The sequence below is a fragment of the Mobula birostris genome, chromosome 32, assembly GCF_030028105.1.
Source record: "Mobula birostris isolate sMobBir1 chromosome 32, sMobBir1.hap1, whole genome shotgun sequence".
NCBI classification, from domain to species: domain Eukaryota; kingdom Metazoa; phylum Chordata; class Chondrichthyes; order Myliobatiformes; family Myliobatidae; genus Mobula; species Mobula birostris.
In genome coordinates, this window is record NC_092401.1 from 24,022,894 (window position 1) to 24,091,371 (window position 68,478).

The 68,478-nt window shown below is 45.4% G+C and overlaps 1 protein-coding gene across 1 annotated transcript; it reads right to left on the minus strand.

The window, feature by feature from the left end:
- Positions 1 to 9,947: 9,947 nt before the first annotated feature.
- Positions 9,948 to 54,060, minus strand: LOC140191082 (E3 ubiquitin-protein ligase Rnf220-like). The gene is made up of 15 exons (XM_072248157.1): positions 54,017 to 54,060; positions 53,452 to 53,509; positions 48,130 to 48,670; positions 31,262 to 31,388; positions 29,544 to 29,592; positions 28,527 to 28,595; positions 26,837 to 26,879; positions 25,916 to 26,005; positions 24,113 to 24,159; positions 21,444 to 21,576; positions 20,527 to 20,623; positions 18,472 to 18,558; positions 15,573 to 15,687; positions 11,516 to 11,590; positions 9,948 to 10,580 (listed from the first exon to the last, which is right to left on the minus strand). The coding sequence occupies exons 1-15, from the start codon at positions 54,058 to 54,060 to the stop codon at positions 10,509 to 10,511; spliced, it is 1,647 nt and encodes a 548-aa protein (XP_072104258.1). The 3' UTR covers positions 9,948 to 10,508.
- Between the last annotated feature and the right edge of the window lie 14,418 nt (positions 54,061 to 68,478).

Below are 68,478 nucleotides of genomic sequence, written 5' to 3' on the forward strand. Positions count from 1 at the left end.
ACCCTAAGATTCATTTTCTTGCAGATATACTCAATAAATCCAATAACCATAATAGAATCAATGAAAGACTGCACCAACTGGGCATATAACTACAGTGGAAAAGACAACTAACCATGCAAATACAGAAAGGAATAATAATAATTAATAATCAATAAATATAAAGAACATGAGAGGAAGAGTCCTTGAAAGTGATTCCATAGGTTGTGGGAACACTTCGGTGAAGGGGCAAGTGAAGTTGAATGAAGTTATCTCCTCTGGTTCAACAGCCTGATGGCTGAGAGGTGATAACGGTTCCTGAACCTGGTGGCGTTTGTCCCGAGGCTCCTGCACCTTCTTCCTTGTGGCAGCAGTGAGAAACCAGCATGGCCTGGGCGATGGGGGTTCCCTGATGATGGATCAGAAACAAGAGAGAATCTGCAGATGCTGGAAATCCAATCGACACACCCACAAAATGCTGGAGGAGCTCAGCAGGCCAGGCAGCATCTGTGGAAAAAAGTACAGTTGACATTTCGGACCGAGACCCTCCAGCAGGACCCTGATGACGGATGTTGCTTTCCTGTGACAATGCTTCTTGTAGATGTGCTCATTAGTGAGGAGGGTTTTACCAGCAATGGACTGGGCCAAATTCCACTATTTTTTTGTAGGATTTTCCGTTCAAGAGCGTTGGTGTTTCCATACCAGGCATGCAGGTGATACATCCAGTTAATATACCCTCCACCACACATCTGTAGAAGTTTGTCAGGGTTGTAGATGTCATGCCAAATCTTTACAGACTACTAAGGCAGTAGAGGCACTGCTTTGTAATTGCACTTACGTGCTGGGTCCAGAGCAGGTCCTCTGAAATGATAACACCAAGGAATTTAAAGGTGCTGACTCTGTCCACCTCTGATGCTCTGAAGAGGATTGGCTCATGGGCCTCTGGGTCCCTCCTCCTGAAGTCAGTAATCAGCTCCTTGGTCTTGCTGACATTGAGTGAGAGGCTGTTATTGTGGCACCCCTCAGCCAGATTTTGAAACTCCCTCCTACGTACTGATTCGTTACCACATTCGATACAGCCAGCAACAGTGGTTTCATCAACAAACTTGAATATGGCGTTGGAGTTATGCTTAAGCACACAATCATAAGTGTGAAGTGAGTAGAACCAGGGGGCTAAGCACACAGCCCTGTGGTGTACCTGTGCTGATGGAGATTGTGGTGGAGATGTTGCTGCAAATACAAACTCACTGGGGTCTGCATCACCAACCTCTCGAAACACTTCATCACTACTTACAAGTTTTTACAAGAAAGAATTCATTTGGAACAACAAAAATCAAAGCACACTTAGTGCAAAGTGATCAAAGTGTAGTAATTTAAGTTGTGCCGGTTGGTTCAAGGACTGAATAGTTGAAGGGAAGAAGCTGTTCCTGAACCTGGTGGTGTGAGACTTCATGCTTCTGTACCTCCTACCTGATGACAGGTGTGAGAAGATGGCGTAGTCTGGATGGTGTGAACTTTGATGATGGATTAAAGGCATCCGTTAGTCTTGCGAGACCATGGATCTGCACCTGGAAAGTCTTCACTCTCCAGGGCGCAGGCCTGGACAAGGTTGTATGGAAGACTGGCAGTTGCCCATGCTGCAAGTCTCCCCTCTCCACGACACCGATGTTGTCCAAGGGAAGGGCATTAGGACCCATACAGCTTGGCACCAGTATCGTCGCAGAGCAACGTGTGATTAAGTGCCTTGCTCAAGGACACAACACGTTGCCTCGGCTGGGGCTTGAACTCACGACCTTCAGGTCACTAGTCAAACACCTTAACCACTTGGCCACGCGCCCACATATGATGATGGATATTGCCTCCCATAGTTAGCACTGAAGGTGGGCACGGATGTGCCAATGATGTACTGGGCAGAATCCACGACTCTCTGCAGCTCCTTCCGTTTCTGCACATTTGAATTGCCGGACTGGACCACGATGCAACCAGTCGGGATACTTTCAACGGTACACCTGTAGATGTATTGCACAGGTGGGGAGTTTCAGTAGACAGGGGAGCAGACAGGAGTCTCTGCAGTAGAAAAAGCGATGCCTCAACAAGGTGACGTCCATCATGAAGGTCGCTCACCAGCAAAGACAAGCCCTTTTTTTATTACCACCATCTACGAGGAAGTACAGAAGCCTGAAGCTGCACACTCAGTGTTTTAGGAATAGTTTCTTCGGCTCTGTCATCAGATTTCTGAGTGGTCCAGGAACCCATGAACACTACCTCACTGTTTTGCTCCCATTTGACACTATTTATTTTTATATATTCTTTTTGTAAAAATCATGAGGTAGTTTTCATAGACCATTCAGAAATCTGAGGGCAAAGAGGAAGAAGCTGTTCCTAAAACATTGAGTGTGTGTGTTGAGGGTCCTGTCCGGCCCCCCTGATGGTAGTAGTGGGAAGAGGACAGGTCCTGAATGGTGAGGGTCCTTAATGATGGATGCTGTGTTCTTGAGGTATTGCCTTTTGCCGATGCCCTGGATGGTGGGAGGCTGGTGTCCATGATAGACCTGGCTGAGTTTACAACCCTCTGCAGCCTTTTCGGATCCTCCATACCAGACAGTGATGCAACCAGAATGCTTTCCACTGTACACTACAGAAACCTGCTGCAGGCTTCAGTGACATACCAGATCTACTCAAACTCCCAATGATGGATGGTCTGGAAACAATGGAAACATGGCTAAAAGAAGGATGAAAAAGTTTCAGAAAAACCCTGGGTGCACGAGCTCAGGGAAGTAGAACAAGGGAGCAGTCTCAATGCTGGAGGCAACATTGTGGAGGGACTGAATTCTATGTGGTTAGGGTTACAAAACAGCAGAGGAGGCATTCCACCACTGCAACTGGCCTAGAGGGCCCATCTAGAGTGAGGGATACTGAGGAACCACAACTAGTTTCTCCTTCTGCAGGAGTGGTACATTTTGGGAAGTCCATTCGGGGGTAGGACGCATAAAGTGATAAGGCACTAAAGAACGTCACCAAACTTTCAGTCTATAGTTCCCTGAAAGTGGGCACTGTGGTGAAGGAAGCAAATGGCACGTTTGCCTTCAGTCACAGTTCAAAGTAAATTTATTATCAAAATATTTATATGTCACCATATGCGTACAAACCTGAGATTAATTTTCTTTCTGGGGGCCTTTGATGGTGGATGCTGCTTTCTTGTAGCGGTGCTCCATGAAAATGTACTCAGTGGTAGGGAGGGGTTTGCCTGTGAATGACTGGGCTGTATCCATCACCTTTTGTAGGCTTTTCTGTTCCTAGGCATTGCTGTTTCCATACCAAGCCATAATGCACCCAGCTATGCTGTCTCCGCTGTGCATCTATAGGTCAGGGCCTAGGATACACAGAATGAACTGGTACCTTATGTTTACAAAACTCTAGTTGGGCCATAGGGAAAGTATTCTGTGTGGTTCTAGTATCCACATCATAGGAAGGATGTGATGGCACTGGAGAGAGTGCAGAGAACATACACCAGGATCTTCGGTATTCACTAAGGAGGAGGACCTGATAGAGGTATTTAAAGTTATGAGGGGAATAGATAGAGTTGATGTGGATAGGCTTTTTCCATTGAGAGTGGGGGAGATTCAAACAAGAGGACATGAGTTGAGAGCTAAAGGGCAAAAGTTTAGGGGTAACATGAGGGGGAACTTCTTTACTCAGAGAGTGGTAGCTGTGTGGAACGAGCTTCCAGCAGAAATGGTTGAGGCAGGTTCGATGTTGTTGTTTGAAGTTAAATTGGATAGCTATATGGACAGGAAAGGAATGGAGGGTTATGGGCTGAGTGCAGGTCGGTGGGACTAGGTGAGAATAAGAGTTCGGCATGGACTAGAAGGGCCGAGATGGCCTGTTTCTGTGCTGTAATTGTTATATGGTTATATATGATGCTTCCTAGATTGGAGGTCTTTAATCATAGGGGTAAGATGGTGGCACGTACAGACACAGCAGCCTCTCAGAGGCCAACCAAAGGTGTTCTTTTTTAATTGTGTTTTTAATTATTATAGGACTATACTGGACACTGGACTCCAAGAACTACAGGTACAGTAGGTCTACTGTATGTACGAGCTGATCGTCGTATGGAGTTGCTGGCCAGCAGGTCAGAGAAGGAGAAGCTGGCCAGTGGGTTGGAGAAGGAGAAACTAGCTGGTGGGTCAGAGAAGGAGGCAGCTGACGGATCGGAGGAGCCTGATTGGGTTAGGTCGAACTGACCTGGGTGCAGACTGTGTTACTGCCTGCTACTTGAAGGCATTTGAGTTGATGCACGAAGGTGGCGTGCGGTGTAGCCATGGGTGATTATCTTGGATGTTTCTCCTGCCATCGCAAGACCCCGTTGAACATTGATAATGCAAGCTGTTGTAGGCCTGTTTCTCTCTTTTGGTGGTACGACAAGCAAGGCAGCAGCGTGGTCTCATTTGTAGCAAGGACTAGGCCTCAAGCCGGGAAATTGCCTGCTGCCATGGTCCGGGTGAGGAGACACCGGAGGCATTGTAGTATGGCATTCGTGCTCAGCTGGTGGCTGGCCTCTTCCTCGGTGACACCTGACATTGTTTGATCAGTGGAATGACAGGCTGGATTGTTGGGAACTGCACCGTCAATTTGTAGGACATGTTGCTCAGAGTCCTTGACAATAGATGTGTTTTCTTGCGTGACTCTCTTTTTATCTTGCTTTGTTGAATGTGCTGTGTATGTTTTGCACCTTGACCCCAGCTGAACACTGTCTCACTCGGCTGTGTCCATGTATAGTCGGATGATAATTAAACTTGATTTGATTTGATTGGATAAGCTGAGCTTGTTTTTCCTGGAGCAAGGAAGACTCAGGGGTGACCTGACAGATGTTCAAACGCTTATGAGAGGCGCAGATATGGTGAATAATCAAGATCTCTTTCCCAAGATGAGGGCATTAAAGAGGGCTTTGGCTTAAGATGAGAGGAAGGATTCTTAAAGGGGATCTGACGTGTAAGTTTTTTACACAGACAGTAGATTCTATCTGCCGTAGGAGGTGGTGGAATCAGATATAATCACGATGTTTAAGTGGCATTTCGATACACAATTAGATAGTCAATATGTAGAAGCATCTGGTCCTAATGCATAGATGGGCAAAAAAATGTAAGGGAAAAAAATGTTAGATGGCTCTGAGCCTGTATTTACTGGAGTTTAGAAAAATGAGGAGGGATTCTTATTGAAACGTATCGAATATTGGAAGCATAGATAGCGTGGACATGGAGAGGACTTTTCCTGCAGTGACGGAATCTTGGACTAGTGGGAACAGACCCAGAATAGAAGGACGTTCCTTTAGAACAGAGATGAAGTGGAATTTCTTGGGCTAGAGGGTGGTGAATTCATTGCCCCAGATGGCTGTGGACACAGGGAGAAGGTAGGAGGAGGAGGCTGAGAGGGATAATAAATCAGACATGACGGAGTGGTGGTGAAGACTCAATGAACCAATGGCCTAATTCTGCTCCTATGTCTTATGATCGAAAAGTCAGCATGGACATGGTGGATCAGAGGCACTGGTTCTCTATGCATGATTCAAGGACCCCATGGATACTGGGGGATTTCTGATGTTCAATTATAAACTGGGAGAGAATAATTTCAGGGGAAAAGCTGGGCACAACTTCTGATGTGTGTTCAAGAGAACTTACCTGATCATTAAGCTCCAGTGAGCAAGGAGATATTATTGGACTTCATTCCAGGAAATGAGCCAGGTCACAAGAAGCAAGGATCCCAGGTAGGGGACACCTAGGGAATGGTGATCACATTAAAGTATATGGGAAACATGGATCATTCCATGGTAACAATTGTCAACTGGACCAATTTCAATGGGATCAGGTAGACCTAACTGGGATAAATTGGGATCACATGCTGGGAGACAAAGTTATAATTGAATCAAATTCCCAAGAGTAATGGTGTTTCAGCTACCACTGAAATACATTTCTTGATGGAAGACGGTAGGGAAATTAAAATGGGAATTTCTTGGACAACCAGAAGGAGGCAGTAGAAAAGAGCAGGTCCATTTAAGAAATTTGGTCCCATTTTAGGACTGTTTGTCAGGAGTTCAGATCTGCTGATTTGGATTAACTCAGTCCCGTTTAAAGCTTTTGGTGGTGTCTTCTTCTTGAGTGTCAATAGACAATAGACAATAGACAATAGGTGCAGGAGTAGGCCATTCGGCCCTTCAAGCCAGCACCGCCATTCACTGTGATCATGGCTGATCATCCACAATCAGTATCCAGTTCCTGCCTTATCCCCATAAGCTTCGATTCTGCTATCTTTAAGAGCTCTATCCATCTCTTTTTTGAAAGCATCCAGAGACTTGGCCTCCACAGCCTTCTGGGGCAGAGCATTCCATATATCCACCACTCTCTGGGTGAAAAAGTTTTTCTTCAACTCCGTTCTAAATGGCCTACCCCTTATTCTTAAACTGTGGCCTCTGTTTCTGGACTCACCCATCAGCGGGAGCATGCTTCCTGCCTCCAGCGTGTCCAATCCCTTAATAATCTTACATGTTTCAATAACGTCAGGGAGCTCGGCACCAGATTGGTGCAGTTATTGGTGCGGTTCTAGCCATTGCATCTGTGGATGGGGCACCGGGACAAATGGACATTTCTCACCTCCCTCCACTCAGCCTCTGTCAGACAGACGATGAGCAAGTGGTTCCAGGCCACAATGAGGGCATGAGGGGTGAGGGGGCGGTGGCGGGTTGACGGGTTGATTTTGGGAGAAGATGGGCAATCCCCCAATGACCCAGTATCCACAAATCCCACTCCTGACTGAATTCATCCATGGGGTCCCAGCTTCCCTTCATCCTAGCAACAGACAGATATCCCACTCACAGAGCAAGAACGGGCTTTATTTGAATAGGACAGTTAGAAGACATTGACTGGAATGATCTGACAAGACACCAATCATTGTTTAAGATCTCCAGAACCAGCACACTGTGTGTAGATTGCCAACAATTCTCCACCTCACTTGGTTCTCTTCTAATCAGTCATGTTAGTTTTCCCTCCATTCCAGTGGCAGGAGCCACCACTCTCACTCCAAGACCGTTCTTCAGATGTTTGCTTTTTGGCTACCTCAGGAGCTGTTGTCCCACCTACACATGAACTCCTTCCCACCTCTCATGTCCGCACCCAAGAAAAATTCAAGCTGATTTTGCCCCCTCACCATAATTCAGGGACCACATTACGCAGACCCACTAAAATGGGCAGGAGGCACGAGAGCCTGTGAGCCCCCAGGTCGGTGAGTTCTGGGGTTAGAGGTCAATGCGAGTCCGTAGTTCCAAGTCCAGTGATTGGAAATCCTGGGGTCCATATTGAAGGTTGGGGTCTATAGAGGGCTCATGCAAATCCAGAATTTGAAGCCCAGATTTCAAAGTCCTGTGATTAGTGAGTCCTGGGGTCGATACTGAAAGTCAAAGCCCAAAGATGGAAAACAGCTGTCGGGGAAGTTGAGGCCCTGATGCCAGCCTGTCCTTAGGTTGGAGACCTGTCTGTGTCTGTCTGTTGAGTGGGTAGGAGGGAGGAAAGGGGTTTATTTTGGTTCTGTTGTATAGTTTTGTCACTGTTGTTGTGATATTGCATTGTTTCTGTTTATGGGCGTGTTATGTTGGCGCCAAAGTGGGTGGTAACACTTGCGGGCTGTCCCCAGCACATCTTTGGGTTGTGTTGGTTGTTAACGCAAAATGACACATTTCACCGTATATTTTGATGTACATGGGATAAATAAGTCTGAATTTGACCGCATCTAGAACCACCCTCCATAGGCTGGGTCTTCACAGGAGCCTTGGACAGAGGTGGAAACTGGAAATGACAGAACTCATTCCAAACATGGGCTGGGAGTCCCACAGACAGAGCTAGAAGCCTTCACTCCACTCCCTTTTCCTCAGAAAGGCCTCTGTTTCCAGTAGCTCAGAATGCTGTCTCTGATTAAGTTGTCGGCAGTCCCACACTCCTATCCTCTCCCCTTAGTCCAGCCTGTTTCCTTCAGATACTATACATACCCAGCTCCCTTTCATACCCTTCAATGGATTCTTGCTTAACAAGGGTGTCAAAGATGTCGGGGAGAAGGCTGGAGAATGGGGTTCAGAGGGATAATAAATCAGCAGTGATTGAATGGTAGAGCAGACTCGATGGACCAAATGACATAATTTTGCTCCTATGTCTTATTGCCTTACGGTTTTATGATCAATGGAATTTGTCTTCTCTCTCCACATACTACCACTGACTGTATGAAATTCTTTATTCACAAGCCTCTGCAGCTATAGGTTTTTATGCCAGGATTGCTCCCACTGAGTCAATGATACCGAAGTGAGTTCAGGGCAATTCCCAAAACAATTGGGGCCATACCATCTTCTCACTGCTGCCATCTGGCATGAGGTTCAGAGGCTTAAGGTCACACAGCACCAAGTTCAACCACTCAACCATTCAAACCATGAACAAGCTAACACAACCTTAATCACTACCTCAGTATAGTTACACTGTAACTACAATGGACTTGGATTTTATTTTTCTAATTGTGTTCGTTCTTCATTTACAGTATTTTGTTATGTTTATGATTTTTGGCGAATATCGTGCCTCTAAGGCGGAAGGAGAGAGAGTAGTGCATCTGTGCGTGCGCAGCCCTCTGGTGAAAAATGATATCGTATCTGTTAAATAGGGGCTGTGGACAATTCTGATTTGATGGAGAATGGACATGAAAGCACAGAGGAACATCTGGAAAAATTTCTGAAACGCTCGTACGCTGCTGTCGTTACTGCGTGGTCGGGAATCTTTCGGAGGGTAGGCCTCAAAATCCCCGGCTTTGCCTGCTGTTGGTAACCGAGGTTGAGGTCGAATCGTTCAGACAGAGATGGCGCTCGGTACTCGGTGTCGGAGAGCTGATCAGAGCTCGAAGTTTTTGGATGACTCAGAGACGGATTGTGGTCGGCATGGCAGGGAGAGTTCTTCCTTCTCCCGTCTGCGTGAGATGTGGGACATTTGAGAGACTTTGAACTTTTACTGTGCTCATGGACTTCTTCATCAAGTTATGGTATTGTTGCACTGTTGTAACTATATGTTATAATTATGTGGTTTTGTCAGTTTTTTCTGTCTTGGTCTGTCCTGTCTTTTGTGATATCACACCAGAGGAAATATTGTATCATTTCTTAATGCATGCATTACTAAATGAATATAAAAGAGGACTACGTGTCTTCATAATCTAAAAAAATAATCTAATTATATGTGCCTGCAAGTAGGTTTTTCATTGCACCTGCGCATAGATATACTTGTGCAGATGAAAATAAATGTGACTTTGACTTTGTAAAATGAGATGATTTTGCACACCACCAACACTAAAACATGGGAACTCCTCAAAGCAGTTACCAAATCTTACTGACTGAACAAACGCTCCCAACTTTGGCTTCAAATGGGTCTTTGCAGGTCCCACAGGGAGGCGAAGGCCGGTACAAAAGCTATTCTTTATTCATTCATTTGGATCTGGTTGTTGAAGACACGGCTGGTATTTATTACACAACCCTCACCATCCTTAAAATGGTAGTGAACATTCTCGAACTGGATCCTCAAGGGCAATTTGACTAGTATAGGCAGTAAATCGAACCCCACAGGAGGAAGTCATGGGTGGAATTCCCAACCAGACATCTCCTAGCATGGATCATGATCAGGGATGAGATGTTGGTGCAGGGTTACCATAGCAACCAGGTCTTACTTTGCCACTGTTCCTGAGGAAACCTAGGGTGGAGGCACAGAGAGTAAAACTAAGTGTAGAAACCCCAAACTAAAACCAAAAATTCCAGAGGAGTGATTAGATCATTCACCGACAGGTCCAGAGTTAGAGGCCTGCTATTCGGTGATTGGTGGATTCTAGATTGATGCTGAGGACCGAGGCCCAAATTTCAAATCAGAAGTCCACAAGTCAAGGCCCTTTGGCTGAACCCCCGAGTTTGTAAAATACAGTGAGTTCGCTGGAGTAGTCAAAGGCCCAATGTCTGTGTATCTGCGTGCGAATCCAAGTCCAAATCCAGGTTCACTGGAGGCTAGAGGCCGAAGAATATGGACCGTCTTGGGATCAGAGGGCCATGTATGTGTGTGGTTGGGAGGGAGGAACAGGGGCTTGTTTTACTCTTGTTGTTTTGTTCCTGCTCTGTTGTGTTCTGTGTTGTTCTGCTGAGCATTGTGAACATGCTATGTTGGTGCCAGAATGTGTGGCGTGTGGCTTTGAGTGTGTTGGTTGTGAACACAAATGACACATTTCACTGTATGTTCCAATGTATACGCGACAAATAAACTTGAGTCTTGGAAAATGCTTCTCCTGCGGCCTTTGAGCTGGTGATGGTCAACATTTCACACTGAGACTTGGCCCTTGCCTCCGGGAGGCTGTTCTCCATGTCTCGAGGTTTAACCATGCTGTTGTTTCAGGGACAAAGCACCGATGAGAAGTCTTTCAGCGGCAGTGAGGTACCTGTGGTGGATCAGCTGCAGTAACCCAGCCTGGGAGCCCATCTACAGGTAGATCCTGCGCAGATCGCCAGGGGAGGTGATGGTATTACACTGGGGGCAGAGCTTCTTTGAGCCCTGGAATTAAAAGAGAAAACAGAATTATAGGAAATAGAGGTGCTGAAGACAAATTGGGCCCTTCACCCCACAATATTGTGCTTACTGATATAAACATATTCCACAATCAATCTATCCCTTCCCTCCTACACAGCCCTTAATCCTCCGTTTTTCTTTCATCCATGTGCCCATCTGAGAGTCTCTTAAACATCCCTAATGGACCTGGCTCTACCACCAACCCACGCACGCAGGACTCGCTGTGAAAAAGAACTGCTTCTGAGATCTCCCTTAAATCTTCGTCCACTCACCCGAAAAGGATGTCCTCCGGTTTTGGACGTTGTTGCCCAGGGGAAAGGGCACTGGCTGTCCACTCCATCTGCGCCTGACCACTAACTATGCCAGCTTCCAACTGCAGAGGGCTGTAAACTCAGCCAGCTCTATCATGGGCACTTGCCCGCGCAAAAATGAATCTCAGGGTCCTATATGGTGACATATATGTACTTTGATAACAAGTTTACTTCGAAGTTTGAACTTTAAATTTTATGGATCGATGCTCCATGTCGCATCTCACATTCAACGCCCGGCATTGTTCTCCAAGTGTCAAATAACGCATCCAATTTACCCTGAGATTGGAGGTTCAAAATCAGGATCTTTTGACTTACTGACCACTAGCACTGCTCTCTACTGGGAATGGTACGTGGCCCAGCTAAAAGCTGACTGATAGAGGTACTTTATGATGGAAGACAACACACGACAAATGGACATACTGGTCTCCAAGCAGTAGACTTCCCACAAGAATTAATATCTCTAGGAGAGAAACTTACAATGGATTACTATCAAATATATCTGATATTGATTTTCTAGTCATTTCAGGTATGAATGGGGAGGCTGGGAATGCTCCACAGGAGAAAATACTTTGCTTCCAACACACGACATGAATGTGTCTGTGGTCTTACCAGGGTGCGTAGCCAACATTCCTCACAGTGAATGTGCCAACATTGGATTGATGTTAGGGGTACAGAGTATGATCCCTGCAGAGAGAGAAATGCACACAGAGTTACAGCACAGAGTCCTTCAACCCACTGAATACACACCACCTCCCATTTACATTAATCCGATATTAATCCAAAGTTTAAAGGTTAAAAGTAAATTTATCTTTAAAGAACATATACGTCACACATACAACCTGAGATGCATTTTCCGTTTTATTTTCCACCACACCCATTCAGTTTTTGAATCACAGGCACAACCCTAATCACTAACTCAGTACAGCAACATTATGATCACTTAGATCACTTTGCACTAAATGGACATTCTTTTTTGTTCTAACTGCGTTCTTTCTTTCTGATTTATGATTTCTTCTTGTGAATGACACTTATCTAATGCTATGTGTCTGTGATACTGCTGCAAGTCAGTTTTTCATTGCTCCTGTGCGCATCCAGACTGGGGCATCTGACAATAAACTTTGACTTTGACATTTCTGTCAAATAATCCCTGTTGCCACCTTTAGGGACATTTACTGCGACTAATTAATCTGTCAATTCGAATGTCACTGGGATGTGGGAGGAAACCGGAGCGTCCAAAACAAAACCGAGGGAGAGCGTGCAAACTCCACATAGGCAGCACCGGAGGTCAGGATTGAACCCGGGTTGCTGGGACTCTGAGGCAGCAGCTCTACTACAATGAACACTCAACATGAACCTTTGCCCTTCTCCCTAAGTACTCAGCATGGAATCTCAAACCTTACCATGAATACTCACCCATCAACCTGAATGCTCAGTTTGAAGTATCACCTGAAATAATCAACTGTGGCCTTTTGATGTGAAATACCAGTTAATATGGGGAGACTACCTGCTAGTTTTCCCACCTGCCTCAAACATGTTCCATTTCATTCAAATATTTCCAATTAATGTCCCAATAAAGAAAGTGCCTGAAAAAGAGGAAATTGCACTCCCAGTAACCTTTCACCCCTTGCTTGTCAAGTAGCTACAACTACCTTAAAAGTACTCAGAGACTCTGCTTCCATCACACTTTGAGGAAGAGAGTTCCAAAGACTCATGAACTCTCCGAGAGAAATGATACATCTCATCTCTGTCTAAAATTGGCAGCCCCTTCTTTTTATGTAGCCCCCTGGTTTTAGATTCTGCAACAAGGGGAAATATCCTTCCTATCTAAGCTACTTCCATTTGCCCCTATTTGGCCCAGATCCATCTGAAACCTTCCAACCCATATACCTGTCCAAGTGTCTTTTAAATGTGCCTCAACCTCTTCCTCAGGCACCTTGTTCCATATACCACCACCCTCTGTGTGAAGAAATTGCCCCTCAGGTTCCTCAGTAAATCTCTCCCCTCTCACCTTAAACCTATGCCCTCTAGTTCTCAAATCCCCAACCCTGATACTCCACAGATCAGAAAGTATCAGTGGAGAAACAATTATCAATGTATCAACCTAAAATGTTAACTCGCGCTCTCTGCTTCCGTGGTTAGGTATTCCCAGCATTAAAATAACATCAGAAGCAATTATTAGATACCCCAGAGTCTCTTCTGTGGTTTTTTTTTCTCAGGGGAAGGAATAAAATACTCACTGGGAGTTCTATTAACTGCCACCCAGGATGGACATATTCTTGGATCAGTGCTCACCTCAGGGAGATACTGGGAACTGACTGGGTGACAACCTGGTCTCACACAGAGCTTCCAACTATCTGACATCAACAGCATAGATGGTGTGTTAGTTAAGTTGGTCTGCCAACATACTCTCTTGACAGGAGGTACTCCTTTGAAGTGTCTAAACCACAGGGTGAGGGGTAATTGGACAAAAGACTAAGAGCAATAAAAAATGATTTAAGTTTTATTACTTTATCTGCTGCTTATGTGCTGACATGATGTATTTCTCGAAAGTGGCTTCGTTCAACCCGCAAACAAAACAGAAACCACTACATTCTGAGATATCTTGTTCCAGCTTGCCGATCTCGAAAGAGCAAGTCTATCCCATAGTAAGGCTTTAAAATAATTAGATTATTGCCAAAGGATGTAGTGGGTGGAACAGCTGAAATTATTATTTAGTAATAAATTTTTCCCTAATCCTGCTACTTCAGTGAAGCTGTAATCAGAAGATTTAGAGCTCAGCTCCCCTGCAATGTAACATGAACACACCTCCCGCCTTTCAGGGGACACTCTGAACACAGAGACTGCCTCCGTCCTGTGTTACTCTATGTGTAAACGCTGAACTACAGGGAAGATATCAATAAGATGAAGGAGCACAGAGAAAATTGAAAAGGATGTTGCTGGGACTTGAGGATCTGAGTTATAGGGAAAGGTTAATAGGTTACAACTATTCTTTGGAGTGTCAGAGAATGAGGGGAGATTTGATACAGGTATAAAAAAGTATACCTCTATCAGAAGGGTTGTGGATGGACACACTTCTCTGCCAAAGGAACTGTAAGGCACTCCTTCCCTCTGCTAGCCTGCGGGTCACCCTTGGACAAGGTATAGCACCTGCTTAGCCTCCCCGTACCGGGTCACGTGAAGCCATGGGAGTGGGTGGTGGATGGTCGTATGAGCAGCTAGTGCACATCACAAGTCCTGGTTAAGCAACCACTGATGCCAGACAATTTCTGAAGGGTATTGATAATGGCTAGGTCACTCGTTTTCTAAAGACAATACCCAGAAGGAGGCAATGGCAAGCCACTTCCGTAGAAAAGTTTGCCAGGAACAATCATGATCACAGACAGAAAAAAGAATAAACACAGGTGGAAGACAATGATCACCCACATCATAAGACGTGGCACATGATGATGATGATACAAAATTAAGAGAGATAGCGACAAAGGTAAATACAAGCAGGTTGAGTGAAACTAGAACCAGAGGTCATAGGTTAAAGGTGAAAAGTGAAATATTTAATGGAAATTTGAGGAGGGACTTCTTCACTCAGAAGTTGGTACGTGGCCTTCAATCTCTGAGGATCTATCCTGGGCTCAATATAATACTGCAATTATGAAGAGGGCATGCCAGCAGCTATATTTCATTAAGAATCTGAGGAGATTTGGTATGTCATAAAAGACTCTAGCAAATTTCTGCATGGTGAGCAATTGAATGATGGATCACGGCCCGGTACGGAGGAGCCACTGCACAGGAAAAGCTTGCAGAAGGTTGTAAACTCACCCTGCCCCATCATGGACACGGGTCTCCCCAGCATCAAGGACACCTCCAAAAGGCGGCGTCTCAAAAAGTCGCATCCATCATTAAGGATCTCCACCACCCAGGACTTGCTCTCTTCTCATCGCTACCATCAGAGGATAGGTACAGAAGCTTGAAAATCCATATTAAACATTTTAGGAATAGCTTCTCCCCCTCTGCTATCAGATTTCTGAATGGCCCATAAACGCATGAGCACCACCTCCCTCTTCCTCTTTTGTACTCTTCATTTATTTTTCATTGTGACTTACAGCAATTTTTATGTTTGATAGCAGATGGGAAGTAGTTTCTAAAATGTTGAGAGTGTCTTCAGGTTGCTGTATCTCCTCCCCGACGATAGCAATGAGACGAGGGCAGGTCCTGGGTGGTGAGGGTCCTTACTGATGGATGCCGCATTGTCTTTTGAAACTGTCAAAGGTGGGGAAGCTAGTAGCCTTGATGGAGCTGGATGAGTCTAAAAACTTCAGCAGCATTTTCTGCTCCTGTGCACTGGCGCCTCCATACCGAGCAGCGATACAAGCAGTCAGAATGCTCTCCATGGCACATTGGCAGTTTTCGGGAACCAACCGAATCTCATCAAACTCCTAATGAAGAGGAGCTGATGGTATGCCTTCTTTGTGATTGCATCACTGTGTTTGGCCCTGGGATACTGAAACCCAGGAATACAGCTTAATGTTATGAATACATGATGTTCCCAATTCTTGCATCATTGCCCTGACAAATGAATGCCTTCTTCACCAGCCTGTCTCGTACGTAATAATCCATGATCAGCACTTTTGGGAGAGGAGAGAATGCTTCCACCAGTTACCCTGTTCCTTACCATGCACACATGGCACCTGTAGGTCTCTCTCCTCTGTAACCTCTGAGTGAGCTCATTGATCCTTGCCTTTAAGATCTCCGACGTCACCCCTTCTTCCTCATCCAAGTTTGCCGTCCTGCTGAGAGAGGTTAGGTTATAAATTTCCTAAAACATGGCATAGTGAAAGGCCCCCTCCCTCCAGACCCACATTCGATTGGCCTCAAGTCCCTTAATGAGAGAAGACTTGGAAAACTTGAACCTGCTCTGTCAGGAGGTCTGGAAAAGATGAAGGGCATCTGTAGATCATTCAGCAGCCACCTCTACGCCCCCTCACCTGTCTCACGTGGAGAATTAGTTACCCACCAGCTGCAGTAATGCATCTCTGCCAGTGGTGTCTCCACTGAGCCAGCCATGGGATGGGAATTAAATACAAGGCAGTGGGGAAAGGGGCGGATCGGATTCAGAATCACCTGTACATTGAAACACACAGGAAATGTGTTAACAACCAACACACCCTAAGGATGTACTGGCGGCCGCCCGCAAGTATCACTGCGCATTCCAGTGCCAACGCAGTAGGTCCGCAATGTGCAACAGAACACAGCCACTATGGTAGCTTAGCGGTTAGTGTGACGTGACACTGTTACAGCTCGGCGCCCTCTGGGGTTCGGAGTTCAGTTCCGGCGCTCTCTGTGAGGCGTCTGCACACCCTCCCCCTGGAATATGTGGGTGTTCCACAGGTGCCCCGGTTTCCTCCCACAGTCCAAAGATGTGCTGGGTAGGTTACTTGGTCATTGTGATTAGGTTAGGGTTAATCGTGTTTGTCGAGAGTTGCTGGGCCAGATACTCGTGGTGTATCACTAAATAAATAAAATGACACAAGCAGCAGCACCAACAACAGGCCAACAGAAAGCAGCCCCTTTCCCACCCGCTCCCTCTCACACACACAGACAGATCTCCAGCCCCTGGACAGGCTGACTCTAGGCCTCCAGGTTCTCAGACGTGCAGACATTGGGATCCCAACCTCCAGTGCCTGGCCCGGAGTCAAAGACATTTTGTAGGCAGATTTGAGTTATAAAGAAAGCTTCCAAGCTGAGCACCCTGGTGGGGAATAGGCCTGTTACAGACACCCAGGGAACAAGGCTCGGGAGGAGGTGTGGGAAGGACAGAGGTACAGCTGGAATCCGTGCTGGATTGGAGGATGCCCCCTCCTGTCGCTGCTACGCTTTGTGTTCACTCACTAGAAGACAAGCTGGCTCGCCCATGGCCGACCCACCGTGAGACAAACTGACTTGCCTTCATCTGCTGAACCGGAGTGAGATGAGGAACTGCTATGTACTTGCTCTTGAGGAAACGTGGCTCCAGGAAAGCACCCCATTTGCCCCATTAATCTTCAGGCCATGCCACTTAGCGACTTGTACTAATAATATTTTTTGTGACTGCATGTGCCGTCGTAGCTATGGTTTGATTGTACATACTGTGCTTTGCACCTTGGCCTTGGAGAAACACTGCTTCATTTATCTGTACCTAAGTGCATGGTGAATGGCAATTAAACTTGAACTTGAAGTGCTGGGAAACATAGCGCCTGTCAGTTGTTAGCGAGTGAGAATCCTACAGTCTGTTCTGGAAGCTGCCCAATCGAGTCTCCTGATGTCAGCAGCGACCTTTCAAACAACAAGAGAAGCGAGCAACACTCTACCACACAGTTGTTCCCCCCCCCCCCCAGTTAGACCGAGAGAGGTCAACTATCATCCTTAGTTGCTGCAATGTTAGTCAGGAAGGGCAGAAGTGGACAACAGTGACATCACTAGGTGCATGTCTAACGCCTGCAAAGTAGCGGTTAGCGATCGCTGCAGTCTGTGCAGTGTTTTAACATTCTTCCCATGACCGCGTGAGCTTTCTCCAATAGCTCCAGTTTCCTCCCACATTCCAAGGATGTACAGTTACGGTCAGTGAGCCGTGGGCACGCTATGTTGGCGGTGGATGTGCGGCGACACTTGCAGGCTGCCCAGCACCATCTTCGCTGATGTGATTTGACACATTTCATTCCACGTTTCGGTGAACACGTGACCGATAAAGCTCAGCTTCATCTGATTACAGTTAGACTCCAATAATCTGACAAACTCGGGTTAGATTGGGCCGGCAGTTTCTCCAAATGGTTGGATGTGATTCCCTATTAATACCCAACACATTTTAAATTTGTGTTTTTAAGGTGTTGAACAGTTCCATAATAAGCATCCTCAGAGTACCAGGTAAGTTTAAAGGGAGATCTGATGAGTGGGAAAGGAGTGTGACAAACGTTCTCTGGTGAGATAAAGATAAACTTTATTTGTTACAACTACATTGAAACATCAGAGAAATACGTCATTTGATTCAAACCATCTGCAGGGATTGAGTGGGTCAGCCCACAAGTGTTGCCACACTTCCAGTGCCAACACAGCATGCCCACAACGTACCAACTCTAACCATGCATCTTTGGAACATGGGAGGAAACGGGAAGAAACCCATGTGGTCCAAGGGAGAATGTGCAATTCCTTTCAGGCAGTGGTGGGAATTAAATCCCGATTTGTGATCCTGGCATTGTAAAGCATTTGCACTAATGACAATGCTGCCACGCCATCCCTAAACGGGATTTCAAAACAATCGGATGTAGGATTATCTACATCCTGCTGGAGTGTGTCAGTGACAACTCAGCTTATGGGTGATGGCAGTAATGCTGTAAATGGTGTCTGATCTCCCATCTGACTTCTCCATTCCCTCATTGTCTGTGGAATTTGCCCATGAACAGACCATTGGAAAAATGAACTATGAAGGAGAGAGAAGTCCATCAAAGAAGGTCGAGTTGCGGTGAGTAACAACAACCCATTCCCCCTAACTCACTCACGGCATGTGTCAGATCAGACGCCCGAGAAGCGGAACTTGCCTCAGCACGGCAGCATCCTTATCCAGTGCTTCCGTCAGCCTCTGTGAGTGTCCTTCCAGGCTCTCCGCCGTGGGGCACCTGCACGGGCTCCAGTCAAGGGAACAGTGGGAGCTGGGGGAGAGGGTCTCCAGTGAAAGGTCATGGGAGGAATGTCAGCCACATGAGGCATCAAACCTGAATCTTCCTGTACACACACCCCGTACACACTGCACCCCTCGTACACACACCCTGTACGCACTCCCCATACACACTCCATGTACACGCTCCCCGTATGTACTCCATGTACATGCACCCCGTACACACTGCACTCCTCGTACACACACCCCATGTGCACTCCCCGTACGCACTCCATGTATACACTCCCCATACGCACTCCCCATACACACCCCATGTACACACACCCCGTACGCACTGCACCCCTCATACATGCATCCCATGTGCACTCCCCGAACACACTCCATGTACACACACCACTCCTCGTACACACACCCCGTACGCACTCCCCTTATGCACTCTATGTACACACACCCTGTACACACTGCAGTCCTCGTACACACACTCCGTGCGCACCCCCATACGCATTCCATGTACACACCCCTTGTATGCACTCCATGTACACACACCCTGTAAACACTGCACTCCTCGTACACACATCCCGTGTGCACTCCCCATACACACTCCATGTACACACACCCTGTACACACTGCACTCCTCATACACACACCCTGTACGCACTCCATGTATGTACTCCCCGTATGCACTCCCCACATATACTCCTTGTGAACACTCCCTGTACAGACACTGCACACACTCCCCATACACAATCTCCACATACACACCTTGTGAACACTCCCTGTACAGACACCGCGCACACTCCTCATACACACTCCCAGTACACACTCCCCGTACACACTCCTCACATACACACAGCTTATGCACACTCCTTGTACACATTTCCCATACACACTCCATGTACACACTGAACATACACACTCCTTGCGCACACTTCTCGTACACACACCTCGTACACACACCCTGTTCACACTCCCCGTTCATTCCTTCCGAACAATCCCTTTACCCACTCCTCATACACACTCCTTGTACGCACTTCATGTACGCATTCCTTGTACACGGTCTCCATACACAATCTCGGTACTTTCCGTGTACACACACCTTGTACACACTCCCCACACACACTCCCCACACACTCTCCTTGTGAACACTCCCCGTGCACACACCTCATACACACTCCCTCTACACGCTCCCTGTACACACTCAGCATACACGCTCCACATTCAGTTTCCACCCACATTATCCATGTATACCCTCCTTGACTTGCTGAATATTTTCTTCCAAGACCCTCACCCAGGCTCTGTTATCCAATTTCCTTCCCTCCGTCCCCACCTACCCAGCTCCCTTACCAGTTCTCCACTCTCCTTTCTTGTCAGACTGTATTGTTTGCCTCCACACCTCTGTTGCTATCCCCATGATTCCCTCATCCACCACGTGCCAATCAACTGCCCCTCACCTGGGTTGACCTACTGCGTGCCAGCTCCCCGCCCACCTCTACTCTAACTCACTCCCAAGCCCGAAGCACCGGCTGCCTCACCCTCCACTGGCTTCCACCAGTTGAAAGTTCTTTTGCTGGGGTTTCAGCAGCCGTTAGTGTCTTGAAGGCACAAAGTCACTGCAGCAACGGGTATCTCAGCATATTCTCCTCTGACCTCAGGCCTCTTTTATTCAAAGTATGAACTACTGTCACTTTGCTTTGCCCCATCATTTCCCACTAGGTGTTCTGCTAGTTATTTTGGCAATGTATCTGACCATTTGCCGCATTGAACCTTAGTAGAACAATGTCATCTGTGTCATTGCTGTCTCTTTTCCCACAGTCTTGCAGGTCATTATTGTCTCTCTAAATCCTTAATAAGGACTTCGATCAACCGTGTCGAGACCATAAGATATAGCCGCAAATTAGACCATTCGGCCTATCGGCACTGCTTGCTCTACCATACTGCGTTCATCTGTAGATCAAAAAAAAATGAGTGCAAAGGATACTTAAATGTAGGAAAAACTGGCAGTTCATCCACATTGGGCTCCAGATCTCCATCACTGCCTCGGCCTGTCAAGCCCAGTGCTGTACGAGAGTTTGACCCTGTGATAAACAGTAACAGCAAGAAATGGCTATTTACAGTAACGTCACCGACGATGGCAAAGGGTGCAAGTTTGCTGACATGTTAGTCCATGATAATTTAAGGTGACCTGGAAAAGGATTATTGGACGCACAAAGATGGCAGGACGGTTGGGCCTATTACAGAGCTGGACAGGGAGCTCGGAGAGTGAAAGGGGTTAGGATCTGGTAGCTGAAGACACGGCTTGGAGTGAAGGGAACCAGGAACCTGCCGTGCCCAGGACTGGAGGAGGGTGAAAAAACAGAGAACTTTAGGGATGCAGAAGATCTCACAGACAGGAGGCACAAGCTGTGAAGGGACCACAACAAGAACTTTAAAATCTTTGTAGTGATAGTCTGGGAGCCAGTGATGGGGTGATGGGATTGATATGAGCAACACACACAAAGTGCCGGAGGAATTCAGCGGGTCAGGTAGCAACTATGGAGGGGTATAAACAGTTGACCTTATGGGCTGAGACCCTTCATCAGGACTTGAAAACATCAACTGTTTATTCTTTTCCATAGATGCTGCCTGACCTGCTGAGTTCCTCCAGCATTTTGTATGCCTTGCTCTGGATTTCCAGCATCTGCAGACTCAGTCAATGTGAATTAGGATCCAGGCAGCAGAGATTTGGAAGAGTTCCTGCTTGCTGAGGGTGGAATTTGGAATTCAGCCAAGATTAGGAGTTGCTAACGGCAAAACTGGCAGGGCACTGGGGTTACAGGTCTCAGCAGCCCCAATCATCTAAAACCAGACAATGAACTTGCACAGCAGGAACAGGATGAGCTTCAAGCTGCCTCTTACCTTTCAGTCCCAGCAAAGGCAGTGGATTGTTCCTGCCCACGCTCCGAAACACATATTCCACATAGCGGCTTCCAGGAAAGCCGTCTTCCTCCGCATCCGGGAACCTGGGATCCTTGGTAAAGAGGCTGGCGATCTGCAGGACCAAAATGGAACGAGAGTGTTGCGGCAGATCAGCCTCCAGTAAAGGAAGTGGAAAGAAACAGCAAATGACAGGAGCCATCAAATGATTCAGAATGACAGCTGGTGATGATATGGGTTAATCTTGTTGTGTGGATCAGCAAAAGGTCTTAGTTAATTGATTGAAAATGGGAATGTGACCATATTACATTATATGATTACTATAATGAAAGACCACAGTACCATGATTACTATAATTATGATAAGTGCTCATATTACATTACACTTCTTTTGCTTTGAGAGTTTTACGCCATGACTTCCCTGTAATAAAGTTGCTATGTTACACTGTCACTTTGGCAAGTGCAATGTGAACATTCACTTTGAGAGGATCAGAATATAAAAGCAAAGATGTTACGCTGAGGCGTGCTAAGGTATTGGTCAGACCGCACTTGGAGCATCGTGAACAGTTTTGGGCTCTTTGTCTAAGAAACAGTTAGACAGGATCCAGAGGAGTTTCACGAGAATGATCCTGGGAATGAAAGGATTAATGTTTGAGGAACGTTTGATGGCTCTAGGCCTGTACTCGCTGGAGCTTAGAAGAATGAGGATGAGGGGAGGGATCTCATTGAAACCAATTGAATATTGAAAGGCCTAGATAGAGGGAATGTGGAGAAGATGTTTCCTACAGTGCAGGAGTCTTGGACCAGAGGGCACAGCCTCAGAATAGAAGAATGTCCCTTTAGAACAGGGGCGAGGAGGTGTTCTTTAAGGTGTTAACTTTGTGGAATTCTTTGCCACAGATGGTTGTGGAGGCCAGGTCATTGAGTATATTTAAAGTGAAGGTTGATAGGTTCTTGACTAGTAAGGCTGTCAAAGGTTATCGGGAGAAAGCAGGAGAGAGAGATGATAAATCAGCTGAGATAGAATGATGGAGCAGACTCAACAGGCTGAATGGCCTAATTTTGCTCCTATGTCTTGGGCTCTAATGGTCTACAGTCATTGGTTCTCTTTTGCTAACCAGCCTTAGTGGATCAAGTTGTGGTCAGCAGATTTTGCTAACTTCTGGTAATTTTTCCAGCCTCCCTTCTCTCTTTTTCCATATCCCATTCTGGCTCCCCTAACTCTTTCACTTCCCCTCACCTGCTCATCACCTCCCTCTGATGCCCCTCCTTCTTCCCTTTCTTCCATGGTCCACTCTCCTCTCCAGCAGATTCCTTCTCCTTCAGCCTTTTCCCTGTTCCACCTATCACCTCCCCCACCAACACACCTTCCTCATCACCTGGTCTCCTCTATTACCTGCCAGCTTGTACTCCAGCCGCTCCCCACATCTTGTTCTGGCTTCTTCTCCCTTCCTTTCCGGTCTTGATAAGCGGTCCCCAGCCCGAAACGTTGACTGCTTATTTCCTCCATAGATGCAGCCTGACCTGTAGAGTTCCTCCAGCATTTTGTGTGTGTGTGTGTGTGTGTGTGTGTGTGTGTGTGCGCGCGCGCGCGTGTGTGTGTGTGTGTGTGCGTGTGTGTGTGTGTGTGTGTGTGTTTTTCACTAATCACAGCTGTTATACGTATTTTAATGCTAACTAATGCATGCTGATGAAGATGATGCAAAGAGAGCAGCTGGTGATGGCGGTATGGCTGGTAGAGACCCTGCACCATAACCCTGGTGACCCGGTTCAGTCCCGACCCCAGGTCCTGTCTGGCTGCAGCTTGCACGTTACCATCTGGGTTTCCCCCTTGCTACTTCGGTTCCCTCCCACATCCCGATATGACACACAGGTCTATAGGGTAATTGGCCCCTGTACGTTGTACATTGCCCCCTGCATGTGGCTGAGAGGTAGAATCTAGAGGGGTGGGGAATGATTTACTGGGAGTGTGAGGAGAATACATAGTTGGATTATACTGTGCAGGATTAGTGTAACTGGGAGGTTGATGTTCAGAACAGACTCGATGGACCAATGGTTCTGTTTCAGTACTCTTTCTGCCCATGACTGTAAGAGAACTTAGATTACTGAGCATGGTACTGTTGTAGTTTATTTATTTATTGCTTTTACTGTAGAGATACAATGTGTTAAAAGGCACGCCTTGCCCGATGAGCATACACCATCCAATTACACCCATATTAACCTACCAGCTCATACACCTATGGAATGTGGGTGGAATCCAGATCACCCAGAGGAAAGACATGCAGTCACAGGGAGAACACACAACGTGGGCTTCCTCTGGGTGCGGAGGAATTGAATCTGGGTCGCTGATGCTTCAATAGCATTACGCCAACCACCACTCTATCGTGCCAGCCTAAATCTGATGGGAATGTGAGAAGAATTAAAAGATTGGATGATATAGGATTAATGTAAGTGGGTGGTCAATGGTCAGCACAGACTTGGTGGCCCGAAGGGCCTGTTTCTATCTACACCTCTAAGAGAACAAGGATTAGTGAGTCTTGTGATGCTTCAGTTTGAAGGGTGATAGAGATTAAATCTAGATGTTATGTTTCTACAGATCTAGAAACTGTTCATCGGCTACCATTCTCCCTCCCTCCAGTCAGTCACAGGTACCTGCTCCTCGTCTGAAGCTCTGGTTCGCTTGCACCTCTTCGCTCTGGCTGAAAGATGAAGAAAACATCAGATGAGGAGCCAAACTGAGACAAAACATAAAAAGGGTTGTTGAATTAGGGTGGTTTCCTGTAGTTTAACTTTCATATGTTTGCTTATGTTTTTATATAATCACCTAGATATATGTAATTATTCTGTGAATGTTGCCTGACCTTCCAAACTCCTCCAGCATTTTGTGTGTGCTACTAATTGAAGTGTTTTGAACTAATTTAACCACCAGGTATGGATTCCGATAATCTGAGCAGACTGTTTACAAATTCTGAAGAAAGGTCCTGGACATAAAGCTCTTCTTCTCTCTCCACAGATGCTGCCTGATCTGTCGGCTATGTTTTCCCAGCATTTTCCATTTCTATTTCAGTTTCTTTTTAATTTTTATTCTGATGAGCTACCAATTCAAAATGAAAAGCAGTGTCAGTTTTCATTGGGAAATTTCAAAGCAATAGTCTATTTTTTTTCTCTGAAATTTGAAGGAATACTGAAGCCACTCTAGTTCTGCCAACTTTTGGTGTTAAGTGTTGAAAAGGCAGTTTTGCAGAGTTCAGAAAGATGAAGCCAAGGGAAAGGAGTAGGGAGGGATCCAACCTGCCTGCCTCAGGCCCATGGGTAATCCCTCAAGCCTCAGCTCTGAGCTTGTATGTGTGCAGATGTGTTCTTTAACAACTGAGCTCAGAGGTCATAGCTCTACCACCCCTGTCAGGTTCACAGCCTTTGGTTCCGATTCCAGAGCTCTCAGCTAGTTTGTTCTAGGATAGCTGATCACTCAGTTGATTCCTTGTGACTTGCACACAGACTGAATAAGTCGTCATTGATTAAACCTTTTCAATTCTTCCCCTCTACCATCAGATTCCTGAATGGACAATGAACCAAAACATGAACATTACCTCAGGAATTTTGTTCTCTTTTTACCCTTAATTTATTGTTTAATATATTTCTTTTTGTAATTTATAGCATTTTTAATGTATCACACTGTACTGCTGCTGCAAAACAACAAATTTCACAATACGTCAGTGATAATAAACCTGATTCTGATTCTGATTCAATTTGATCATCATAAACATTGGAGATTCATTAATGTCATAGCTGGGTATACAGGAGAGCTGTCAGTGCCGAGCAATTTAATTGCACAGATAAATATCACTTCAGCTTATCAAACAAAAACTTGCTCCTTGCCGTCTAAGCAGAAGGCATAAAAGTAATGAAACCGATCAGTGCTCAGTCAATTTCTGTATAACTAGGTGCAGGTTTCATGAACCCCCTTTGTCAATAATGCATCTGTATTTCAATGTTAGAACATAGAATATTATGGCACAGTGCAGGCCCTTTGGTCTTGAGCTGACCTTTTAACCTACTCGAAGATCAATCTAAGTCTTCCCTTCCACATAACCCTTTTTTTTTTCTATCACCCATGAGCTTATCTAAGAGTTTCTTAAATGCCTCTAATGTATCTACTTCTACCATTATCCCTGGCAGCTCACTGTCATTGACTGTTTTTGACACTAGCTGGAAGTTTGCCACATTGAACCCAACGTTGACATTCATTTTGTGAATCCTATCTTGAGACATATTGTCTGGGCCAGCATCCATGTCCTTTTTTAAGACTGTCGAAAGCATTTAAAAGTGAAACTTTTCAGAAGGGTAACATTATCAGACTGAGCTAGGGGTAAATTGAATGTCAACTTTGTTATAAGAAAAGCATACAGAGCTTTAAACTGTTTCACCAGACTATCCATTCTTAGGACAACCCACCTCTGCAGGCATCTTGATCTGTGACTGCATCTCCAACTTGCAAAGAGTTTGGGTTACAAATGGTTCTCAGGGGTAGAACTCTACTGTAACCTGGGAAGGACCAAGTGTCATAGAGTCATAGAACACCCGAGCACAAAAAAGACCTTTCAGCCCATCTAGTCAATGCTAAACTATTAATCTGGCTAGTCCCATTGACCTATAGTAGGGCCATACCTCTCCGTATCCCTCCTAGCCATGTTCCTATCTAAATTTCTCTTAAATGTTGGAATCAAACCCAAATCCACCACTTCCACTAGCAGCTTGCTCCACACTTTCACCATCCTCTGAGTGAAGAAGTTCCCCCACATGTTCCCCTTAAACATATCACCTTTCATCCTTAACCTATGACATCTAGTTCTAGTCTCACCCATCACCAAGTTGGAAAAGCCTGCTTGCATTAACCTTGTCTATACTCCTCATAATTTTATATATGTCTATCAAACCTCCCCTCATTCTCCAACGCTCTAGGGAACGAAGTTCTAACCTGTTCAACCTTTCCTTATAACTCAGGTCCTTAAGTCCTGGCAAAATACTTGTTAAATTTTCTCTGCACTCTTTCAATCTTATAGAAATCTTTCCTGTGGGTAGGTGACTAGAACTACACACAATACTCCAAGTTAAGCCTCACCAACGTTTTATACAACTTCAACATTAACATCCGAACTTTTGTATTCAACGCTTTGATTTATGAAGGCCAATGTGCCAAAAGCTCTCTTTACAATCCTACCTACCTGTGAGCCACTTTCAAGGAATTATGGATCTGTATTCCCAAATCCCCCTGTTCCATCAGTAGACATCTGGACTTATGTACTGCCAGAACCCAAAACCTAGGAGCAGTTCTAGTGTCCCAGTTTGGTCTTCAACATTGTTTTAAAGACTCACCATTCAGCCGGCTCTCTCGGTTAATCTTCACTTGCTGGAAAGTCTGTGGGGAAACAGAAAATGGGATTGCGTTGGTTATTCCGCCTTGACAAATGTATGGTTCACCTCTGTGCTTCATGTCACAGCAGCTACATGGAAGAACATTTTATAAAGACGGAATTGAAGGAAGGGCTTTTAACAGTGTACACTCAGTGGCCATTTCATTAGAAACACCTGTACACCTGTTCATTAATGCAAATATTCAATCAGCCAATCATGTGGCAGCAACTCAATACATAAAAGCATGCAAACATGGTCAAGAGGTTCAGTTGTTGTTCAGACAAATATCAGAATGGGGAAGAAATGTAATCTAAGTGACTCTGACCGTGGAATGATTGTTGGTGCCAGATGGGGTGGTTTGAGTATCTCAGAAACTGCTGATCTCCTCGGATTTTCATTCACAACATTCTCTGGAGTTCACAGAGAATGGTGAGAAAAACAAAAAGGCATTCAGTGAGCTGAGGTTCTATAGACAAAAGCTCCTTGTTAATGAGAGAGGTCAGAGGAGAATGGTCAGACTGGTTCAGGCTGACAGAAGGGCGACAGTAACTCAAATAACCACGCTTTGTAACAGTGGTGGGTAGAAGAGCATCTCTGAACACACAACACATTGAACTTGAAGTGGATGGGCGACAGCAGCAGAAGACCATTAACATGCACTCAGCGGCCATTTTATTAGGTACAGGAGCTATCTCATAAAATGGCCACTGAATGTACATTTCTTTGCTTAATGCCAATTGTATCACCTTAACTGCACCTTGTAGGGTGAGATTAGTACCCAGAATGCTATAGGCAGCGCAATAACGTTGCTGCTAGAGCCACTGCTTCACGGTGCCAGGGGTTCAATGCTGAGCTTGGGCACTGCCAGTACATAGTTTGCACATTCGCTCAGTGAATGTGTGCATTTCCTCCGAGTGCTCTGGTTTCCTCCCATTTCCCAAAAGCCTACGGGTTGCTGGGTTAATTGACCATTGTAAATTGCCCCGAGCGGGTAGAGTGGTAGAATCTGAGGAGAGGAGACTAGAATGTAAGGAGAATTACAAAAATGGGCTGAATGGTCTGTTTCTGTGCTGTATCTCCTCATAACAATGGAAGAGTCGTGATGTAGAGGGGCCAAAAAGCACGTTCAGTCAGGAACTGCTTTATCAGCGACATTCTGTAGCCACTAGAGTTTAGAAGAATGAGGGGGATCTCATTTAAACCTATCAAATAGTGAAAGGCCTTGAAAGAGTGGATGTGGAGAGGATGATTCCTACAGTCTAGGACCAGAGGGCGCAGCCTCAGAATACAATGACATCACTTCAAAACAGAGACAAAGAAGAATTTCTTTAGCCAGAGGTTGGTGAATCTGTGGAATTCATTGCCACAGACGGCCATAGAGCAGAAGTCATTTGGTAGAGTTAAAGCGGAGGTTGGTAGGTTCTTCATTAGTCAGGGCATGAAAGTTTAAAGGGAGAAGGCAGAAGAATGGGGTTGAGTGGGATAATAAGCCAGCTGTGATGGAATGGCAGAGAGACTCAATGGCCCGAGTGGCCTAATTCTGCTGCTATGTCTTACAGATTTTTAGGGTGGGGTGGAGGAAAGGAGGGCTAAGTAACTCGCTGTCGGATAGAGTGCATCGCTCCTTATTACAGCTCAAAACGTGCCTCACCTGTTGCCTTTCATCATTAGACAGAGGGGATCCACTGGGCGTTTCCACTTCCTCCTTGATAGAAGGTGACTGGAAGGAGACAACGTGCTAGGTTAATGAGGCCAGATCCTGGGGACTCCTGACTTTCCAAACTCATCACATTGCATGGATCCCAAATTGGATCAAACCAGCCAAGTTCTGGGTTTTCAATGGGTAGCTCTCTCACTGGCACTTTAGATTTGTCCAAGGATTTCACAATTCCCTGTAATCTGTTTGGTCACCATGAGTACTCAAAGTATTTTCTTCAGTACAGGAGTTTTGCCCCAAAACAGAATAAGGAATAGAAAAAGAGAGAAGCGGGGGGATGGAGAAGAAACTACCAGAAGTTATAGAAATCAGTGTTCATGCCATTCAGATGGAGACTGCCCAGTCAGAATAAATACTGGGTAACATGATCTGACTTCATGGAGATAGTCAGCGTTACACTCAGTATCACTTCACGGTTTGCTAAGGCAGGACTGCCAACACTGGCCCTTGGAGCAATGGTTTAGAAACTGTTCACTGCCGCTGAAGAGACACGTGTAGTCCTGGGCCAGGGACACACATGAGCTCTCAGGACTTAACCTGCTCCTGGACTGAAAATGCTTAACACTGACAGGAGTTCAGCAGACAGGGCCGTGGCGTTATAATTTCACCCTGGGAGGCTGCAGAACCTCATGGAAGGTGGGAAGAAGATTGCAGGGTGGCAGAGTAGTATGATAGTGTAGGGGTTAGCGCAATCGCTTTGCAACACTAGCTGTCAATCCCTACAGTCGTCCGTGAGGAGACTGTACATTCACACTGTGACCGCGTGAATCTCCTCTGGGTGCTCCGGTGAGCGGGTTATTGACACGCGATGTTGGCTCCGGAAGCGTGACAACATTTGCAGGCTTCCCCCACGCACATCCTCGGTCTGTGTTGGTGTTTGCCGCTAAACAATAAATTTCACTTTATGTTTTGATAGGCATGTGTCCAAAAAAAGATCATCTCTATCTTTACCGGTTCTGGCTGGAGGACTGCATTTTCATCCGGAAACTCTTCCTGACAGCTGGAAGGAACAAGACCAGGTTAGTCGTTCAAAGCCAAATAATTCACTGGATTTCAGGGATAATCTGGAGAATTAAATCTGAGCTTTCGGCTCCACCACAAGTCTGGAAAAGACCATTTGATCACTTTGTACTACAATAGATTTTGTATTTTATTTTTAAGGACACAAGTTTAAGGTGCTGGGGAGCAGGTACAGAGGAGATGTCAGGAGTAAGTTTTTTTACACAGAGAGCGGTGAGTGCCTGGAATGGGCTGCCGGCAACAGTGGTGGAGGCGGATACAACAGGGTCTTTTAAGAGACTTTTGGATAGGTACACGGAGCTTAGTAAAATAGAGGGCTATGGGTAAGCCTAGTAATTTCTAAGGTAGGGACATGTTCGGCACAACTTTGTGGGACAAAGGGCCTGTATTGTGCTGCAGGTTTTCTATGTTTCCATACTTGAATTGTAGGTTTATCTTGTATAGTTTGGTATAATTTAAGAATAAAGCACTGACAACAATGTTATGGCAAACTAATTAAATTAGAAATTAAAAGCCTACTAATCTTGTCCTTTCTACCTACACTTCCATATCCCCCCATTCTCTGGGCATACCTGCTTTTGCTGCTGTTTGTGCAAAGGGAGGCGGGGGCTTCAGGGCTTCTTGTTTGGTGGGTGTCTGTGAAGAGTATGAATTTCAGCTTGTATACTGTATGCATACTCTGATATGAAAATAAACCTACGAACCTTATGTCTTTCTTGTGAACATTCTGCCTGTGATGACATTGTAAGTAAGGTTTTCATTGCACCTGTGCATAAATGTACTTGTGCATCTGACAGTAAACTTGACCTTGATTTTGAATAAAATCCAGGATAGATCAAGGCCCTTTACTGTGGCTTAGCTCTATTCTTCTCAACCACATTATTGCTCTTCCGTAGGGAGCTCTTGTACCCTGTCTGCAATGGGTCATGTCCTTTGTCATATACAGGCAAAGTTTCCTGTAGTTAGAGGGTACTCCCCTTTGCACTGTAGAAGGGATACTGGGGAAGGGTAAGAAATGGATTATTGTGTTCTTGGAGTTGGATCAGGAAATAATAGTTATAGAAAGTTCTTTGGAAGCAAAATGTACATGTCCCTTCCTTTCCAGTCTTGATGAGGGTTCTCGGCCTGAAACGTCAACTGTTTATTCCCCTGCATAGATGCTGCCTGAGCTGCTGAGTTCCTCCAGCATTTTGTGTGTGATGCTTGTGGTTACGGCCACTTTATTAGGTGTTCATAACAAAGAAATGACAATTAGCTAACTCACTCTACTGTAAGAAAGACCAAAGAAAGAAAAGACAAAGAGCAAAAAACTTGTGGCTGTCTTTCTACTGAAAACTAGCTCAAACAGGAGAGATAAGAAAAAATTTTGATAAGAACAGCCAACACGCCAGTTTGATTTCTTGCACAGCACAGGTTGCAAAGAAACTACAAAACATACAGAACAGTGATAACACAAATTACTGAAAATCCACTAAACATTACAGGCAAGCAGGTGATTATACAAATATAAAAGCAAGCGTAAAGGAAGTTAAACTACAAGAAAAATGACAAATTTGACAATGACTAATCTAATGCTGGAGATGTGGGAATGGGAATAGGGAGGGAAGAGGGAGAATAAAGAGTCTTAACCCACTGCCAATGATACAGACCTGGGATTCAGGGCAGATAGTCTCTCCAGTTCCTGCTGTAGGTGCTGCTGAACATCCCCTTGCTTCAACTCCTCCTGACACAGAGGGCATCGCAGAAACACACAGGTGTCATGTGCGGTCTTAACATCTGCAGAAGACACACAGACACTGACTGTGAGCCCGGCCCTTCAAATCCAACCTAACTCTATCCTGATGAAGGGTCTCGGCCCAAAATGTCAACTGTTTATTCCTCTCCATAAATGCTGCCTGACCTGCTGAGTTCCTCCAACATTTTATATGTGTTACTCTGGATTTTCAGCACCTGCAGAATCTCTTGTGTTTTCAGTTTTGTTTTTCTTATTGCTCTATTTCTGTTGTTTCTTGTAAAATTTGTGTTGGCGCGTGGTCAAGTGGTTAAGGCGTCCGTCTAGTGATCTGAAGGTCACTAGTTCAAGCCTTGGCTGAGGCAGCATGTTGTGTCCTTAAGCAAGGCACTTAACCACACATTGCTCTGTGATGACACTGGTGCCAAGCTGTATGGGTCCTAATACCCTTCCCTTGGACAACATCGGTGGTGTGGAGAGGGGAGACTTGCAGCATGGGCAACTGCCAGTCTTCCATATAACCTTGCCCAGGCCTACGCCCTGGAAACTTTCCAAGGCGCAAATCCATGGTCTCACGAGACTAACGGATGCCTATTATGTTTAATTTATGTTTTTCATTGCACATGAGACAATAAGCTCAATTTGACTTTAAATTTTATGCCCTGTTCCTACTCTCCCACCTCCTATGTAATAACGTCATCCCTTCAAAAATACTTTTCCTAAAGTATAAAGCACTTCTGGACACATTGATGCTATAGATATGCAAATTGTCATAACCTGCTCTCTGCCTCACAGCTTGGCCTGGCACATTAGTGTAACACACTATTATAGCACCAGCAACCCAATCACCAGATGCGCCACAGAAAGCATCCAATCCAGATGCACCACGGAAAGCGTTCAATCCAGACGCACCACAGAAAGCGTCCAATCCGGACGCACCACGGAAAGCGTCCAATCCGGACGCACCACGGAAAGCGTCCAATCCGGACGCACCACGGAAAGCATCCAATCCAGACGCACCACGGAAAGCATCCAATCCAGACGCACCACAGAAAGCGTCCAATCCAGACGCACCACAGAAAGCGTCCAATCCGGACGCACCACAGAAAGCATCCAATCCGGACGCACCACGGAAAGCATCCAATCCGGACGCACCACGGAAAGCATCCAATCCGGACGCACCACGGAAAGCATCCAATCCGGACGCACCACGGAAAGCATCCAATCCAGATGCATCACAGCTCGGTGTGGTGACTGCAAGAATGTGCAGAGAGTTGTGAGTGTAACCCACTCCATCACACAACCATCCTCCCCTCCACTGACTCCATCTACATTTCCTGTCAGAAAGGAGCCTAAATCCTTACTTACAGCAGACCACTCGCAGACAGCACTTCAAAGATGTACGGGGTCTTTCTTCTTTGTATATTAAATTTAAAATGGCTTCTTTGTTATGTTATACTTGGGAATGCTTCTTTGTTATGTTAAATGCTGAGAGAGTCTGTAGCTAGACAGTTGCTTGTGTTAGTACAGATAGCAGGGTGCTATTAGCCAGTGGGTGGTCATGTATCGTTTCGTTTTCGGATGATAATGCTGTCTCATATGATGGGGACGGGGTTTTGATGGGAAGTCGGAGGAGAGACAGGGAGGACGGCGGACGGGGTTTTTGGGGGGGAGTCGGAGGAGAGACGGGGAGGACGGCGGACAGGGTTTTTTGTGGGGGGGAGTCGGAGGAGAGACGGGGAGGACGGCGGACGGGGTTTTTGTTAGGGGGGAGTCGGAGGAGAGACGGGGAGGACAGCGGATGGGGTTTTTTGTGGGGTGGAGTTGGAGGAGAGACAGGGAGGACGGAGGAGAGTCGGGGAGTCGGAGGAGAGACGGGGATTTCTGGCGGGGAGTCGGAGGAGAGACAGGGAGTCAGAGGAGAGATGGGGAGGACGGTGGATGGGGTTTTTGACGGGGAGTCAGAGGGGAGACAGGGAGTCGGAGGGGAGACGGGGAGTCGGGGGAGAGACAGGGAGTCGGAGGAGAGACAGGGAGTCAGAGGAGAGACGGGGAGGACGGTGGACGGGGTTTTTGACGGGGAGTCGGAGGGGAGACGGGGAGTCGGAGGGGAGGCAGGGAGTCGGGGGAGAGACGGGGAGGACGGTGGAGAGACGGGGAGACGGAGGAGAGACAGGGAGTCGGAGTAGAGACGGGGAGTCGGAGGAGAGATGGGGAGGACAGCGGACGGGGTTTTTTGTGGAGTGGAGTAGGAGGGGAGATGGGGAGGTCGGAGGAGAGACGGGGAGTAGGAGGAGAGACGGGGAGGACGGCGGATGTGCGGAGAGGCTCCGGTCGATCACTCCGGGTGGTCTCGAGCCGTGAGTCGACAGGATCCGGGTGGTCGGCAGGAATCAATTGAGCTCCAACGGTTGCGCGCGAAGAACTTGGACTTTGATAAGTCTTGGCGCCTTTTTTCATTACTTCCTTTTCTGTATCTAATTTATATTAATGTCATAGAATTAGTAATATCTATAAAGTGTACTTGGTAAAACGTACTGGGTGTGCTGGCTGATGATTGATGTTTGGCATTGATTCGTGCAGCAACCGACTCCGTGGGAAGCATTGAGGCAGGTGCTGGGTGGGATTTCCCCCAGACATATACGAGCCAATATAACTGAGCGTTACAAAGATTAAAAAGAGTCGCCTGATTTGTCACATGTACATCAAAACCATCAAGACATACAGTGAAATGGGTCATTTGCATCAACGACCAACACAGTCCGAGGATTGTGTTGGGGGCAGCCCGCAATGTTGCCATGGCGCTGACACAGCATGCCCACCTAACCCTGACCCATGTGTCCGTAGAATGTGGGAGGAAACCCACGGGAGAGCATTCAGCCTCCTTCTAGACGACGGTGGGAAGTGAACCGCCATCACTGTAAAACACTGCACTAACTGTTACACTACCACGGGGCTGAATCTGGGAGAGAGGGGAAATCGAGTTGACGTTCTGCGCAGGAGGTTGGTCCCTTATTAAAGGGTTAATGTTGTTTTCACAGACAGGGCCCAGAATCATATAGCAGCAGAGTGGTTAATTTAAGGAGGCCAGGAAATTTTATCTGGAGATGTGTGTTTAAATCCCACCCCAGCATCCAGGGAATTTGAGTAATTAAATAAACCGAAACAGAAAGCTGTTATCACTCATTCTAACCATGCAAATAACAGACTGTCATAAAACCCCATCTGTTTCTACAACGCCCTTACCCAGTCTGGCCAGTAAATGATTGCAGACCCAGAGCAGTGTAACTTCCCCCTTAATTCAATTCCAAGCCAACAAAGGTGGCATGGTATTATAACATCATTACAGCACCCAGTAACAAGGGTTCAATTCCCATAAGTGCCTGTAAGGAGTTTGTACATTCTTCCATGACTGAATGGGTTTCCTCCAGGTGCTCCAGTTGCCTCCCATATTCCAAAGATGTACAGGTTAGTAGATTAATTGGGCACATACTGTAGGTGTAATTAGACGGCATGGGCTGTGATGGGTATTCTCTGTCTAGGGCCCAAGGAGCCTTTTTGCCAAGCTCTGCTTTCTAACACAGCAGAGATCAAAAAGTTGTTTCTGAGTAAGTTCAACTGCCAGCCACTATTCTTTGTTCAGCTTCCTGTCATAAACAAGAACCAATCTTCAATTCTTAATGTAAATTGCAAGCAATAATCAGTTTGAAGTTAAAAGGACAGCTTTGCAAACAAGTAACACTGTCTAGAGAGCACAGACTGCTGGCCCACACATGAGGCTGGCTGCTGAAGAGACGCAGTGTAAAACAATGGGATTATGTTAATTGGCCTGTATCAAACCAGAGAGATCTGGCTAAATTGTTTAGTTCAAGGAAGCTTGCAGTCCAGCTTGATACTATCACTTAGCAAATCAAATGGCTAATCTATCAGCAGTTGGGAGATTTGTGTACTCAGAGAGCAGTCTTCACAGCATTAATTTTGGGTGTCTAGGATCTCTGTCCATAGACTTTAAGTCCATCGGTGTGAATTTCCCAGTAAAGGTACCTGAAAAATATCACGCAAACACGAGGAATTCTGCAGACGCTGGAAGTTCAAGCAACACACATCAGAGTTGCTGGTGAATGCAGCGGGCCAGGCAGCATCTCTAGGAAGAGGTACAGTCAACATTTCGAGGTCTCGGCCCGAAACGTCGACTGTACCTCTCCCTAGAGATGCTGCCTGGCTTGCTGAAAAATATCACTTGTGCGTAAAGTCACCAAGTAACCAAAAAAGTATAAATATAATAGAGCAGTGAGACTTGTTAGGCGTCATCAAGGAATGATAAGGAGAATGACAGAAAGATGGGGTGACTAGAATCCATCCTCTGCCTTCGATTTCTGCAATGGACAACTCATTCGTCTGCAACTCAGTGTGTGTGTTTTAGCTTATAGGAATTGTACTTGTGTTTTGGAAATCCTTTGTGTTTTAAAAATCATTTGTAATTAGATAGAAATCCTCTGTGAGTTTAAAAAGTGTTTTGAGTACTTTATCTAAATTTAAACATTTTTCACTAAAAGTAAATGAACTGTGTTTAAACTACTTTGCCAGCTACAAGTACTTCCTCCTTGGTAGGGAGGGGGGACCCATCACTGAAATAATGGGTATTGGCTGCTAAACTCACTGTGGAGGGTAAACAGGGAAGTGAACTGGCCTTTGAAGAGAAGGTGTAACCTCTCTTTAGTGAGGGTTCCCGTAGCTATCTATATCGGATAAGGTTTAAGATCTTCGTTTGAGTTCAGAAATTTGCAGAGAGTAAACCCGATACCATCACATAGCTCGTTGAGCCAGAAGGCCATGCTGTATCTCTAAATAAAATTACCTCTATGAATGGACAACGTTTATTGGTTCATGTTCCAAATCAGACATTTTGGCACATAATCTTGACGCAGAACTGAAGGAGTGCTATACTGTTGCTGCCTTGCAGGTCAGATCTAGATAAAGTGTAATATGGTGTGAAAAATCCAGCAACTCTCTTTTGAAGATTGGTGATCTTTCCTCAGAATCCAACAAAATATTTAACTCCCACAACACTATAACTGAATGAGAATGCCTGGTTACTTTCCTTTTGTTGTTTGAGGGATCTAACTGAATGCAAATTGGTAGCCGCAGTTCAAAAAATCCTTTACTGCAAATCGTGTGTTTGCGAATGCCATGATACTTCTCCTTTTCATAGAGTGATACTTCTCCCTTTCATAGAGTCACAGCACACAAACAGGAGCCTCTAACGTAACTGGTCCATGGCGACCAAGATGCCTAACAACCAAAATGGCCTTCCAGTCCTGGTAACGTTCTTCTGAGTCTTTTCTGCACATTTTCCAGCAGCTGGGCAACCAGAATTGCAGATGATATATCAAATGTGGTCTCACAACAATTTGTATGGTTCAGGATTTCAAGTTTATTTATCACATATACATTGGAACATACAGAGGATTGCATTGTTCGCAGTGTTACATACCTCAAGGAGATCTGTGATTTTTTTTTGGGAGAATGACGTAATGGTCTTTTGGAGGTCACCTGATATAATTTTCCCGCCGATGTGAGGTCACGTGATGACATGTGCACCACGGGTATATAAAGGAAGACCTCCGATGACGCAGTTAGTTTTTAGTTTTTAGTTTTCCAGCTAGAACGTTGATGTGTCTCCGTTTCTGTTGCGTATTTGTTTTTATGACGCAGTTTCATTTTTAAAACGGAGTGTTATGTTCTGTTGCAAGGTACAATAGTGCTGGACTGGAAATTTTTGCTAGGTGTGTTGACGTACCTTATTCCAGCAGTAGAAGGGAGAGTGAAGACTCTATCGAAGTACAGAACCCGAAAGGTTGAGAGGAGTCGGCATCATTCTGCAGTTTAACAAAGGATCGACCTTATTGAGTCTTCGTTGAAGGAGTAGTGACCTGCATCGAAGATAACTCTTGCCAAAAGAAAAAGGAGTTCATGCAAGGTACTCTCTAGAATTTAAGGTCAGTTGTTTTAGACAGAACCAGCAGGAAAGTCACGTCTATGAAGAAATCCTTCTCCAGAGAAGTCTCTCCCAATTGAACGTATAAATCTGTTGGACTTTCGAATTTACCATTTTAAGAACTATATCTGACTTACCGCTTTAGGAACTGTTTTCGCATTTAACGCTTTAAGAACCAGTGCCGAGTGACGATTTGTTGAACAGCTGCATAGCGGTTAACTTCTGGTTAAGGTTTTCGTTTGTTTTTTTTTATTGTTTATCCATGTTTAATAAATGTTTGGTTGTTTTATATAACCTGTCTCGATTGGTATTCATTGTTGCCGGTTACGTAACAGCATTAACAACCAGCACATCTAAAGGTGTGCTGGGGGAAGCCTGCAAGAGTCATCACACATCCCAGCACAACATGGTGTGCCCACAATGGTTGGCAGAACAACACAGGACACAACAAGCAATGATATAACAACAGAAAGACAAGTCCTGTCCTTCCCTCCCATCCACACTCCTACACAGTCCTTTAACCACAGGACAGGCCTCTATCCTCTGACAGACTCAGATTCAAACTGCAGACTTCCCCAGCAGACTCACAGACCCGGCTCTGGCCAACCGGCCTCGACTTCCAGAGTACCGATTCGACCCTCGGGCCTCATCCTCAACATGAGTCCCAGGACATGTCGATCCCCGAACACTAGGCCTCAAACTCCCGACTCCGCGATGATGCGGCGCTGAACACTAGGGTCTCAAACTCTAGCCTCACCAATTCACGAACCCAGGAGAATTTTGCAACACATTCCTCCTGCCCACACGGAAATCTGCCTCTGTAACCCACCAACATCTCGCCGACGAGGCCCTTGTCCACATTTTGCTGATGTGACATTTAGCATCCGACCACGGACGTCCCACGTCCATGTCTCTGGCCCTCGAACGCAGCAGAGACTTACGTTCTGGCCTGACCTCTAATTCCCCAATCCAATGACTTTAGATTAGGTCAAAAGGTCGGTACAGCATTGTGGGCCCAAGGGCCTGTGCTCTACTGTAATGTTCTATGTTCTTAACAGACACAAAATGCTGGAGGAACTCAGCAGGTCAGGCAGCATCTATACAGAGAAATAAACAATCGATGTTTCAGGCCTAGAGCCTTCATCAGGATTGTTTGTTTCCCTTCACAGACGCTGCCTGACCCGCTGAGTTCCTCGGTGCTTTATGCATTTCTACAAACTCCAGCATCTGCCACCTTCTTCTGACGGCAGAGAGAATGATGTTTCCATGTTTCCGTGGTGATGTTGTCAATTATCTGGGCATGTTTGATGTAGCTGCTTAGATTTGAAAGAATACTCACAAAGGATTTGTTTGACAACAGCTGGGTCTGCTTCAAGAGATACACACATTCCACGTATTCTACAGTTCCTTCCCTTCCTCGCCAACCGCGGCCCCCCCTCTCTGTCCCACAACTCCCTGCCCCGCACTGGACCTGTGTGAAATCAGTCAGCCCATCTGGTGTTTAGCTGCTGTCAGAACCTCTGCGGAGGAGAAAGGGATTTGAATGGGCATTAGAGAGACAGCTGCTTGCATTACAATAACTACCATTTGAAAGGATTTCCTTCAATAGGTCACCAGAACCTCTTTGCTTTTAAATGACCTTAATTAGTCACAGATCATTGACTTCTGCTTAGAGACATGTTAAATCTGCAAGATATATACCCAGGGATTAATCACACAGCACTCTGAGCTACCTCCCACAAGGTTTAACTGTTCTAATGCCTTCCAATCTCTCCTTCCTTAAACTGCTCATACCCAGGGTTTTTACTTGTATTTCCCAACTTCCTTCATTAAACAGGCATCACAATCCTATCCCAAATCTTCAACTTCCTCCTTTAACTCCACCACACTCCCAGTTTGTTTTGTTTCTCTGTCAATCATGTAGGTGCCAAGAACGCGCACCGACGCATCGGCTGTCTCAGGAGGCTTGCTCCTATCGACCCGCACCAATTTTTATCACGGCAATGCAGGCCAGGTGCACCGCGGCTTGGTACGGTAACTGCTCTGCCCAGTGTTACAGGCAACCGTAGAGTGTTGTGGACAGAGCTCAGCACGTCGAAATCGGCATCCCACCCCCTACCTGCCATGGGCTCTGTCTGTACTTCTCGCTGCCTTGGTAAAGTAGCCAAGATAATCAAACACCCCACCCACCCCAGATATTCCTCCTTCCCTGCCCTGCCTCCCCAATGGCCAGAAGGTACAAAAGTACTTACCAGCAGAATCAAGGATGGCTTCTGTTCCACAGTTTTAGGACAACTGAACGGACCTCTTGTACAATAAGATGGAGTCTTATCCTCAAAGTCTACTCTATCATGGCCTTTGCACCCTATTGTCTACCTGCACTGTTCTTCCTCTGTAACTAACACTATATTTTGCAAATTGTAACGCTATATTCTGTGTTATGTTGCTGTTTTCCTCTTGTACCATCTCAATGTAGTGATGCGATCTACATGGATGGCACACAAAACAAAGCTTTTCACTTTATCTCAGTCCCTGCGAGACTAATAAACCAACTTAACAATCAGTTTGACTGTTCCTAACCTTGCATTTTTGGTCTGTGGTACTGTCTAAATGAGGTAGACTGGAAAATCTCACCTCAAAGTAGGAAGAATAGTTCTCATCAGTCATTGATTTTCCTAATAAACCAGTTTGCCTTATGGACATGCAATTAATCTATGCACATAATATAATTTATGTACTTATATATTTTTATTATTATTGTGTTCTTTATCTTAATGTGTTTTTTATGTGCTTCATTGGATCTGGAGTGACAATTACTTTGGTCTCATTTACACTTGAAGCATTCATGTAGATTGACTTACAGTAATTACAGGCTTTGGCATTACTGGATTTTAAAATGCATTGAGAGTGAGCCACACTTTAGGATTTGGAATTACAGATGGAGCGGACCAGGGCAAGAACCCTGAACCATGAACTGTTACTTAATTACTTCAACTTAAAATCCCTATCACGGCAGGATTTGAGTTAATGAGCCCAGGCCTGTTGCCAGACCTTCTGGATACTAGTCCAGTAACAAAATGTCAATGCTGTCACTTCTCCCACAAATCCCTCCAATCGAGGAGAACATCTCACCTACCAACTCAGAGCAATTTACAGTTTTTTCTAATGACCAGCATAGGCATGATGGGCTGAATGGCCTCCTTCTGGTTCATGTAAGGCAAAAATTGATGTTTTCCAGGAAAAATTATAAAGATTATTTGTACATACAGAGAAACATGATGTTTTGCGTCAACATCCAACATGGTCCAAGGAATGTGCCAGGGGCAGCCCACGAGTGTTTCCAGCATCAGCATAACATGCCCACAACTCACTAGCGCTGACCCATACTTCTTTGGAATGTGGGAACACCCAGAGGTCATGGGGCAAAGCGTGCAAACTCCTTACAGACGGCAGTGGAAGTAAACCCTGATCAGAGATTACTGGCACTGTAACGCGATTGCTCCAACCGCTAAGCCGCAGCGCAGATGAAATTTGTTGCAACAGTTAATGTGATTACAGAATTTGTCTTTAACGGCCTGAGCCAGTCTTCCAGTCTTTCCTCCTCCCTTCTAACTATTGTAATTCATTTAAAAATCAATTGAATTTAGACTATGAAATTCCCTCTCTGAATAAAGAGAATGCATGATTATTGACCAGCTAATCAAATAACAACTCTGAATGGGCAATTTCAGTGGGTGTGAATTCATACATGGTTCCCCAGTTAGGGCATAGAATGAGCATCTTCCTCCTTTGAATTAAGATCCAAATTTGACCATAATTAGACCATAAGACATAGGAGCAGAATTAAGCCACTAGTCCATGGAGTCTGCTCCGCCATTCATTCATGGTTGATCCTTTTTCCCCCCTCCTCAGCCCCACTCCCCGGCCTCCTCCCCGTAACCTTTGATGCCGTGTCCAGTCACAAACCTGCCAAGCTCTGCCTGAAGTACACCCAAAAGCCTGGCCTCCACAGCCGCCTGTGGTAATCAATTCCACAAATTCACCACCCTCTGGCTAAAGAAATTTCTCCGCATCTCTGTTCCAAATGGACGCCCCTCTATCCTGAGGCTGTGCCCTCTTGTCCTAGACTCCCCCACCATGGGAAACATCCTTTCCACATCTACCTGTAAATTTCAGGCACCTTAGTCATGAATGCGAGAATTACATAAGAGCTCCTTACTTTTTGTGATGGCACGGTAGAGTAGCAGTTAGCATAACACGATCAACAATCAGGGTTCAATTCCCGCCGCTGTCTGTATGTTCTCCCCATGACCACGTGGGTTTCCTTTGGGTGTTCCAGTTCCCTCTCACATTCCAAAAAGACATTGCGCAGGCTTATCTTCTTTTTAATCTTTTATCTTTATTTTTATTGTCATTGTTGTGGAGCAATGAAACACAGTTCAGCAGCTCAACGTTTTGCAGCATGACAAAGAATATATACATAAAATAAACTCTAAAACCTCAGGAGTGCAGTCCAAAATTAATAATGTATGGATGGGGGGGGGGTAGGACTATTGCACACCTGCCATTCCTGGAAGTGGATGCATTTAGCTGCCGCCGTCTTAGGAGGGGGGCAGGAGAAGGGAAGGGGGTGTTATACATTTCACTGCTTGTGGGTAGAAGCTGTTAAGGAGTCTTTTTGTTTTCGTCCTTAATGCTCTGTATCTCTTCCCGGAAGGTAGAGGGGAAAACAGGTGATGTCCAGGATGAGTGGGATCCTTTGAAATACAAGTAGCCTTCTTTTGAAGTCTGCCAGTGTAAATGTCTCTGAGGGAGGGTAATGTTGTGCCAATAACCCGCTCTGCTACCCTCACCACCCGCTGCAAGTCCTTCCTGTTCTGTTCAGCTGGCAAACCATACTGCACAGCAATACGTCAGGAGGCTCTCTATAGTTGTCTGATAGAAGTTGATCAGCAGGTGATGAGGGTGCGAGTTCTGGATACGCCATGTTGCCGCAGGAAGTATTGCAACCCTTGCACAAGCCTTGCTGGTTTGATTTGACAATAACGACACGTTTCAACTTACATGACAATAAAAGCTCATCTTTAAGTCATTTTTGCTCTTTTTTTTTCCTCACTGTTATTTGGAATTGGTTTATTATTGTCACATGTGCCAAGGTACAGTGAAAAGCTTGCCTTGCATACTGTTCGTACAGGTCAAATCACCGCATAGTGCACGGAGGTAGAATAAGGTAAAGCATTAACAATGCAAAAGCTACTGAAAAATTGCTTCCCGAGTTGAAGAAGCTGGAAGGTTCAGAACAGTGCAGGAAGGAACACCGGACCATGGATTTGGAACAGGATTTAAGAGAGGCCTCAGGCTTCAGTGAACAGCAGAGGGAAGCACAAAAGTAATCAACATCCTTTTTAACTTTTAACACCTCCACCTCTTCCCCAACATCCGAAACACCCTGTTACCAGGTGGCCGTCAAAATGCACCGCCCTTCCCCCCCTCAAAAAAACAAACCCTCCACCTCCTCTCTCTCTCAGCCTTTATTTCCATGAGAAAAGGGAAAGCATCGCAAACCAGAGGACAAAGAGGGTGTGAAAGTGACCAGGCAGTCTGACAGGAGGAGCGATGAAAAGCTGCAACACTCCTAGCATCTCCAGCAGGCCCAATTCTGCTTCCTGCCATTCATGTCAGTTTTTATTATCATTAAGGCGTGATTACGAGTTCACTGAGCAGGACTTCCAGTCTGGGTGGTCAGTAACCGCTCTTCAGAGCATTTCCCCCTGCAAATGAAGGCCGGAGAGGGGTCCCAAAAGTCATCTTTTCTCGGTGAAGTTATTCTCTGCTGTAACACGGTAGTGTAACATTTAACCCTTTTTGTAATCAGAATTAAAATTATTCATAATTTAAAAATTAAAAATGGCATGACATTCGGCCCCTTGAACCTATTCTAGATTACAGTTCTCTGTGTTTTTTTTGAGCAGCATGGTACTGTAGCGGTGAGCTTAGAGGCTATTACAGTGCCAGCGACCCAGGTTCACTCCTGCTGCTGTCTTTAAGGAGCGTATACATTCTTCCTGTGACTGCAGGAGATTCCTCCTGGTGCTCTGGTTTCATCCCATATGCCAGCCATTGTACTCAAACTCCATTAGTGCCTAACAGAACACTGCAATGACCAGACCAGCTCATGCTAGAGTTTATGCTGCCCGTAAAGCATCCTATACCTCTTCACCAATCAACAGCACTCCTGGTGATCATTTGCCTTCAAACGTGGCCACCTTTCCCATAAACACCCCTGTATCTTTCACCCAAACTGCTCCCAATGGCCAGAAATCCCATAATCTCACCATTCACTGGTGGAAGTATGTCTTTTGAACTTGGAGACACACAAGACCACAGGTGCTGGCAAGCCAATACAACAGACTGCTGGAGGAGCTGAGCAGGTCAAACAGTATTGGTGGAGGCAATACCATTCTCCCAGAGCCAACTCTCGTCTCCTATCAGATTCCTCCTTCTTTAGTTCTATATGTTTTCCACCTATTACCTCCCAGCTTCCCTCTCACCTGGTCTCGCCTATTACCTGCAGCTAACGCTCCTTCCCCTCTCCCTGCCCTCTTCCTTTCCAGCCCTGATGAAGGGTCTTAGCCAGAAACGTCAACTGTTCATTCCTCTCCATAGATGCTGCCTGACCTGCCGAGTCAGTGTTTGGTGTTTGTTCCTCAGGCAAAGAAATAGTGGATGTTTTGGGTTAAGACTGTGTGTCCTAAACATGGACCATTTCTTTGCCTCTCCAGATGCTGCCTGATTTCCCTTGGGCCTTCCCTTCTGAACTCGGTAACCATGACATAATGATGGGCTTCCATTTTGCAGCCCTGTGATATAACATACTGCAAAGTAGATTCCTCACACTTCTGCTCTATCCCTCTAGAACGAACTCTGCTTTGGCATTCCTAGTGACTCACATTGGTCCTGTGCTCCAATAGAGCATGGTATAGGCCCTTCGGCCCACAATGTTGTGCCAACCTTTTAACCTACAATTAAATCTAACCCTTCCTTCCGGCATAGCCCTCCATTTGGCTTTCATCCACGTGCCTATCCAAGTCTCTCAAATGTCTCTCATGTATCTGCCTCTACCACCAACCCGGGCAATACATTCCACTCTGTATAAAATACCTACCTCTGACACCTCCCCTGAACTTTCTTCCAAACACCTTAAAAGTATGTCCTTTTGTAATAGCCATTTCTGCCCCTGGGAGAAAGGCACTGGCTGTCCACTCCATGCATGCCTCTCATCTTATACACCTCTATCAACTCCTCCCGTAATCCTTCGCTCCAAAGCCCTAGCTCGCTAAACCTTTCCTCATAAGACACATTCTTTTTAACTACCCAATCTAAATTCTTATTTTCCACCCAGTTTCAATAGATATAAAGAAACAGTCTTCAATGTGCACAGCAGCTTCAATCAACAGAGACTACCAGTGATCTTTTCAACATACTGATCCCATTTGGCTTCTCCCTCCCCCCCCCCCCCGCCCTGTAAACACATGGAGCTAAACCCATTTAGTCTATTTCAGTACGATGAAGCGTCCCATTTACAGGAAACATCCCCATCCACCAGCGACTGATTCAAGTAACTATAAAGCAGTGCTCTCCTTTCAATTGTCAGTCACTTGAAAATGGTGACTGAACTACAAATCCTTTATATAGTAACACGCTGGAACTGGGGCAGTTTACCCTAACCTAAACCATGCCCCTAATCCTCTTAGTGTCACAGGTTTCAAATGCAAAGTTATCTCTGAAAGTGGGGTAGTGGGTGGCATTGAGGTCTGAAAATTACCGAGGAGACTAGCAGGGAAAGTTGCTCTGACAGCAGTCATTTACATGGACACAATCCTTAGAAGCAGCAACCCACAGAGATGCAGGCACTCAGCCAACCACCCCTCTCACAGCCAATTAACAACATAACAGGCTTACATGAGAATCATTCCCTCAACAAATGGGCCTCATTTCACACTTAACACAATCTGTGTCCGATCCTCGCGGACAAAAGAATTTCGATGATGAGGAGCCTGCCTGTGGGTCTGAGGTAATGATGCGGCTGAGAGTGCCCTGTCTGACAGCACCAGAGACCTCTCTTAACCCTTTTATGAACACAAGGTTTCATCTATTCAGCTCTTAGATCACAATGTCCAGACCCACCGCATCCAACAGAAAACTAGTAGCGTGAACCGTTTTCTTTTACGAAAATAAACAGGCCCACATTAGGAACAGGGGTCATAGGTTAAGGGTGAAAGGTGAAACACTTAAGGGGAACATGAGGGGACACTTCTTCACACAGAGGGTGGTGCCAGTGTAGAACGAGCTGCCAGTGAGTGGCGTTTGCAGGTTCAATTGTAGCATTTAAGAGAGGTTTTTGATAAGTGCATTGATATGAAGGGTAGGGAGAGCTACGGTCAAGGTTCAGGTTACTGGGACCAGGCAGAATAACTGATTGGCACTGTGTGGGTTTCCTCCAGGTACTTTGCTTTCCTCCCACGTTCCCTAGACGTACAGGTCGTTAGGTGATTGGGTAATTGGGCAGAGCAGGCTCGTGGGTTGGAAGGGCCAGTTCCCGTGCTGATTCTCTAAATAAATGAATCAGTGGGCCTGTGTCTGTGGCTGTGAAGCCCTAGTTCTCTACATACAGGCGGAACAAAGACACAGCAACAGGCGACCTCGCTCCTGACGCAGGGTTTCAACCCGAAACACCCACAGTTCCTTTCATTCTCGACCCGTTGAGTTCATCCAGCAGATTGTTTGTTACTCCAGATCCCAGCACCTGCCATCCCCTCGGCCCTGCCATTCAACAGGAGAACGATGGATGCATTCATGACCTCAGCATCACTGTCCCACTATCGCCCATGCCTCCTGACTCCGATAGTTCGAACGCCTGCCGGCTTATAGCGGCTCATTGGCACAGCAAGCTCCCATCAACATCATCTTAAAGCCAGCCAGTACTGTGTGTACATTGGGGATAAGTTCTTGCAGGAAACTGGAAAAGAATCTCGGTATCACTTTGAGTGAAGAAGGTTCTTGGCCTGAAACATGAACTGTTTATTCCCCTCCCTAGATGTTGCCTGACTTCCTGAGTTCCTCCAGCACTTTGTTGACTTTGTTTATCCCCTGTCCATTCATCCCTCACTATTCCCCACTCTGGCCTATTACCCCACCCCAGTGTCCTTCCTCCTTCCTTTTCTCCTATGGTCCACTCTCCTCTCCTATCAGACTCCTTCCTCTCCAGCCCTTACCCTTCCCACCTGCCTGGCTTCAAATGTCACCTTCGAGCCTCCCTTCCATTTCTGAAGAACAATCTCAGCCCAAAACATCAACTGTCCGTTAACATCCATGGGTGCTGCCAAACCACTGAATTCCTCCAGCATATTGTGTGTGTTGCTTTGCTTTTTAGTGTTCTAAATATGTTCCCTCTTGTAAATTTTTTGTTGCTAATTTATATTTTCCTTGTGAATTGTGCGAATCTCTGATGCTACGTGCCTGTGATCTCTGGAGATCTCTGCTGGGCTAAATATATTGATGCATTTAAGAAGAAGGAATGCCAGTGGCTATATATCATTAGGAGATTTGGTATGTGCACGAGGAGGGAGGATTGGTAACATGGACAAGCTCCACTCTCTATTAAATGCTTCCAATGGCGTGTGCCTCAAATAGCCTCTGACAACCAAGTCCAGCTCCTGGCCTTCACGTGTGGCTTGGCTACTAAGCCTGGTGGAACTGCTTCTACTGACAGAAGAGGGGTCAAAGGTGACTTAAAACCAGTTGCTTTGGGTAGATAGGGCTCATCAGCCGTGGTTGGCAGCTCATCTAGGAGAAGGAAAACTCTGATCTCAAACCTCCGTTTGCCTTGTGGCTACACCCACTCATGGGGAAGGCTTTGGGAGTAAATCCCAAGGGAAATTGTGGAGCTGGAATCCCTAAGGCAGTCCTACATTGACTTCAATGCTAACTAGCAACTCCGACAACAATGCTGGCACCAAACTGTATCGGTCTCTGTCGTTCCCTTGGGTTCATCAATTGCGTGGAGGAGGGAGCTTGCTACATGGGCAACAGCTTGCTCACCGTATCATATCTAGACAGCGAGGACGCAATAACCATGTCAACCCTGACCGACAGAGGACTCCATAACCATGGAGAGCATTCTAACCAGTTGTGTCACTACCTGGTATGGAGGGGCCACTGCACAGGATTGGAAAAGACTGAAGAGGGTTGTAAACTCAGCCAGCTCCATCACGGGCACTAGCTTCCCCACCGTCGAGCACATCTTCAAAAGATGATGTCTCACAAACGCAGCATCCATCGTTAAGAACCCCAACACCAAGAACATATTCTCTTCTCATTACTACCATTAGGGAGCCTGAAGACACACACCTAATGTTTTAGGAACAGCCTCTTCCCTGCCACCAGCAGTTTTCTGACCGGATAACGAACACATAGACACGACTTCACTGTTTTTGCTCTTATTGCACTATTTTTTAAAATTGTTATAAATATTTCTTATTATAAATTATAGTAAATTTTACATATTGCATTGCACTGCTGCTGCAAAATAACAAATTTCATGACATACGCCCATGATAATAGACCTGATTCTGATTCTGATGCAAGTAAGATTTTCACAGCACCTGTGCAAACATGTACTTATGCAGATGATAACAAACTCAACTTTGCATTTGACCAACTTAACCATGCTCTCACCTCCAAAGTACAATCAGAAATAAAGCAATGAATCAATCCCCTTTCCTTACTTTTACTCCGGCTTGGCTGAGAGCTTTTCCACGGAGTTTCGGAGCTGGACGTCATTCCCAGTGGTCCTGCTGGGTTCTGCTTCCCGGCAGCGGAGGAGCCATTGGAGACCTGGGCCCGGTATTTTTTGAAGTCCCTCTCGGAGGCAAGGTACCTGATCTGCGGAGGCTCCACGTTTGGCAGGTGCTTCAGGGATTTCGACCCCAGGTACACCGGGCGGAATCGCTCGACCTCCTGAAAGGGAGGGAAGGAGGGAAGGGGGGTATACCCCAGTACGCCGAACTGTGGGTGGAGGTGCAGGAGGGGTGCTGGGTACTCCACGCTGGCACCATCAGCCTGATGGTACACGGGAGCCAACGTGTACGATGGGCTCAGGAAGGGTACCTGGGCTTTGTCCATAGTGACAGGCATCACAAAGGACTGTCCCTGCTGACACAGGGTGGTGGTACTGTTAGTGCTTTCCGTTGTAGAGGCCAACACCATCAGCGCTTGAGTAGTAGTCAGAGAGTTCAGTAGCCCGGATGAATTTTCCATCTTAAACCCCTAGGAATCAGAATCAGAATCAGGTTTATAATAAGACCATAAGACCATAAGACAAAGGAGCAGAAGTAGGCCATTCGGCCCATCGAGTCTGCTCCGCCATTTTATCATGAGCTGATCCATTTTATCTATTTAGTCCCACTGCCCCGCCTTCTCACCATAACCTTTGATGCCCTGGGTACTCAGATACCTATCAATCTCTGCCTTAAAGACACCCAATGACTTGGCCTCCACTGCCGCCCGTGACCACAAATTCCATAGATTCACCACCCTCTGACTAAAAAAATTTTTTCACATTTCTGTTCTGAAAGGGCGCCCTTCAATCCTGAAGTCATGCCCTCTCGTACTAGACTCCCCCATCATGGGAAACAACTTTGCCACATCCACTCTGTCCATGCCTTTTAACATTCGAAATGTTTCTATGAGGTCTCCCTTCATTCTTCTAAACTCCAAGGAATACAGTCCAAGAGCGGACAAACGTTCCTCATGTGTTAACCCTCTCATTCCCGGAGTCATTATAATGAATCTTCTCTGTACCCTCTCCAACGTCAGCACATCCTTTCTTAAATAAGGAGACCAAAACTGCCCACAGTACTCCAAGTGAGGTCTCACCAGCGCCTTATAGAGCCTCAACATCACATCCCTGCTCCTATACTCTATTCCTCTAGAAATGAATGCCAACATTGCATTCGCCTTCTTCACTACCGACTCAACCTGGAGGTTAACTTTAAGGGAATCCTGTACGAGGACTCCCAAGTCCCGTTGCATCTCAGAACTTTGAATTCTTTCCCCATTTAAATAATAGTCTGCCTGTTTATTTTTTCTGCCAAAGTGCATAACCATACACTTTCCAACATTGTACTTCATTTGCCACTTCTCTGCCCATTCTTCCAATCTATCCAAGTCTCTCTGCAGACTCTCCGCTTCCTCAGCACTACCGGCCCCTCCACCTATCTTCGTATCCTCAGCAAACTTAGCCACAAAGCCCTCTATTCCATAATCCAAATCGTTGATGTACAATGTAAAAAGAAGCGGCCCCAATACTGATCCCTGTGGAATACCACTGGTAACCGGCAGCCAACCAGAATAGGGTCCCTTTATTCCCACTCTCTGTTTCCTGCCAATCAGCCAACGCTCTATCCACGTATGTAACTTTCCCGTAATTCCATGGGCTCTTATATTGTTAAGCAGCCTCATGTGTGGCACCTTGTCAAAGGCCTTCTGAAAATCCAAATATACAACATCCACTGCATCTCGCTTGTCTAGCCCACTGGTAATTTCCTCAAAAAATTGTAATAGGTTTCTCAGGCAGGATTTTCCTTTAAGGAATCCATGCTGAGTTCTGCCTATCTTGTCATATGCCTCCAGGTACTCTGTAACCTCATCCTTGACAATCGACTCCAACAACTTCCCAACCACCGACGTCAAGCGAACAGGTCTATAATTTCCTTTTTGCTTCCTTGCCCCCTTCTTAAATAGCGGAGTGACATTTGCAATCTTCCAGTCCTCCGGAACCATGCCAGAATCTATCGACTTTTGAAAGATCATCGCTAATGCCTCCGCAATCTCCACAACTACTTCCTTCAGAACACGAGGGTGCATTCCATCTGGTCCAGGAGATTTATTGACCTTTAGCCTATTCAGCTTCCTGAGTACTTTCTCTGTCGTAATTGTGACTGCACACACTTCTCTTCCCTGCCACCCTTGAGTGTCCGGTATCCTGCTGTCTTCCTCAGTGAAGACTGATGCAAAATACTTGTTCAGTTCCTCTGCCATCTCCTAATCTCCCATTACAATTTCTCCAGTATCATTTTCTATCAGTCCTATATCTACTCTTACCTGTCTTTTACTCTTTATATACTTGAAAAAGCTTCTAGTATCCTCTTCGATATTATTTGCTAGTTTCCTTTCACAGTTAATCTTTTCTCTCTTAATGACCTTCTTGGTTTCCTTTTGTAAGGTTTTAAAGACTTCCCAATCCTCTGTCTTCCCACTAATTTTTGCTTCCTTGTATGCCCTCTCCTTAGCTTTAACTTTGGCTTTGACTTCTCTTGTCAAGCACGGTTGCATCCTTTTTCCACTCGAAAATTTCTTCTTTTTTGGAATATACCTGTCTTGCACATTCCTCATTTCTCGCATAAACTCCAGCCACTGCTGCTCTGCTGTCTTTCCTGCCAGTGTCTCTTTCCAGTCAGCTCTGGCTAGTTCCTCTCTCATGCCACTGTAGTTTCCTTTACTCCACTGAAACACCGACACATCAGATTTCGGCTTCTCTTTTTCTAATTTCACAGTGAACTCAATCATGTTATGATCACTGTCTCCTAAGGGTTCCTTCACCTCAATCTCTCCAATCACCTCCAGTTCATTACACAATACCCAATCCAATACAGCCGATCCCCTAGTAGGCTCAACAACAAGCTGTTCTAAAAAGCCATCTCGCAGACACTCTACAAATTCTCTCTCTTGAGATCCAGTGCCGACCTGATTTTTCCAATCTACTCGCATGTTAAAATCCCCCACAATTATCATAACACTGCCCTTCTGACAAGCCTTTTCTATTTCCAGTTGTAATTTGTAGTCCACATCCCTGCAGCTGTTTGGAGACCTATAAATAACTGCCATCAGGGTCCTTTTACCCCTGCTATTCCTTAGCTCAACCCATAAAGATTCTTCACCTTCCGATCCTATATCACCTCTTTCTAATGATTTAATATCATTTCTTACCAGTAAAGCCACGCCTCCCCCTCTGCCTACCCTCCTATCCTTCCGATACACCGTGTATCCTTGGACGTTCAGCTCCCCAGAGACATGCATCCTTTAGCCAGGTCTCAGTGATGGCCACAATATCATACCTGCCAATCTGTAGCTGTACAACAAGATCATCCACCTTATTTCTTATGCTGCGTGCATTTAAGTACAACACCTTAAGACCAGTATTTGATACTTTTTGCTTTGATTTCACTGCAACTTTATTGCACTGCAACTCATCCCAATGGCTACACATTTGCCCCATCACCTGCCTGTCTTTCCTGACATCTTTACTGTTCACTATCTTACATTTATCACTGTGTCGCAGGATGTGAAATGTGTTGTTTGGCAGCAACAGCATAGTCCAAAGGTATCAAACAGCAAAATAAACAGACAGTGCGAGGAAAAGAATAACTAGATATTGTTCATGGGTTCATTGAAAGTTCAGAAATCAGAAGGCAGAGGGGAAGAAGTCGTATTGTTGAGTGTGGGACAGATTCTACACTCTGTTATCCCATACACACATATTTACCATATATTTCATAAGACCGTAAGGCATAGGAACAGAATTAGGCTAATCAGCCCATCGAGTCTGCTCTGCATTTCAATCATGGTTGATTTATTTTCCCTTTCAATCCCAATCTTTGGCCTTCTCCCCATAACCTTTGATGTTCTGACTAATCAAGAACCTGTCAATCACCCCTCCCCACTTTAAATATACCCAATGACTTGGCCTCCACAGCTGTCTGTGACAATAAATTCCACAGATTCATCACCCTCTGGCTGAAGACATTTCTCCTGATCTCTGTTCTAAAGGGATGTCCCCATTCCTATCCTGATTCTGAAGCGGAGAGTTGGGGTAGAATCAAGAGCGAACTGAAGGGGCGGCAGAGTGAAAAAAAAACTTGGCAGGGCTGTGGAATAGAGCCGGGGATTGGGACTGAAGGGACAGCACAACTGCCAATGGGCTCAATGGCCTCTTTATGACCCATAACAAATCGCTCTTGCCAGGAATCCAGTTTCCATTGCTGCGTGAGCTCCAAGTAGAAAGAGCCCAATCACCTTCACACAGCCAGTGAGAGATAAATTAAACCCTCATTGCCCGCACGGCCTTGTATCAGTAGCTGATAGGCACTATCCCTGTGGCAACTATTTTACAATTTAACCAACTGTGGGAATAATTCAAACCCTTTGAACTGGTTCTGTACAATAAGGAACATTCGCAGAACAAATTTTTTTAATTGTAGAGGGATTATCAACACAACCTATATTCAGTATACCTGATCATTAAGACAAGTATATCTGATTAGCCTATCATGTGGCAGCAACTCAATGCACAAAAGCACGCAGACATGGTCAAGAGGTTCTGTTGTTGTTCAGACCAAATGTCAGAATGGGGAAGAAACGCGATCTAAGTGACTTTGACTGTGGCATAAGTGTCGATTTGAGTATCTCAGAAACTGCTGATCTCCTGGGATTTGCACACTCAACAGTCTGAAGATTTTACAGAGAATGGTGTGAAAGACAATTTTTAAAAATCCAGTGAATGGCAGTCCTGTGGGCAAAAACACCTTGTTAATGGGTGAGGTCAGGTTGGTTCAAGCTGGCAGGAAGGTGACGGTAACTCAAGTATCCAGGCGTTACACCAGCGTTGTGCAGAAGAGCATCTCTGAATGGACAGTCTATTGAACCCTGAAGTGAACGGGCTACAGCAACAGAAGACCACAAACAAACAAACAAACAAATTAGTAAGTAATACGCCCAATGGCCACTTTGTTTGGTACAGAGGTACCTAATAAAGTGGCCACTGAGTGTATATTTTTGATTTTATAATGTCGGTTTCCCCTCATTAACTGGTCAATTATGTGCAACTCCCCAGTCAGTGGATGCTATCAGCTCTCAACACTACTGCCCCCTTCCCCCCATCATTGCAGACCGGTTAACCCACAGCTGATCCAGCCGGTGTCTGACTTGGGTTACTTCCAACCCGCCAAAAAGGTTAAGCTAAAGTAGTAGCAGCGACAAAGGTAGCCTACCTTCAGTCTTTCATCCCAGCTGTAGTCCAGGGGCAAGGATTCCACACACCGCTGCGAACTTCAGTGTTGGAAGGGGAGAAGCCAGCTGCAGCAGCAGCAGTAAGCCAGGACAGCCGGGTCTCAGCCTGCTCCCCCACTGAAACACCGTGACCACAACCAGTGCAGGCTGCTTCCCAGCTACACGTTTGGCTGGTGGTCCAAATGCGAGTCTTCCTCACCTTCAGACCCTCACACCCTCACAACTCTATCTCCCTTGTCTGATTCACCCACATGACCCTCACTCTCTCTCCTCGATAATGTTCTCACTTTATCTAATTTCTCTCCCTATCATAACTCCTTTCTTCATTTCCCTCCCCCTTTCACCTTCATTCTCTCTATCCCTCTTGCGTTGTCTCTTGTTGTTTTCCGCTGGCTTCTCACATCCCGTCCCTCTCCCCGCCTCGGGCTCTGCTAACTCTCCTGATTGATGGACGGTTAGTTAGTTCAGGAGCTTTTTCCCCCGGACTGGGGTGGGAGGGATGTTTGCTCAGAATCCTGTGGGTGGGGCTAAGGCCTCCTTTCACACCAGGGTCCAATGCTCATTGGCCGGCAGCTGCCAGTTGGCCCCATTGCGCCTGTCAATCACGGAGCAGTAGGGTTCCTAGGATGTAGGATAACCAGTCAGATTCAATTTCAGATTTATTTATCACCTGTACACCAAAAAATATAGGGAAATGCAGCAAGTGGTTTGACAACCAACACACCCGAGGGCATGCAGGGGCAGCCCACAAGAGCCTCCACACATTCCATCCCCAGCATAGCATGCCCGCTACTGAAAGTGCATAAACTCCTCCCCAACCGACCTACCTTCCCCCTCACCTGATTTCACCTGTCACCTGCCAGCTTGTACTCTTTCCCCCTCCACCATATTCATATTCTGGCTTCTTCCCCCTTCCTTTCTAATCCTGATGAAGGGTCTCGGCCCAGAACAGTGACGGTTTATTCCCTTCCATAGATGCAGCCTGACTTGCTGAGTCCCTACAGCATTGTGTCTGTGTGACAACCAAAAGAAGCAAGACAACAACACCCCCACCCCCAGCCCCCCCCCCACACACACACACACATACACACACAGGACTCCAACCCCGGGACAGACAGCCATGATCGCAGCGAATGGCAGGGCAGGCTTGAGGGGCAGAATGGCCTCTTCCACTCCCCAGTGTGTTCCTGTGTCCAGTGGGTCACAGCCCCCTCTGCTGGCTCCCTCTCAGGATTAAAATCAGATTTAATATCATTGACTTAAGAAACGTGAAATTTGTTGTTTTGTGGCAACAGTACTGTGTGAAAACATAAAGGTGCTCTAAATTACAAAACCTAATTATGTAGTACAAAATAATGAGTTATTGTTAGCACCACAAGAGAATAATGTGGGAATGAAGGCCCTCAGCTCCCAGGTCTTTATCTGTCTCCTCTTTAAATCCCTCCAGAGATCCAGCGTCCCCTTCCGCCTTCTCTCTTTTCCCATTCCCCATTCTGGCTCCTCTCTTACCCCTCCTCTTCTCCTCACCCGCCCATCACCTCCCTCTGGTTCCCCTCCTCCCTTGGTCCACTCTCCTCAAATGCCTCTTCTTCAGCCCTCTTACCTCCCCCTCCTCTCACTTCCTAGCTTCCTACTTCCACCCCCACTTCCTCACCCACCCCCCCCCCATTTGGCTTTACCCATCACCTGCCAGTTTGTGCTCCTTCCCCCCTCCCCTCATCTTCTTATCCTGGCTTCTCCCCTTTTCCTTTCTAGTCGTGATGAAGGGACGCGGCCTGATACGTCGATTGTTTATTTCTCCCCACAGATGCTGCCCGACTTGGTGAGTTCCCTAACACTCGGTGTGTGTTGCTCCAGAATCCTCTAACTATGCATTGTGATAAAGTGATAGAGGGAAAATTCCCACTGCCTTCTGTTTCACACTTTCTGACTCGCTAATAATCTGGGTCTGGCTGGTAAAGCAAAAGTCAAATGGAGATGCTAGCGTTTAGAAGATTAAAAGCCAATATGTCCAGTGCGTTGCTGGTCATTGCTGCGGTAAGGAGAGGGTTGTGCAGATCAGTTAAAGAACTTGATGATTGCAGGAAAGTCGCCGTTCCTGGACCAGGTGGTGTGGAATTTCAGGCTTTTGTACCTCTCTCCATCAGTCATTTGGAGAAGCAGGAAACACTGGTGGAACCACTTGTGCTCTGCCATCTCCCTCAAGGATACACGCTTAACCTGTTGTTCTGCTTTCTCTACACTCATGACTGTGTGACTATCAGCTACTTGAACAGGCTGTGTGGATAGGCTCAGATGAAATGCCATCTATTAATTTGCCGATGACATAACACTAGATTTTCAGATAGTGATGAGGAGACATAAAGGAGTGAACTAGGTTGGCTGGTTGAGCTGTGTTGAAATAAAAGCCTTGAAGTCAATGTCAGTAAGACAAGGAACTGATCGTGCACTTCAGGAAGAGGAAGTCGAGGGAACAAATACCAGTCCTCATAGAGGGATTAGCAGTGGGAAGGGCACGTAGATTCAAGTTCCTGGGTGTCAATATCGCAAGGTCTATCATGGGACGCAATTATGAAGCAGACATGTCAGTGACTATGCTTCTTTAGGAGTTTGAGGAGATTTGGTATGTCACCAAAGACTCTACTGATGTATCATGGAGAACATTCTGACTGGTTGCAACGCTGCCTGGTATGGAGGGGCAACTTACAAGACTGGAAAAGATACAGAGGATTGTAGACTCAGCCAGTTCCATCATGGGCTCTAGCCTCCTCACCACTGAAGAAATCTTCGAAAGGCAGTGCCTCGAGAGGGTGGCATCCATCTTGAGGAAGGCGTCCATCCCTAAGGGCCCTCACCATTCAGGACAGACTCTCTTCTCATTACTGCCACGGGGAAGAAGGTACAGGAGCCTGAGAATGCACGTTCAACGTTTTAAAAACCCAAGAACAATATCTCATTTCCTGCTTCTTTTTGCACTATTGATTTTTTGCTATATTTCTAACTTAACGTGTTACGTGTTTCACTGTGCTGCGGCCACAAAACAACAAATTTCTCGACATACGTCGGTGATAATAAAGCTGATTCTGATTCTGACATGACATCGTGCAAACCCCGAACCACATTGAGGTCCACTCCTGTGCAGAAACATGGCATATCAATGCATGCCTCGATGTAAAATTCTGTGCAACTGTGCACAAGAGGCATGCACACATATTCTCTCAAAATAGCATACGTGTGTATACAGTATATAGGCACACACACACACACACACACACACAAAGATGATAACAAGTTAATGATTTTGTACTGCTAGACATTGCTTGTACTGGCTGGTTACTTAATTTTATTTATCGTTTATTTAATTTATTTGTTTTATAGCATTGAGTATGAGATTTGCAAACTCATTTTCGCTGTATTGGTGCATGTCAAATTGCACTATGCAATGACAATAAAGATATTTCATTTTTTATTTCATTCATGTTCATTTAATTTTATGTTTGTCATGTTTGTGATACACCATGTTGCTGCTGCAAAAAGTTAATTCTCATGACACTTCTACTCAGCACATGTATAAACTTGAAACTCGAACTTGTAGATGTGCATGTATAATCACACGTCGTAGTCCTAGACCATGGAGGTGATTAAAATGAGGTGATCAGTGACTAAATCTCCTGATACCACAAGCAATTGCTTCTTGAACAATCAACACAGCGCGATACAGAGGGGAACAAACTGTGATTCACAAATGCACTGGCTCAAAGTATCCAGCAGAGGGGCCAGTTTGCGAAATATAATCCACAGGACAAGAGCCAGCCTAAGCATTATGCTGCAGAAACACAGCAGGTCAGGCAACATCTATAAGGAGGAACGAATCATTGACATTTCAGGCCAAGGCTCTTCATTCGTACTAGAAGAGAAGGGGGCAGAGGCCAAAATAAATGGTTGGGGGATGAGGGAAAAGTGCGAGCTGGCAGGTGATTGTGAATCCAGGTGAGGCAGGGGAATGTAGGAGGGTGTGAGAGAGGGAGAAAGGGAATAACATGAGGAGCTGTGGTGATTCAGGAAGAGTCTCAGCCTGAAATGTCAACTACTTATTTTCCTCCGGTATGTTGTGTGTGTTGATCCAGATTTCCAGTATCTGCAGTCTCCCTCGTATCAAGAGTGGACCATTGCCTTTTCACCCCAATGGTTGTCACTTACAATGTAAGTTCATGTTGTTACATGTTCAGTGACTCATAGTCTGTGTGACATCATCCGAGCTTTCTGCTCCTGGATGCAACACACTGAAGATACAGAAGGCAGGAGGTACAGTATCCTGAAGTCCCACACCAACAGGCTCAAGAACAACTACTTCCCTTCAGACATTTGGTTCTTGACCCAACCAGTAAAACTCTACCACTGGACTTTACCTAAACTATGAAAACGTTGACCATTTTGTACTAAAATAGACTTTGTGTTCCTTTTATTCTAATTGTGTTCTCACTTATACATGCTCTACCACCTCTGTTCAAAGCTCAATATTCTTAGTAAATTTATCATCAAAATACGTATATTTTACTGTATACTACCCGGGATTCAATTTATTGCAGGAATTCACAGTAGAATAAAGTGAAATAGAATCAATAAACAACTACATAAAAATAAAGACTGACAAGCAACTAAAGAAGACAAACTGTGCAAGAACTACAAAAGAAACAAATATTAATAATAAATAAGTGAATAAATAATACTGAGATGCAGGTTGACTCTGTGGTTAAGAAGGCGTACGGTGTATTGGCCTTCATCAATTGTGGGATTGAGTTTAAGAGCCGGGAGGTAAGTTGCAGCTATATAGACCCTGGTCAGACCCCACTTGGAGTACTGTGCTCAATTCTGGTCACCTCACTACAGGAAGGACGTGGAGACCGTAGAAAGGGTGCAAAGGAGATTTACAAGGATGCTGCCTGGATTGGGGAGCATGCCTTATGGGAATAGGTTGAGTGAACTCGGCCTTTTCTCCTTGGAGCGACGGAGGATAAGAGGTGACCTGATAGAGGTGTACAAGATAATGAGAGGCATTGATCGTGTGGATAGTCAGAGGCTTTTCCCCAGGGCTGAAATGGCTAGCATGAGAGGGCACAGTTTTAAGGTGCTTGGAAGCAGGTACAGAGGAGGTATCAGGGCTAAGTTTTTTACGCAGAGATTGGTCAGTGCGTGGAATGGGCTGCCGGTGGCGGTTGTGGAGGCGAATACGATAGGGTCTTTTAAGAGACTCCTGGATGGCTACACGGAGCTTAGAAAGATAGAGGGCTGTGGGTAAAGCCTAGGTAGTTCTAAGGTAGGGACACCTTTGGCACAGCTTTGTGGGCTAAAGGGTCTGTATTGTGCTGTATATTTTCTATGTTTCTATGTTTCTTTGAGAACATGAGTTGTAGAGTCCTTGGAAGTGAGTCCATAGGTTGTGTCCAGTGATCAGTTCAGTGTTGTAGTGAGTGAAGTTATCCACACTGGTTCAGGAGTCTGATGGTCACAGGGTAATTAATGTTCCTGAATCTGGTGGTGTGGGACCCTAGGCTCCTGTATTTCCCACTGATGGTAGTGTAGGTTTGCAAGTAAAACAAGGTGAGGCATTTTATCTTTAATGAAACCCAGAACATATTTTATTGAACTCTGAAACCTAAACACAAAAGTGTGCTAAAAATCTTCCATTACAAAGTTATCACATCAGACCAGCCTCTTAAAGCAAAACTACAATTCAATGTCAATGGTTGTGGATTAAGTAGATTTCTCCCAGTTACATTACCCTAGTGAGCATGGTCTGGACAGTGGAGGTCCTCGACGATGGATTCTGCTTTCATGTGGCAGCACCTTTTGTAGACCTGCTCCATAGTCGGGAGGGGTTTTCCTGTGGTGATCTGGGTTGTATCCACCACGTTCTGCAGACTTTTCTGTTCCTGGGCATTGGTGTTTCCATACCAGGTTGTGATACAACCAGCCAGGATACTCTCTGGTGTGCGTTTGTAAACGCTTTCCAGAATTTTAGATAACAGAACCATATCTATGCAAACTTCTAAGAAAGTAGAGGTGCTGGTGTGTTTTCTTTGAAATGGCATTTCAAAGCCACATGTGACGTACACAACATATACTGTGTGCTCCACATAATTGAAGTCAAATGTGCTGGTCCCAGGACAGACCTTCTGATATGAAAGCACCCAGGAATTTAAAGTTAATGATCCTTTCCATTTCTGATTCCCTAACGAGGACTGGTTCAAGGACCCCCAATTTCTTCCTCCTGTAGTCAATAATCAGTTCTTTGGTTTTGCTGACATTAAGTTAGAGACTGTAGTTGTGGCATGATTGAACCAGATTTTCAATCTCCCTCCTTTATGCCAATTCATCACCATCTTTGATTGGCCAACAGATGGTATACATGTCCTATAAAAGTTGCTGGTGAACGCAGCAGGCCAGGTAGCGTCTCTAGGAAGAGGTACAGTCGACGTTTCAGGCCGAGACCCTTCGTCAGGACTAACTAAAGGAAGAGTAAGCAAGGGATTTGAAAGTTGGAGGGGGAGGGGGAGATCCAAAATGTTTGGAGAAGACAGGAGGGGGAGGGATGGAGCCAAGAGCTGGACAGGTGATAGGCCATAGGGGATACGAGAGGATCATGGGACAGGAGGTCCGGGAAGAAAGGGGGGGGGACCCAGAGGATGGGCAAGGGGTATATTCAGAACTACAGAGGGAGAAAAAGGAGAGAGAGAGAGAAAGAATGTGTGTATAAAAATAAGTAACAGATCTCTAACTTCCGCTGATGCCCCGCCTCCCCTCGTGCCCCATCTGTTATTTACTTTTATACACACATTCTTTCCCTCACTCTCCTTTTTCTCCCTCTGTAGTTCTGAATATACCCCTTGCCCATCCTCTGGGTCCCCCCCCCCCCGTCTTTCTTCCCGGACCTCCCGTCCCATGATCCTCTCGTATCCCTTTTCCTATCACCTGTCCAGCTCTTGGCTCTATCCCTCCCCCTCCTGTCTTCTCCTATCATTTTGGATCTCCCCCTCCCCCTCCAACTTTCAAATCCCTTACTCACTCTTCCTTCAGTTAGTCCTGACGAAGGGTCTCGGCCTGAAACGTCGACTGCACCTCTTCCGAGAGATGCTGCCTGGCCTGCTGCGTTCACCAGCAACTTTTATGTGTGTTGCTTGAATTTCCAGCATCTGCAGAATTCCTGTTGTATACATGTCCTATACATGTTATCCAATCTCTGCACTACATGTGTTGTGTTCTAATTGTGAGGGGCAGTTCAGTACCACATATGACGTACACTCCATATACTGTGTGCTCCACATACTTGAAGCCAAATGTGCTGTGTGACATACACAGTATGCATTCAATGAACTGTGGTTCAGTTAAAAAATAGAATAGGGTCATAAGGAGACGGAGATGAAATGATTGTACTCATGGTTTCATTTCTCAGAGCATGTCTTCACTTCCTTTTTTCCATTTCATGAATGACACCAGGAGGTGATCGCGGTCACAGAGCCATTGTATTGTCCGCTCCCCCTCTGGATGCATGGATGGCTGGTTGTTGTTGCATCCCCTACCACTCATTAACCTCCGCCTCACCCTCGCAGATGTGTCCAGGCCTTGCTGCTCTGTGTGTTTTTGTGTGGATGGCGTGCACGTGTGTGTACTCTGTATGTGTTGTGTGTGTACATGCATGTTTTGTGTGCGTATATACTTGTAAATATGTGTGCTGAGTTTTTGCATGGCCGTGTGTGTGTGTGTGTGTGTGTGAGTGTGTGTGCGCGCGCGCGCACGCATGCTGTGGTTTTGCATGGGGTTGTATGTGTGTGTGTGCATGTCTGCGTTTTGTTTGTGTTGCATGTGTGTTGTGCAAGTGCGCATGCGTTTTGTGTCTGTTGTGGCGCATGTGTGTGTTTGCATGTGTTTCTATGTCTCTATGAGTATATTACAAGTTTTTCTAGTTACCTTTAAGATGCAACTAATTCAAATCCATACTTTTTTCTGCATATTTTGGTGGGACTTGTTTTTTAAACCATTTGGCTGAGGTGGACTAGACGAAAGGTTAAATCAAGCACATCCAGACGAGGTCCCCTGAAGCAATTCCCAACTGACTGAGAAGTGTGAGGATGGTTGAGTTTATCCGACATGAGCGGTGGGTGTGACCGTGAGAATCTCTGGAATGTGTGACAGGATGTGATGTTCTCCACACTGGTGGACATACAGAAAAGCAATTGGAGAGTTGGTGTCTTTGTGCTTTGGTTACCAGAGTCTGAAGCAGACTCATAGAAAGGGGGAAGATACTTGGCCGGGGGTGGGAACTGGAGTGAAGGGACTTAGGAAAGGACGGATGGTAAAAAAGTAAAGATAGCGTGCAGTCAATTGTCAGGGAGGACAGGCAGGTGATGAGATTTAGTTGTAGCCAACAGGCTGAGTATCAAATCATGAGGGATGCAGAGTCAGAAAGGATAGCAAATACGGTACTCAATGTGTATCTAAATGAGTGTAGTATAAGAAATAAGGTGAATGATCTTGTTGCAACATTACAGATTGTCAGGTATGATGTTGTAGCCATCACTGAATCGTGGCTGAAAGATGGTCGTAGTTGGGAGCTGAATGTCCAACGTTACACGTTATATCGGAGGGACAAGAAGGCAGGCAGAGGGGGCCATTGTACTGGTAAAGAATGGCATCAAATCAGTAGAAAGATGTAACATAGGATCGGAAGATGTTGAATCTCTGTGGGTTGAGTTAAGAAACTGCAAGGGTAAAAGGACGTTGATGGCAGTTATATACAGGCCTCACAACAGTGGCTGGGAGGTGGACCACAGATTCCGACAGGAAATAGAAAAGGTGAGTCAAAAGGGAAATGTTATAGTAGTCATGGGAGATTTTAACATGCAGGTCGATTGGGAAAATCAGGTTGGTAATGGATCTCGAGAGAGTGAGTTTGTTGAATGCCTAAGAGATAGTCTTTTTAGAGCAGTTTGTCGTTGAGCCGACTAGGGGATCAACTATATCGGATTGGGTGTTATTTAATAAACCAGAGGCGATTAGGGAGCTTAAGGTAAAAGAACGCTTAGGAATCAGTGATCATAATATGATTGTGTTCAACTTGAAATTTGATAGGGAGAAAGTAAAATCTGAAGCAGCAGTACTTAGTAGAGTAAGGGAAATTACAGTGGTATGAGAGAGGAATTGGCCAAAGTAAATGAGAAGGAGCAGCTGGCAGGGATGTCAGCAGAGCAGCAATGGTGTGCATTTCTGGGAAAAATGAGGAAGGTGCAGGAAATGTGTATTCCAAAAATGAAGAAATACTCAAATGGTGAAATAGCACAATCATGTCTGACAAGGGAAGTCAAAGTATTGTAAAAGCAATAGAAAGGGCACACAACAAAGCAAAAATTAATGGGAAGATAGAGGATTAGGAAGTTTCTAAAAACCTAGAGAGAGCAACTAAAAACATCATTAGAAGGGAAAAGATGAAATATGAAAGAAAGCGAGCAAATAATATCAAAGTAGATAGTAAAAGTCTTTTCAAGTATGTTAAAAATAGAAGAGGAATGAGAGTGGATATAGGACCACTAGAAAATGAGGCAGGAGAAATAATAACAGGAGACAAGGAGATGGCTGATGAACTAAATGAGTATTTCACTGTGGAAGACACTAGCAGTATGCCGGATGTTGTAGTGTGTGAAGGAAGAGAAGTGGGTGCAGTTATAGTTACAAGAGAGAAGGTTCTCAAAAAGCTGAAAGACCTAAAAGTACATAGTCACCCAGACCAGGTGAACTGCACCCTAGGGTTCTGAAAGAGATAGCATCAGAGATTGTGGTGGCATTAGAAATGATCTTTCAAAAATTATTGGACTCTGGCATGGTGCCAGGGGACTGGAAAACTGCAAATTCACTCCACTCTTTAAGAAAGGAGGAAGGCAGCAGAAAGGAAATTATAGACCAGTTAGCCTGACCTCAGTGTTTGGGGAGATGTTAGAGTCAATTGTTAAGGATGAGGTGATGGAGTACTTGGTGACACAAGACAAGATAGTATGAAGTCAGCATGGCTTCCTTTGGGGAAAATCCTGCCTGATGAACCTGTTGGAATTCTTTGAGGAGATTACAAGTAGGATAGATAAATGGGATGCGGTGGATGTTGTATGTTTGGACTTTCAGAAAGCCTTTGACAAGGTGCCAAACATGAGGCTGTTACCAAGTTAAGAGCCTATGGTATTGCAGGAAAGTTACTAACATGGTTTGAGCATTGGCTGGTTGGTAGGAGACACCGAGTGGGAATAAAAGGATCCTTTTCTGGTTGGCTGCCAGTGACTAGTGGTGTTCCGCAGGGGTCGGTGTTGGGACCACTTCTTGTTAAGCTGTATATAATTGATTTAGATGATGGAACAGATGGCTTTGTTGCCAAGTTTGCAGATGATAAGAAGATTATTGGAGGGGCAGGTAGTGTTGAGGAAACAGGTAGGATGCAGAAGGACTTAGACAGATTAGGGGAATGGGCAAGAAAGTGGCAAATGAAATACAATGTTGGAAAATGCATGGTCATGCACTTTGGTAGTAGAAATAAATGTGCGAACTATTTTCTAAACGGGGAGAAAATCCAGAAATCTGAGATATAGAGGGACTTGGGAGTCCTTGTGCAGAACACCCTGAAGGTTAACTTGCAGGGTGAGTCGGTGGTGAGGAAGGCAAATGCCATGTTAGCATTCATTTCAAGAGGTCTAGAATACAAGAGCAAGGATGTGATGCTGAGGCTTTATAAGGCACCGGTGAAGCCTCACCTTGAATATTGTGAACAGTTTTGGGCCCCTCATCTTAGAAAAGATGTGCTGGCATAGGAGAGGGTCCAGAGGAGGTTCACAAGGATGATTCCAGGAATGAAAGGGTTACCATACGAGGAATGTTAGATGGCTCTGGGTCTGTACTCGCTGGAATTGGTGTCTTATTGAAACCTTTCGGAAGTTGAAAGGCCTAGACAGAGTAGATGTGGAAAGGATGTTTCCCGTGGTGGGGGAGTCTAGGACAAAAGGGCACAACCCACAGCTTTTCGAATGTTGAAAGGCCTAGACAAAGTAGATGTGGAAAGGATGTTTCCCATGGTGGGGGAGTCTAGGACAAGAGGGCACAGCATGAGGATAGAGGGGCGCCTTTTCAAAACAGAGATGTGGAGAAATTTCTTTAGCCAAAGGGTGGTGAATTTGTGGAATTTGTTGCCACAGGCAGCTGTGGAGGCCAGGTCATTGGTTGTATTTAAGACAGAGATTGATAGGTTCTTGTTTGGACATGGCATCAAAGGTTTCGGGGAGAAGGCCGGGAACTGGGGTTGAGAAGGAGATTAGAAAAAAGGATCAGCCATGATTGAACGGCAGAGCAAACTCAATGGGCCAGATGGCCTAATTCTGCTCTTATATTTTATGGTCTTATGGAAGACAAGAAAATGGATGTTGAAGGGAAAATAAATCAGCTATGGGCGGGGGTGAAATTACAGAGAGCAGACTTGATGGAATGAACAGCCCAGTTCTGCTCCTATACCTTATGGTCTTATGGAATCACTCAGCACTGTAACAGGCTATTCAGCATAACTCATCTATGCCAAGCAAGATTCCCATCTATTTCAATCGCTCTTTCCCACTTCTAGCCAGTATGCCATTTAACCTTTACTATCCGTGTACCTCTGCAAGTTCCTTTTTAACGGTGTCAACGTACCTGTCTCAACCACTTCCTCTGGCAGCTTGTTCCATATACTGACCACCCTCTGGATGAAAACATTGCCCCTTGGGTTCCCATTAAATTTCTCCCCTCTCACCCTAAACCTACATCCTCGAGTTCCTGATTTCTGGGAAAAAGACCATGCATATAGACCATGTAGGTCCATGCCTTTCATAATTTTATACACCTCTAAAAATCACCCCTTATCCTCCTAAGCTCCAGTGTATAATGTCCCAAGCTGTTCAACCCCTCAAGACCCAACCTTCTTGTAAAGCGCCGTTGCACTCTTTCCAGCTTAATGGCACCTTTCATATTGCAGAGTGACCCAAACTGAAGAGAATATTCCAAATAAACAACAGGAATTCTGCAGATGCTGGAAATTCAAGCAACACACATCAAAGTTGCTGGTGAATGCAGCAGGCCAAGCAGCATCTGTAGGAATATTCCAAATGCAGCCTTACCGATGGCTTATACAATGGCAACATAACGTCCCTAATTCTGTACTCATTGCCCTGACTGATGAAGGCCAGCATGCCAAAAGCCTTCTTCATCATTTTGTCTGCTTGTGACACCATTTTCAGGGAACCACGCACTTTTCCAAGGCCAAAGTTCAAATTAAAGTTATTATCAAACGTACATATATGTTGCCATATACAACCCTGAGATTCATTTTCTTGTGGGCATACTCAGTAACTATAACAAGATCAATGAAAAATCAACCAGAGTCCAGAGGACAACAAACTGTGCAAATGCAAATATAAATTAATCGCAATAAATAACGAGAACATGAGACAATTAGTTAAAGACCTAAGCATTATGCTGCAGAAACACAGCAGGTCAGGCAACATCTATAAGGAGGAACGAATCATTGACATTTCAGGCCAAGGCTCTTCATTCGTACTAGAAGAGAAGGGGGCAGAGGCCAAAATAAATGGTTGGGGGATGAGGGAAAAGTGCGAGCTGGCAGGTGATTGTGAATCCAGGTGAGGCGGGGGGAATGTAGGAGGGTGTGAGAGAGGGAGAAAGGGAATAACATGAGGAGCTGTGGTGCCTCAGGAAGAGTCTCAGCCTGAAATATCAACTATTTACTTTCCACCAGTATGTTGTGTGTGTTGATCCAGATTTCCAGTATCTGCAGCCTCTCACAAGAGTGGGCCATTGCCTTTTCACCCCAATAGTTGTCACTTACAATGTAAATTCACGTTCTTACATGTTCAGTGACTCATAGTCTCTGTGACATAGTAGTAGTAGTCATACTTTATTGATACCAGGGGAAATTGGTTTTCGTTACAGTTGCACCATAAATAATTAAATAGTAATAAAACCATAAATAGTTAAATAGTAATATGTAAATTATGCCAGGGAATAAGTCCAGGACCAGCCTATTGGCTCAGGGTGTCTGACCCTCCAAGGGAGGAGTTGTAAAGTTTGATGACCACAGGCAGGAATGACTTCCTATGACGCTCTGTGTTGCATCTCGGTGGAATGAGTCTCTGGCTGAACGTAAGCCTGTGCCCACCCAGTACATTATGTACATCATCCGAGCTTTCTGCTCCTGGATGCAACACACTGAAGATACAGAAGGCAGGAGGTACAGTATCCTGAAGTCCCACACCAACAGGCTCAAGAACAACTACTTCCCTTCAAACATTTGGTTCTTGACCCAACCAGTAAAACTCTACCACTGGACTTTACCTAAACTATGAAAATGTTGACCATCTTGTACTAAAATAGACTTTGTGTTCTTCTTATTCTAATTGTGTTCTCACTTATACATGCTCTACCACCTCTGTTCAAAGCTCAAAGTTCCTAGTAAATTTATCATCAAAATACATATATTTTATTGTATACTACCCGAGATTCAATTTATTGCAGGAATTCACAATAGAATAAAGTGCAATAGAATCAATAAGCAACTATATAAAAACAAAGACTGACAAACAACTAATGTGCAAAAGAAAACAAACTGTGCAAGTACTACAAAAGAAACAAATAATAATAATAAATAAGTAAATAAATAACACTGAGAACATGAGTTGTAGAGTCCTTGAAAGTGAGTCCATAGGCTGTGTCCAGTGATCAGTTCAGTGTTGTAGTGAGTGAAGTTATCCACACTGGTTCAGGAGTCTGATGGTCGCAGGGTAATTAATGTTCCTGAATCTGGTGGTGTTGGACCCTAGGCTCCTGTATCTCCCACTGATGGTAGTGTAGGTTTTGCAAGTAAAGCAAAGTGAGGCACTTTATCTTTAATGAAACCCGGAACACTTTTTATTGAACTCCAAAACCTAAACACAAAAGTGTGTTAAAATCTTACGTTACAAAGTCATCATGTCAGACCAGCCTCTTAAAGCAAAGCGCCAACTCAATATCAGTGTTTGTGGATTAAGTACATTTCTCCCTAGTGAGCATGGTCTGGACAGTGGAGGTCCTCGATGATGGATTCTGCTTTCATGTGGCAGCACCTTTTGCAGACCTGCTTCATAGTCGGGAGGGGTTTTCCTGTGGTGATATGGGTTGTATCCACCACCTTCTGTAGACTTTTCTGTTCCTGGGCATTGGTGTTTCCATAGCAGGCTGTGATACAACCAGCCAGGATACTCTCTGGTGTGCGTTTGTAAACGTTTTCCAGAATTTTAGATAACAGAACCATATCTATGCAAACTTCTAAGAAAGTAGAGGTGCTGGTGTGTTTTCTTTGAAATGGCATTTCAAAGCCACATGTGACGTACACAACATATACTGTGTGCTCCACATAATTGAAGTCAAATGTGCTGGTCCCAGGACAGACCTTCTGATATGAAAGCACCCAGGAATTTAAAGTTAATGATCCTTTCCATTTCTGATCCCCTAACGAGGACTGGCTCAAGGACCCCCAATTTCCTCCTCCTGCAGTCAATAATCAGTTCTTTGGTTTTGCTGACATTAAGTTAGAGACTGTAGTTGTGGCATGATTGAACCAGATTTTCAATCTCCCTCCTTTATGCCAATTCATCACCATCTCTGATTGGCCGACAGATGGTATACATGTCCTATACATGTTATCCAATCTCTGCACTACATGTGTTGTGTTCTAATTGTGAGGGGCAGTTCAGTGCCACATATGACGTACACTCCATATACTGTGTGCTCCACATACTTGAAGCCAAATGTGCTGTGTGACATACACAGTATGCATTCAATGAACTGTGGTTCAGTTAAAAAACAGAATAAGGTCACAAGGAGACGGGGATGAAATGATTCTACTCATGGTTTCATTTCTCAGAGCATGTCTTCACTTCCTTTTTTCCATT

Coding starts and splice junctions, on each gene's coding strand:
- LOC140191082 (XM_072248157.1), bottom strand. CDS start 54,060: ATGGGGCCAACTGGCAGCTGCCGGCCAATGAGCATTGGACCCTG. Junction 28,596..29,543: donor CAGTCCTCCAGCCAGAACCG/GTAAAGATAGAG, acceptor GTCTCCTTCCAG/TCACCTTCTATCAAGGAGGA. Junction 20,624..21,443: donor GCCTTTGCTGGGACTGAAAG/GTAAGAGGCAGC, acceptor TGTTTATCACAG/GGTCAAACTCTCGTACAGCA.